Here is a 72,089-nt window from a genome sequence, read left to right on the forward strand (position 1 = left end):
GTTGTTTTTTCTGTTGTGTGTGTTATCCTGTATTGGGCTGGAAGTTTTTTTTTCTTGTTGGGCTGAACCCCGTTACGTGTTTTCTTATTAGGTTGTTTGTGTGTGTTTTTGCTTCTGCTTTTTTGTCGGTTTTTATGGATATATTTTGGATGTTGGGTGAATACAAAATATATACACGTAGTAATCTATAGTATGTGTATAAATGGTAACTCTGTGAAAAATGCACTATTACGTGCCTATTTCTTACATACTACTAAAATAGTGCAGTTTCATTATAATTGTAGTTTCTGTGAAAATTCCACTACCATATGCATATTCTTGCAAATTATTGAAAGCACAATTTTTTGTATATATTGTGTGTATATTTTGTTATTGTTCAATTATTTTATAATTTATTTCTTCTTAAAGGGTAATATCAATACAAATAATTCATTCTTACTTAGAAAACTTCATTATTTTGATTTTGTTTTAGTAGTTATTTCATATATTTTTCTGAAGAGTAAAACCAAAACCACTAATTCTTTTTTTTCTTACAAAACTTCATTATTTTGTTTTTGATTTAGTATTTTTTGTATTTTCTTTTTTTTGATGGTAATACCGATGTCACTAATTCATTCCTTCTTATGAAACTTTCTTTTTTGTGAGAACTCTACTATTATATACTTATTCTAGCATACTATAAAAAAGTGCAATTTCTGCGTGAATTGTGTGCAAATTTCTTTTTTTTTACCATAAATTGTGTGCAAATTTCTCATTTTCTTTTTTTTTTGTTCCCTTTCTTCTTAAAAGGTAATACCAATGTCACTAATTCATTCTTTCTTAGAAAACTTCATTATTTTGATTTTGATTTAGTTTTTATCTTAATTTCTTTCTTCCTAAAAGGTAGTCCCTCCGTATCTTTTTAGTCCGCATATAAGATTTGGTCAAAGTCAAACTTTGGAAAGTTTGACTAACTTTATAGAAAAAAATATTAACATTTGTTATGAAAATTAATTTCATCATGCATATAATATTATTGATTTCATAGTGTGGATATTGATATCTTTTCCTACAAAGCTAGTCAAATTTTACAAAGTTTGACTTTGACCGAATCTTATATGCAAACTAAAAAGAAACTGAGGGAGTATTACTAAGGCTTCTAACTCATAATTTCTTAGAAAAACTTCATTATTTTATTTTTCATTTAGTTTTAGTTTTATTTTATTTCTTATTTAATTGTAACACAAGTGCCACTAATTCATTCTTTCTTAGGAATTTTCCTTTATTGCAAATATTTCACTATTATATGCTTATTATTGCATATTATTAAAAAAATTGTAATTAATGTGTAAATTCTGTGCAATTTTTATCATTATTTGTTTTTTTATTTTCTTTCTTCCTAAAGTGTAATCGCAATGTCATTAATTATTTTTTAGAAAATTCATTGTTTTTATTCTCTTTTGCATTTTTTAAAATTTACTTTCTTCTTTAAGGGTAATGTGTATGTAATTCATTCATTCCATCTTAGAAAAATTCATTATTTCTTAGAGAACCTCAATATTTTGATTTTGCTTCATTCTTTATTTCATTTTCTTTCTTCTTATAACGGTAACACCAATGCCACCAATTCATTTTTTTCTTATAAATTTCTTATTTCTATTTTATTTTAATTTTTTACTTTATTTTATTTCTTCTTTAAAGTAATATCTATGGTACTGATTCATCCCCTCTTGCAAAATTCCTTTTGTGAAAATTCCACTACTGTATGCTTATTCTTGCACATTACATAAAAGTACATATTTTGTGTATATTGTGTGTTAATTTTTTCATTGTTTGATTTTTTTTATAAAAAAAATACTTAAAGGGTAATACCAACACCACTAACTCATTCTTAATTAGTGAACTTCACTATTTTGATTTTAGCTTACCTTTCATTTTGTTTTATTTTCTTTCTTGTTAAAGGGTAATACCAATGCCTCATTCTTCCTTAGAAAACTTCGTTATGTTGATTATTTTGATTTTATTTTTTGTTTGTTCTTTAAGGGTAATACCAATGCCACTAATTTATTCCTTCTTAGAAAACTTATTTTGCAAAAAAAATCCACCATTATATGCTTATTCTTGCATATTATAAAATAACGCAAATTTTGTGTAACATTTTTGTCACTGTTTTTAGTTTCTTATCTTCTTTTTTCTTAAAGGGTAATACCAATGTCACTAATTCATTCTTCTCTAGAAAACTTCTTTGGGGGGGGGGGGGGGGGGAGGTAGTTTTTTTGAGAAATCTCGCCACTTTATTCATCAATACGAATGTTCATAGGTACACGTAATGGGCCATGAGAAGAGCTCAACCAAATATGTCTAACTAAGCCTAAATTACAGGCAAATTTGGCGAGATTTTGAGCTTCGAAATTGGGGGGGGGGGGGGGGGGGGGGGGGTTAGTGTTAGTATAGGGGAAGGGTAGAGAAAGAAGAAGGTGGCTGGGCCTTTGGATCTTGAACGGGTGGTGGAGACGATTTGACTGAATGGCAAAAAAAAAAACTAGCCACCTATCAAATAATAGCCCCCATAACAATCTTTACACAATGTGTGTACAATTCGTACCAGTGTCTAAAAATTGCACTACTATATGCTTATTTTTGCATATTATGAAAAGCTGCAATTTTCATGCGAATTGTGTGCAATTTTCTGTCATTGTTTGTTTTATGTGTTTTCCCATTTTCGGATGTAAATATGATCGGTAACAAGCTCTCTGTGGATGTGGCATTTTTATAGAAGCACTCCCGACTGTGGTGATGTTTGATGTTTTAACCAACCGAGACAGGAGCCGCTCGCCCGAGCGACATAGCTACGTGTGGTGGCATAGCTAGCCGGCCAACATGCGAAGCTAGCTTATGTGTACATGTGCTTCTAGGAACTTACAGGAGCAGGACAGTGTAGAGTACTTGTGTTAGTCAGCGTGAGAAAGTGTGAAGGTATGGGCCAGTTAGCTTGGAGGCTCCAAGTTGGAGCTGTGGGCGTGTATGGCTTTCACTTGCTCTCGACGTGATAAGCGCAGCTGCATGCGGCCAGCGCAGTTGACAAAATTTAAGCCGTAGGGTGGCATGCAACGTGCACATGCATGAGTATGAAGCTCGATAAGTGCACTGTGCACATGTCGTTGCCGGCAAGCTCGACTGAAACAAGTCGCCTGACCCAAATTTTATTTTCAGTCAACTGACCGGTAGCTGACACAAATTAATCTAAGAAATGGTCGCTGGAGTAGCTAATTGTTAAAGCAAGTAGCAATAAATCCAGAATCTAGATAATCCCATCTTTTTCTTAAGATGGCATTCAAGGACACTAAGATGGAGTATATTATTAAACCTTGGAGACGAATTAACACTAATTATATGGTGGATCTGCAGTGACAGCTGAAGGATGTAAATCAGGGAGCAGGAAAGAAAGCGAGTTCATTAATTTTCCACCACAGCTTGATGCTTCTTCACCAACATAAACCAGTCATCATTTAACTTACATAACATCGACCAAAGAGAGATACAAAACCAAAGTACGAAACCACCATCTCATCCCCACTAAAATAGACCAGCCAGGTTAACTCAGCAGAGTCCCGTCACTCCCACCGGATAAAGATCCATCTGCCTTCTCTATAGCTAATCCTCATCAAACTTGATCTTCTTAGCTGAAGGCTGAACGCTTCCGATCTGTATAACCAAGAAAAACATTAGCAACCGGGCAAATGTCATGCCATCACCTCCCACAGCATACAATCAGAAGACAATTGAAGCACAGCACAAAATATGATTCAGCAAAGCCTGGGATGAACACTGGTGCTATTGCATAAATTATTTGAATCCAGTGAGCGAATGTAGATAAGAATAAATAAGCACTACTATAATTATCAACGACCTACAAAGTAACACATGGCAAAACTGGCTCTCGAACACCACAATTGTGTACCTTTTGCTCCAGGTAAATAAAAAGGTTGAAATTTGCAGGCAAATTGCTGAACTAATTCATATCTGGTGAAGTAAGACCAATTTATTAAATCAATGAACAGCATCAAGTGTTACTTACAAGGGCCGGACACTCGTAATCGATACCAGCAGCCTTGATTCTTTTGCGACGCTTCTCGTCCCGCTTTACAATTCCTTCGAGCATCTTCTTGTGCTCTTCTACTGTTTTATCCTGGTAACGGAACAGCTTATTAATCTACAGTGTAAAATTTCGTCTTCCGGTTGTAGTTAACAGATTACCTTACTAAGCCGCTTCCGTTCAATTGCTACTCGGTCAACTGGTATAAATCCCTTCCGCACACCTTTCCATCTAGAAGCAATACAAGATGTGGAATCAAAACGCAAGAAACAGTGACTATGCACAGCTATATGTTACAAACTACAGGAAAGCAAAACTGTAGTGATGTATGAATTACTACAACCTCCGTGTTAATAAGTACACAAAAAGAACAAGGATTCAAGAATAAATAAGGCACGTGAAGGAGATCTAAGACAAGAACCTTGCAAGTTCTTACAGGAGATTACCACCAAGCTATCATATATATTTCTAACAGGCACCACTCTGAATTACCCTAACCAGAGCTTGCATCATTATTTTCTTTCTATGAACAGGCATAAACCAGCTGTGCAATGCAGTGGAAACAAATAGCCTGGTAATATTAACTGAGTGTCTGTAGCCTATAGGGAAAGCATATCACTGTAAACAGTATTCTATGACAGAAACACAGAGTAGACAGCATTTTCCAGGAATATATAATATTGGCTTCATTTACTGGTAATTGATGTGTAGTCCTAAACAGAAGATGAAGGCTATGCTTCCGTTATCAAAAAGCGAAAATAAACAGAATAACCAGCATAGTTACGGTGATTACAATTTGGCATGAACTTTCTCCGGTGGGACAGGCTCAATTTGCAGAGTGTGCTCAAACAACAGGTAGTTATTCATCTCATCAGCCACAATCTTCGCCACCTGATATACCAAGAACATGCCTGGAATTTGTAAGCAGACAACAAACATACAGCGTGCCCTGATATATCCAAAAAATGCATGTGCTTACCTCAGGGTTCTCAAACTCAATGAATCCATAATGCTTGGACTTCCCTGTCTAAACACATCACCAAACAGCAAGTCAGATGGTTGCAGAAAACACACACACAAATATCGAATACCTTGTGATGCAGTAAAGGATACCTTGCGGTTCCGGGCAACCCTGACCCTCTTAACAGCCCCAAACTGCTGAAAGAAACCTGCAAAAACAACCAAACCAACAAAGATGAGAATATCAAGACCAGACCCCTCCTCGCAGCCGCTGCACTTCTCTAAGCTCGACCGAGGGAGACAGACAGACCTTGCATCTGGTCCTCGTAGAAACCGTGGGGGATGTGGCCGATGTACAGGACGGTGGCCGTGCTCTCCGGCTCCTCGGGCTGCTTCTTCTCCCGGACCCTCTGCTCTTTCCCCTCCAGCGGCTACGCAATCACAACACAGCATCAGGGACAAGAACAAAACGGATGTGTGGGTGTTTTCCTTTATGTTGGGTTCGATTCGGTTCAAGGGCAAGCAAGCGCGCACGCACCAGGAAATCCTTGCCCTCGCCGGTCTTGGGGCCGGCCGAGCGGCGCGAGAGCACGCGCCTCTGGTTCCTCTTCTTGTCCCTCAACCCCATCTCGCTCAATCAAACCTCTATGTAGCTCCCTGTAATTGCAAAGGTCAGGTTGTCAAATGTGCAATATAACAGCTGTAGGTGAGTATGAATAATAAGACGACATTCCTACAGCAGGGTGTTCAATCTAGAACGAGTACAGAGTAACCATTACTGTGGTTTTTCATCCGTTCGTTTAGCTACACTATTATTCTGACAAAAATTCTTCTCGGAGAGACAACTACGGCATATACCGGACTAATTTACAGCGGTATCATCGGTATATAAGTAAATGATGATGGATCTGGACAGCATAGAAACTCCGATAGTCAATCATTGCTGTCAACCCATTCATACAGCTGGGTGTTTAATATAGACGAGCAACCATTAATTCTGATTTCCAACTCAAAGGTTTAGCTGCACTGTTCTCACACAAAATTCTTCCGGAGCAGACGACCATGGCACGGAACATACCAACCAGACAAATTTACACCCATATCATCATCAGTATTTAAGTAAAATAAAATACTAATCTGGACAACATACAAGTACCGCGTAGAATCAAAAGAAAGGCCGGTATATAGAGTCAAACAATCAATAGAAACGAGAGCATGCTTATCGAGCAATGGGAACAGGAAAAAGAATACTACTTTCTTCGGTAAACATTTGGCAATATATTCCATCCTCGAGTGCCAAGGAGAGCTAGCTAGGTAGCACATCTCCTACGGGTTGCATCGAGAAGAAGATACGGGGAAGACTGTTCTCTGGGTGGCATCAATGAAGAAGGCACGGGGAAGGAGGAGCGGAGGGAGCTTACGGAGGAGGAGGCGGCGGAGGTCCGGCGAGGCGGCGAGGCGGCGCGGAGGACGGTGGAGGAAAGGAGGCGGAGCGTGGCCGAGAGCGAGGAGTAGAGGGAGGCGGCGGCGGTGGAAACCTAGAGGGTCCGGGCCAAGGGGGCGTGCGGCTCGACTTAGGTCTTCAACTAATGGGCTGACGGCTACCAAGGGTCCATTTCGTTCTTCTCGGCCCATCCAGCCCATCTCCTCCTAGCAAAGCTAGCCAACGCACACATGGCTGTAATTTCATCAGATCATACGGGACGGCCCAGCTCAGTTTTTCAAAATTTGGTTAATAACCCATGACCTGCGACCGTAACCGGTAAAAAGTTCAGTTTTCTCTGGGAAAAGCCATGAAATTTGAAAAACCTTCAACGGATTGGAAAATAACTCATGAAAACTGGAAGAAAAAGTTCACCAATTTGAGAAAAGTGCACGAATTTGAAAAATATCAAGCCTTGGAAAGTTCGTAATTCGAAAACGTTCACGAGAATGAAAGGAAAGAAAGCTCACAAAAGATTTGAAAATTTTCAGGGATTTGAGAAAAAGTTCACATATTTGAAATGAGAAGTTCACAAAAAATTGAAAAAAAATTCATGAAATTGGGAAAAGTTCATGAATTTGATAAGAACGAAAAATAAAAAATAAAGTGAAAAGGAAAACTAAATACAAAATGAGAAACCGGTGAAAAAAACAAAACCTACATGGGTCGGAGTACCAGTGATGTGGAGTTAGTAAAATACACTCTAACCGGCACTTAAGGCGCCAAATAGGAGTCAGGGTAATTAATTGCTTACCAGGTTGTTCTCAGAAAAGCAAAAACTTGCTTGCCACGCTAAGGCTCTTTTGATTCAAATGAATTATTTAGGTTTTTTTTTAGGATTCAATCCTTACGAATTTTTTCAATGATGGTTGTTCTATTCGCAATATTGGAATCCTTGGTGGGTTTTTTTTCATAGGATTCATTTGTTCTCTATTTTGGAGAGAAAAATTCATCCCCGCAAACCTCTTGGTACAATTCATGTTAATCTGTTTTGGACTATTTTTTCTTCTAAAATAACAAGCACTCTTACATTCTAATTTATGTAGTTTTGTAGTAATTACATAGGGTACAAGAGGACACGACACTATATTCTTGTGTTTTTTTTCTATTTCTGCATTTTGAGAATCATGCAAATCAAAGAAGGCCTAAACCTTGTTCATGTACGGATCAGTTGGGTCACCAGCGATCCATCTATAATGCGCAGCAATGTGAAAATGACTGGTCAAGAAGATTTCAGTGCGGCAGAATCCGTTCTGGTTCTACTTCTTACCTGTACATAACTCTGCAGTTTATAATACACAGCTCCATCCAAGGAAATGATCAACAAATGCTTAACACAGATGATGTGGAGAGATGAGACATAAATAAATGCATTAGTGAACGAAGGCAAAAACGCAAAAGGATGTTCATTTCAGAGGCACCTTTTTATTTTGGGAGTAAACACAAATAAGAACTAGTATATTATAGACTTTCGAGAGAGAACCCAGCTAGCAGCAAGAGAATCGAAACCATATATGTTCCATTACAATACCGACGATAACAGATGCGAAATCCTATTACACTGAGCGACGAAAAGCAAAGGGCGAAACAGGTTGCGCTATCAAGATCACATTCTTCTCATCTGATAGCAGGAACAGGCCGCACGCAGGCAAAATAGTCAGCACACCTTCAGTGACTATGTACAGAAACACACTATGAAGACGAGGTTGTACATATCTTCTTTTTCACATCTCCATGTAAAGGTTGAAACCAGCATCGGGGTCCCAGTCGCTGCATCTTCCGTGCCCGTTAAGCACCAGATGGCGGGATTCATCGGAGTCCTCGCCGATGCGAACATGAAGAGCGACCGCATCGGCTATCGAAGCGACTTCCTCGTCCAGCATTTCCTGCTCCTCTTTCCATTAACGTGGCTTTCACCGATTTGTTCAGCTACACTATTCTGACAAAGAACTTCTGGGAGAGACAACTATGGCATATAGCAGACTAATTTACAGCAATATCATTAGGTGTTCAAGTAAATGATGAATCTGGACAAGATAGAAGTGCCATCAACAGAAGCGTGAGCATGCTTATCGAGCAACGGGAACAAGAAAAAGAACTCTTTCTTCACTAGCAATCTGGCAATGTATCCTTCGAATAGCAAGGAGTTGGGTAGCTCGTCTCCGGCGGGTTGGGTTGCATCGGGAAGAGGACGCCGGGCTGGTCGACTGTTTTCTGGGTTGCATCGATGAAGAAGACGCGGGGAAGGAGGGTACTTACGGAGGAGGAGGCGAGGTCGGGGCGGCGGAGGAGGTCCGGTGGTCCGGCGAGGCGGCGCAGAGGACCGCTGAGTTGCAGGGCAGAGGAAGGAGGCGGCGGCGGTGGAAACCTAGAGAGTCCGGGCCTCGGTAGGTCTTGGACTAATGGGCTGACGGCTGAGTCCGTTTCGTTCTTTTCGGCCCATCCAGCCCATCTCCTCATTGCTCAACCCGCAACGCTCCAGTACAACAAAGCCTTTCCCCAAAAAGAAGTACAACAAATCCATACATATTTTTTTTGCGGGGGAAATAATAATACACATGACTGTACTTGCTTCGCAGGCTGTTCTCATAAAGGCAAAAACTTGATTTACAGGATTACATAGGATTTTTAGGGGATTTGAGTCCTTACAATTTTTTTCTATTGTGGCTGTTCCATTCGCAGGATTGGAATCCTTCGTAACTTTTTCATAGGATCCATTTGTGCTCTAATCATCCCCGCAAACCTCATGCTCGAATTCATGTTACTCTATTTTGGAGCTTTTTGTTTTTGTTTTTCTTATAATACTTCCTCCATTCCATAATGTACTGCATTTTTTAAGTCAAAATTTTATAAAATTTGACCAAGTCTATAGAGAAAGGTATCTATATCTACAATATCACATATATAAAGTATGAAACTACATGTCATGATGAATCTAATGATAGATGTTTGACATTCTATATGTAAATGTTTTCTTCACATACTTGGTTAAAGTTAGTGAGGTTGACTTTTTAACAAATCTATATGCACTACATTATGGAATGGATGGAGTAGCAAACGCTCTAACAACCAAGTTAATGTAGTTTTGTAATCCTATAGTATACAAGACGACATGACACTATTTTTCTGTGTCTTTTCCTATTCCTTTATTTTGAGAATCCCGCGAATCAAATAAGACGCCTAACCTTGTTCATGTACGAATCAGTTGGCCGACCACAGATCTAATCGCTTTGGGGCTTTTTTTTCCTTTCTTTCTCACCTACGATAGTGTTGGTCTTATATGACTTTGCTAGATGTCAACATGTTTTTGTGTTGGTGTTGGTTGTGTGCATCTTAACAACAATGCAGAGGCCGGTGTATGCTCATAGTGCTTCTATCTTCTTGATGCTCCATTTTAAACCGGTAAAGCTCACCCTTATAAAAAAAATGTACCGATCAGTTCGGTCATCATCGATCCATCTATGAATGCAGCACTGTGCAGTGATTGGTCAATAAGTCTTCAGTACGGCTGAATCTGTTCTGGTTCTTACCTGTACATAACTCTGCAATTTATAATTCACAGATCCATCCGGTGCGATGAAAAACACATGCATGTTCCATTCTGGGATTTCATTTGGCACAACACAATACTCTTGGGAACAATGCACCAATGAACGAAGGCAAAAACACAAAAAAGTTTCTATTCCACAGGCACATTTTTATTTTGTGAGGAAACGCAAACAAGAACTATATATAGACTTTCGAGAGAAAACCCAGCTAGCAGCAAGAGAATCGAAATCATACTTGTTTCATTACAATACCGACAATAACAACAGACGCAAAATATCCTATTACACCGACCGACGAAAACAAAAGGGCGAAACAAGTTGCGCCATCAGATTCTCCTGATGGCTGGAACAGCTGCACGCAGGCAAAATAGTCAGCACACCTTCGGTGACTATTATGTACAAGAACACTATGACGACGAGGTTGTATATATCTTCCTTCTTCATATCTCCCTGTAAAGGTTGAGCCTGTTGGCGCCGCCGAGCATCCTATTAACGACGGTCGCGGCGGCGACTCCCTGGCCTGGAGAGGACGAGTCTTCTCGGATCTGCAGCGACGAGACGGCCTGGGCAGCCATGAAGCCCGGGCAGGCGACTGTTGACTGGTTGAACGTTCCTTGGTAGTAGGACGCTTTCAGGTCCCTCACTTCCCCCCAGGTTGGCAGCGGATGCGCGTTGCCCCAGTCAATCCACCTCCCCCTGGAAGCATAAGCTTGATTGCCGCACATAAGTCCACCAGGGGAGTAGATATCAGCTGCGCCTTGCGTGTCCAGAGTGAAGTCCAAACCAGCCGAGGGGTCCCAGTCGTTGCATCTTCTGTGCTTGTTCAGCACCAGATGGCGGGATTCATCGGAGTCCTCACCTACGAGAACATGAAGAGCGACTGCTTCGGCTATCGAAGCGCCTTCCTCGTCCAGCCTTTCCTGTTCCTCTTTCTTCTTCTGCTTCTTCTTCTCCAGCTCTGAGATGATGGCAGCAGAGTTTGCGAGCGCTTTCTCCAGCCGACGCCTCTTCTTCTCAGCCTGCTTCTGGCGGTCCAGCTCATCCTTCGCCTGCTTCTTCTTTCCCTTCTTCAAGACTTTCCCTGCCTGATTACCCGCAGCCTTCTCCATGACCAGTGTGACTGCTTGCTATTGAGTACTTACTATCTCAGCTAAACTCCTCTACCAGTTATAATTACGGAAAACCAAAATCTGCAAAGTTCATAGTTATTAGACTCCTGTCTAGATGCTTTCTTCCTAAGGGCCCGCCGATTTACTTCCGGACCGACTAGTGCTGAAGCGGTTGGCGCAGAATGCTACACCCACTCGGGTCTGAAGGAGTATCTTATCTTGCGGAAGATGCAATCCCAGTAGGAGACAACAGGGGAGAGCAGGAGCGAGAAGTAGAAGGCGCTCGCTATGTCATCAGCTGTTAGGTTTGATCCAATCTTGTCTCTGCCCAGCTGCTGACCCATCTTAGTAGCCCCCAAACTGAAGTGAAACCACAGCCAACCAGCTCATAAGGGATCTACTACTGCAACAACAGAAGAAGAAGAAGCTTCAGGTAAGAAACACTAGTCGACTTTTGTTAAATGAACAGATATAGATGGTGAAGAATAGACCCTCTGGTGATTCAGGCAATGCAATAATAATGTTACAATACAGAATAAACCAAACAATAACACATCGTGTACCAGAAATGGTCTCGGGACAGATTTTCAGTATTCGAATTATAATGGCAATCAGTGAGCAAGACAGAAAAATTCAGCCATGACGGCAAAAAAGATCCCCATGAACAAATTCCCGATTAGCACCCAATTCTAAGGGTTTGCATTCTCAAGTTTGTGCTGCTCTCCAAAAGGAGACATAGAAGATCTCATTTCTTAGGTGGAGCCTGGCAGAACCAGACCAGAGATGAATACAGATGACAGAGGCTTGGAGTGTCGGTATGGGCATTGGTATCTTATTGTAGAAAAAGAAAAAATGGTCCGATCTTTGTGATCATGCCAATTAAACTGGCCGATTCATGGACCAAACTGAATAAATTGCACAGTTCAACTCAACTTGCCATGAATTCAGGTGTATCTAAACGGCAGTAGCAAATTTCCCTAAGAAGGTACCAAAAGTTGTACTAGTACTAGTACTCTACATCATGGCCCGGGATCTAACTATCCACCCAATAAATTAGCGAAGTATTAACGTCACTAGAAGAAGGGAGCACGAGTATCGCCGCATGCTTGGCAGAAGTAGATGAGAGATAAATACAGAGGCTTGTGCAGCCTTACTAGTCAACTGGCCATCAATTTGGGCGTATCTAATCCAAACCGCAGAAGTAAATTTCCCTAGAAAGTGTACCCAGACGATTTAACTATGTTGGTACTGCTCTGCATCATGGCCCAGAATCTCTAACATATGGACCCAATAAATTAGCCAAATAAGCTGGCTAGAAGGAGAGAGCAGGGGCATGACAGAATTCACCGGCAAGCTGCGCGGTTATGCGAGCCCAGGACGAGGCGAGATCTCAGGCAACAAAAGGTAGCCGGATTCCCTTGATGGCGAAACCAAACCCATCATCGGTACCAAAGCGAGCGGATCCCCCGGGCTGTCGTAGGGTCTCGCGCGGCGGGGCGGGAACAGACCCCGATTCCTCCTCCTCATGGCACGGCCAATTCGACCGGATCGACACAACCTATGCGCGCGATTCCGGCGACGAACCGCCAATTCCCTCCCGCACGCTCCTAATCGAACGCTTGATGAACTCGAACTGGGCGTCGGAGCGGCCTAAGTCGCCCGGGAGAACATCCAGATCCGGTCAGGGCCGAGGGAGGGAGGGAGGGGGGCGAGGAGAGGGAGCGGCGGTTACCTGGCAGGAAGGCGGGGGTGGTGGTGGGGTACCGCTGGTTCTGTGTGGGGAAGGGAGCGAGAGGGATCTGGGCGTGGAGGAGGAAGGATGGGAGCAGAGGAGATGGCTGGCCGCGCTGCTGGATCGGGGAATTCGAGGCGGATTTGATCTGTTCTCGGGAGAGCGAGTCAAGTGGAAGGAACTCCTTCCTTCCTCCTTCCTTCCTTCCTCGCAATCGAGCGAGCGGTGGCACGTGCGACGCGGGTGGCGGCGATGAGAGGAATCGGTACGCGCACCCGGCAGAGAGGGCAGGCGGGCCTTCTCCAGGTCCAGGCTGCCTGCCCGCGGTGCCGGCGCCCAGATGACACGCGGGGCCCACCTCCCCCGATTTTTCCCTGCACGCTGCAGGTGCAGGTGCAAAGCCAGACCGCCGGATCCAACCGATCTGCCTGCATGATGAGTGCCGCCTCTGGCCTTTGCTCTGCTTTTCCCCTTGGCTTTGCTTGCGGCCGCCCTCTCCTGTCCTGCTCTTTGCGTGTGTGCCAGCCACTTGGGCGTGCAATTGCTAGCTGCTAGCTGCAATTGCATGTACCGTCTTTCCTTTCCTTTTCTTTTCCAACTGCATTATTGGCGGCGATGATGATGATGATGTTCGGTCCGTCCATAGACAGAGTACCTTATCTTATCCGCAAAGCTACTTGCTATGCTACTACTAGTAGTAGCCCTGAATAACATCACTCGTGGCGCAATAATGCTGCTAGCTAGCCCACTCTCATGGATGGCCGCCTCCTGCCGTACGGTCCCATTTCAGGGACGACCGGATTCTCCTTCTTTGCTACTACTCCCTCCGTAAACTAATATAAAAGCATTTAGATCACTATTTTAGTATTCTAAACGCTCTTATATTAGTTTACGGAGGGAGTATTTCTCTATTACTTTTGGGGTGGACATGCTGGTTCCTTTGGGATGCGTGACGGACAACCTCCCCGGCCCGGGAAATGCGTCCGAGAGCCCGGGGATGGGTAGCGTTTTACTCCCTTCGGTTCTTTTTAGCCTGCATATAAGTTTTGTCCAAAGTCAAAGTATCTCTACTTTGATGAAACGAAACTTATAGAGAAAAGTATCGACATTCCCAGTAGTGCCTAATCAATGTTTCTAGATTCATTGTGAAATGCAGTTTGACGGCATACATATTTGGTATTTGTAGATCCTTATATTTTCGTTTAATATAAATTTAGTAAAACTTTGCAAAGTTTGACTTGGTGAGGCAACTGGCGCTCACCACAGCGCTTGCTGGGCTGGCCCACATACGCGGCGCATGGCCAATTGTATTATACCGTGAAAAACCGGCAAAATAGTGGCCTTGTCGAGGAATCGAACTCACTCCATAACACTCGTTAAAAAAGCCTAGAGCTATTTGATTCTAGTGGCAACGAGCTATTGATTGCACAGTAGTGTCGCTGTGGTTTTTGAATAACTCGATAACATTTTTCCAAAAAAAACATGATTTTTTTTAGTATGGTGAACAAAATTTGAAAGTTCACTGTTTTGGAAAAAAAATCATGAACATGAAAATAATGTTTGCATATTCAACAAAAGTTCACAAACTAGAAAAAAGTTCACGTAGTCAAATAAGTTCATGACATTGAGAAAAGCTCACTAATTTTAGAACAAAATCATGAATTTGAAAAATATCCAAAAGTTTAAAAAATCATAAGATCTTCAAAAATCATAGGAGTTTGGAAAAAGTAAACAAAAATTGAAAGAATTCATCGATTTGAAAAAAAGTTAACGAGTTTGACAAAAAAGTTTGCGAGATTGAAGAAAGTTCATGAATTCGACAAAAAGTTCACGAATTTGAAGGTAGTTCATGATAAAAGTTCTATAATATGAAAAAAGGTTCATGGATTTGAAAACAATTCATGAATTTGACACAAAAGTTCACGAGTATGGAAAAAGTAAACAAAAATTGAAAAAAATCATCGATTTGAAGAAAAGTTAATGAATCTGACAATAAAGTTTGCGAGATTGAAGAAAGTTCATGAATTCGACAAAAAATTCACAAATTTGACAGTAGTTCGTGAAATTGGAAAAAGTTCTAAAAAATGAAAAAAAAAAGGTTTATAGATTTGAAAAAAGTTCACGAATTAAAAAAATGTTCATGGATATGAAAAAATGTTTATAAATCTGAAAAAGATCATGATTTTAGAATAATTGTGAATTTAAGCAAATGGAAAAAAATGACAAAAATAACATAAAAAGGAATAAAACCGAAGAAAACAAAAGACGCATAACAAGGAGAAGAAGAAAAAGTAACTAGGGACATCAAGTTTGCTTTCCTAGTAGGTTAGATCGGGTGGAAGTACTCCAAGTGGTGTAGAGTTTGAATCCCATTTCACACCCTTGTTTCTGAAGGTTAAAATAAAGAAAAAAAATCTAATGGGCTGAGCCCAGGACCCGGGGGGGGGGGGGGGGGGGGGGGTGGTGCTGATTTGTGAAATACACTATAATAGGTGTTGAGGGCGTCAAATAGGACTCGTGCAACTAATTAACAGGTACATCTTGAAGGGCTCCCCCAAATGTCACTCTTTTGGCTTGAGATCGCGCCAAGAGGTGCGCCCTACCATCACCATGTGTTGCATGCTAGCGATCCCATTTGTACGTTCTTTTGGGTTTTACATGATTTTTTTGGTTTCTTTGTGCTTTAGTTTTTGCCTAGTTTCCCTAGGTTTTGGAGGGATAAAATCGACGCGAGAAATCCAAGGGTAAAAACGATTCGTGGTTTCGATGCATGTCTAAAGAGATAAACCATTTTGAAGAATAAAAAAAAGAAAACTTCCTGGTTGCGACAAGTGGCACACTATATGTGCGCTACTTGTCAGCATGACAGAATGTGGACTGATCTTTGGAAGGGGTACCCCTTAATTAGTGATTTCGCTTATTCTCTACGCTTCAAGCATCTAAAGGGTTCCTGGTGCTCGCTAAGTTCGTGGGTTGTGACCCAATATTGCTAGCTGCCCCTCCCACAGCTCGCTCACGAGTGTTACTGTTTTTTTTTTGCATTCACTATTTTCCTACTCTAATGACCTGGTCACCAGTTTTTATATGGATTAAAATAATTGGTGCATCCAAGAAAATCATGAATTGGAAAAACTTGCAATTTTGAAAAAGCTCGTGAATTTGAAAAATGTTCACTGATTTCGAAACAACCATGAATTTAAAAATTTATTGGTTTTAAAAGTTCACAAATTCTAAAAAGATAGTGTATCTAAAACTAGTTTATGAATTAAAAACTAGTTCATTAATTTTAAAAATAGACCGAAAAGGGAAAAAGTAACCATATAAAATAAAAAATGCAGAAGTATTAAAAATGAATAATTAAAACAAAATGAAAATCCCTAGGAAAAATTGGATGAAAACCGGCCATAAACACAAAACAAAAGAAAAACGACTGAAAATCTGGCCTAGAAGCTGCCGAAAACTTCCCAAACTAGACTAAGATCATCTACAGCCAGGCGCCCCAAACCCGCCTCAAACGCCCGGGCGGACGGCCTGGTCATGAAATTTCGACCCAGACAGTCGCCTCAAACGCCCGGGCTGACCAAAATGTCGATCTCTTACACGTCACCATCACCGTCATTCTCTTCATTCACCTCCACTTCAACCTCAAAGTAAGAAACATCGAAATCGCCAAGGGGGCACTCAAATCCACCGTGCTCTCGGCCAATATCTAGGTATATGTGGAGGGCACATTTTGGCTACAGAATTTAATGGGCAAAGCTCAAATAAGTGTTCAATAGCCGAAGCATAGATGGCCCGGCCTAGAGTTGAGGGGTCAGAGGGGTAATGAACAGGCCCGACTTTGGCCACAAACCTGGATTCATAGGTGTGTCTATGGCACATCTAGATGTGCTCTAGTTATTGCACATCTAAGGCCAACTTTAGTGCACGACCCTAAACGGACGTCCGTTTTGCCCGGATTCTGTCTGTTTGGTAGGGCAATGGGGTCGTGTCCGGGAAGTTTTTGGGATGCGGTGGTTGTGCGCTCAACGGGCGGACGCATCCCGGCCGCATCCTGTCCGCGTACATTTTTCTTTGCACGCCCATAACTTTTTTCCATAATTGATTTTTGATACATGAGAATACGTCACCAAATTTTGACTAGAAAAGTAAGACCAAAGAAAACAAGAACCACAAGAATACATTTTAGAAGATATCCAACTTTCATAACTGCTCCTGTAAGTTGGATTAGTGCCTTCTCGATGCATTCATTGTTGATCTGTGGAGGCTCGATAATGCGTGCTTTTTTCTTTTTCGAGTGTAAAGAAGCAGACGTTGCTTCCTCACATTTAGTCTCATGTTTAGCCTCTATTCTAGCAACAAGTGCAGTAGTCTCATCTCTAGCCTCTATGCTAGCTAAAAGTGCACGAACATCTACTAAATTGCGCTCTATCAATATATCGATATACTCTTCTTCCCAATACCAAAACTTGCATCCATTCTACACAATAAAATTTTAAGTTAGCACAACTAATCAAATCCGAGAGCACAACCGAAGCAAAAGTAGCACATACCCCATCGTTTAAGCACTTGATAAACACCCATCCGGGATGTTCCGGCGTTGTAGACACGTGGCGCATGACCTTCTTTGGGCAGTCGTCGCACTTAATGAGTGGCAACGGTGCGCCGACGAGCTTTTGGGCTAGCACCGAGCCCGGCCGACCACCATTCTTGTATCTGCCGACGGACCACCGACGGTGTAGATCCGAGCGGCTAGAGGAGGAGCCACTACCTGCATGCGTCCTTGCGGCCTTGTCGGGGCCTTCCGGCCCGGTGCCCGGCCAGTCCATGGCGCGGCGCGGCCTCCCACAGCCGGGCGAGCTCAAGACAGACCAGATTCGCTCCTAATCCGACCGCGGGGAGCGCAAATCAGGTGGCCGTGGTTGGGTAGCTCGGGGGCGTCGAGGGGAAGGGGGCTGGGCGAGCGCGCGTCCAAGTGGCACAGCTGCAATGGCAACGGCGGCGGCAAGGGGCAAGAGTGGAGAAGAGTGGGGGGGTGCGGCTGGAGGAGGGGGCGGGCCAGGGGAGGACACGCGGACACGGTCCGCCCGTCCGCGCGCTGTCCGTTTCACCCCAAAAGCGGCCCAAACTTGGGCCGGGGATGGGTCGAAAGCGGACAGAAAACGGACAAAAGTCCGTTTGCGTCCGCGCGCTGGACCGTCTCGTCTTGTCCGTTTTACCTCAAACAGACGCACCCAGACAGGATGGGGTCGCGCGCTGGAGTTGGCCTAAGTAAGTGAATCAAGCATAACATACAATAGCATACTACAAGTACAATCCCGGAAAAAAAATGCATACTTACAAGTACAATAAGAACAACGAGTCATCGGATCAGATATCGTTCTTGTTCTCACCCGCGCGCGTGCTACTCCTCATGCGTAGTTTGATCCTTGACGAGCACGACGATGCGTTCCGCGTCTGTTTTATTGCTGACGTCCAACGCAACCAGGTCGGGGAACGGAGCAGTCGGGTCGACGGCCCACTTGAACACCGCCGCCGAGATCCTATCCCATTTGTTCACCTGCTTCCCCTCTATCTCGGTGATGGTCACCTCCGCCATGTCGAACTCCCTGTCCACCCTGCCGGAGACGGTGAGGAACCGCAGCCCCTCGCACACCATGATCACCAGCTTCGCCAGCATGGTCTTGGGCACGGCGTACGGGTCGGCGTGGACTCCCTCCTCCTCCTCCTCCTCCTCCAGTGCGTTGGTGGTGCCATGCTTCGCCAGGACGTCGACGGCCGCGGCCATCTGGGCACGGCCTAGCGTGACGGCGTCCAGCCCCTTCTGGCCGATGAGGTCCTGGTACCGGCCGCCGAAGCCGAGCCAGGTGGAGCCGGCGATGAGACGGGCGCCGCCCTCCTTGCCGAACTCCCACCACACCCCGGCCGGGGTCCTGAAGCCCACGAGGTAGAGGTTGTCCATGCGTATGGCGAGCGTGACGGAGCTGGCCGGCGTGTTTCCGAGGACGACGTGGAACCAGCTGCTCGGGACCGCCTTCTCCGGCGGCAGCACGGGCTGGACGATGCCGTCGCCGCGCTTGTCGCTGCAGTAGTCGATCACGTGGTGCCGGACTATGCGGATGAAGTCGCCGTAGTCGTCGGTCTGCACGCCGAAGGAATCCGTGAACTCGGGTGCTTGCCCGCCCATCCTCCTCCTCTTCTTTCGTAGCGCGGCTGCTTGGAGTGGAGCGTGGTCGGATTGTGCATGATACCGATCGATATAGGTGCATGCTTATATATAGTGGTGGTAGGGCACACGGACCATGGTTCACTGCCATCGGATAAGAACGACTATGCATATTGCATGGCACCACGATGCAGCACGAGAACCCCTAGCTAGCGGTAGCGGGGGAGAAAGCAACATGTAAACCACCTAGCCCAGACGCCTCGTGCATGTCTTCATGATTGCTAGCTTCGTTCATGGAGTACAAGTGCCGGCACAGGGCGGGCGCTTCATTATCACTTCCACTCTCCCCATCCAATAAACAGTGGAGTAAATGACAAAAGCAACTTGTAAACCACCGCGAATCCAGGTTTGTTTGCAATTTGCAATTTTTGTTAGTAGCTCACCAAGCTAACCGCTTAGTATGAAATAATACTGGTTTGGCTAAAACACATTTAGATGTGCCATAAGTATTGCACATCTAAATCCTATGTCATTGATCTGACGATGAGATTTAAGTGGATATTTTCTTTTTTTTTCTCTTTCTTTTTTTGCTTGATTCACTCACTTAAATATGCAATAATTAGAGCACATCTAGATGTGCTCTCTAGACACACCCACATACATGCATGCGCGCGTGTGGGTGTCTGCATCTATAAATAAATACACCCGGTGTGGTGTACCCTCCTATTCCATGGTGGCTTGCCACCTGTTTTTTTTAACAGAGAAATTTCATTTATTTACCAACAGTGTACATGTACAATTGTGCAGTTAAGCACAGTAGAAAGGGCAGCTACAACTGCATTGAAGCAGGCTTCATTGCCTACTCCTAAGCATCTGAACCTGTAAGGCGTATTCTAAATTTTGAGAGCAAGCTTGGCATGATGATGAGCACGAAAATTATAGCCTCTGTTAATGTGGTAGACCCTTGTGATATCAAACGCCGCGGAACCTTTAATATGTGCGAGCTGAGGTCTGATTGTCCAATTACCTGGATCTGAAATAAGGTCTTGAGAAACTACAGCTGACGCCAATGTCGCACAGTCTGTTAGGAAAGTGGCATGTTGAAGATTGAGTAGCTAAGCAATCTGGGAAGCAAGCATCATGCTGAATGCTTCAGCCTGAATGGCCGACGCCAGTGGTGGCGAAGTGGCAGATATGCACAGTTGAGAGCAGCTTCTATCACCTGCAAACTGGATAAAAACTCCTATTCCTGCAATTGCCGGTCCCCCTTTAGGTCCTGGAGTCCAGGAAGCATCTGAAAATACTATGGGACCTGTAATGTTGGTCAGATCCATGATTGTTTTTCCTGGAGAAGGCAGCACACTGTGAATAAGAACAACTCCTGTTTGCCCTGCGCTGCTAGCCTAAGACGTATTTGTTGCCTCCAAATTTGCACCTTGCATGATTGCTGCAGCCGCTGCATGTACCTGAGAAGGAGTGTGGAATTTCCTGCAAAAACGTGCATCGTTCCGAATTTTCCAAATGCACCACAGAGAAGTATAAAGTGATGTTATATTTATTTCTGGGTGATTGGAAGTAATCAAAGCTTCAATCATATTTGGAATTGAGTGATTGTGATGGGCTAATAATTCAGTTTTGATGAACCATGGAAAACTATACCAAGCTGCTTTAGCAAAGGACATAAAAAGAAAGGATGCATTCCATCTTCAACATTTCCACAGGTAGAACAATTTTCACTTCACTGATATACTTAGAATACTTACCTGCCCTTTTACTTGTAGCTAATGTGTTGCGAAGAAGCCTCCATGCGAAAGTCTGAACTCTTGGCGCTATGTTCTTCTCCTTCCATACTTGATTAAGTAATGCTATAATCTGTGGAGAGACAATTTTCGGCCTCTCTCTAGGAGGAAGCTGGAGATTGCTGAAGCAATGTTTGTATGCACTTTTGGGGGGAAATTGACCTGTAGGGGTTAGCTTCCACACAAGAATATCATGACCAACAGTATTAATAATTGGAGTTTGAATAATTGAATCCGCTACCACAGGACCAAACAAGGAGTTTATCAAATCTACATATTCCAACGTTTTTGTCCAGGTATCCAAAGATCTTTACCTGAGAGGGATAATTGAAAGGTTGTTGTTGAATGATAAGACTATCATAAATATTTTCCCATTTTTCAAACCAGGGTGTACTCCAAATTGAGACATTTCCATCAATGATTTGGTAAGTAGTGGTTTTACCTTTAAAATTGCAGTCCAAAAAGCCGACTTTGGAGTATTAGGTTTTGCTTTCCAAATAGTTGTGTCATGGTGGTACTTTGCCTTTAGAATTTGAGCGAGCTGACTGTGAGGGTCCTTTGCAAGTCTCCATGCCACTGAAAGTATTAGGCCTTGATTGATCGCCTGCATGTTCTAATTCCTAAGCCACCAGATTTTTTTATCTATACAAACATCAGCCCATGCTCTGAAACAAAGACGTCTTTTTGTTTGGTCATCTTGAACACCTGTCCACCAAAAAATTCTTATAATGGTCGTGAGCTTAGCTAAGAACATTTTTGAAAACAGGATATTAGACATGTATTAGACCGGAATTGAGGCAAAAACAGATTTAATTGTATCCCTCTGCTAGTACCATGCCACTACTATCTCTGTCCTAGTCTACGCCAGTAATATTACGCCGGCGAGCGTCTTATAGACAACATTTCGCTCAGTCACAACCAATTTTGGCCAGCCCGATGCATGCATTAACTCAATCAAATTGGCACTTTGCCAAAAAAAGTGATTTATTAACTCATTTAAATCAAATCAGTACTTAACAAAACATCATTATATTCCGTTGCCAAGTATCAGTAAATCACTTTTAGTAATCACTACTTACCAAAATATCAACCATGCGTGCCCACATTTTTTTTCTATGTTTTTTTCCGTTTCCTTTTTTTCATTTTTGTGCTCGACATGGTGAGTTGGTACAAAAGTTATTTGTACGTGATGGTCAACAGAAATGACCTAATCGGAACAGATTGCAATGGCGTATAGGATAATTGCATTAAAAAAGGGATTTGATGAACATTTTTTTAAATTTGATGCACATTATATAACTCAATGAAGAAATATTAAATTTCAAAAAAATGTTTACCCCCGTTTTAATTTGTTTTCGAATTTCAAAAAAGGTTCACCTATTTTAGAAATTTTTCCCAGCTCATGAATTTGGTAATAAAAACAAAAAACGAAATCAAACGGGAAAATGAAATAAGAAAAGGAAAATCAAAAAGAAAAGGAAAAAACTAAATAAAAATCAGTTTGAGAAGGTTGTACTCCCTCCATTCCACAATGTAGTGCGCTCGTGCTTCCCGAGATTTAAGTTTGACCGGAAATTTAACTAATGAGACCAACTGCGGCGGGAAAAAAATTATACTACTGAATTCGTATTTTCGATATGAATTCAGTGACATAATTTTTGCCCCGCCGCAGTCGGTCTCGATGGTTAAATTTAGTCAAACTTGGATCTCGGAAAGTGCGGGCGCACTACATTGTGGATGGAGGGAGTAGTACCTTCCCAAAACCGGAAGTGAGCTAGTCGAGCCGGCCCACATGTACGCAACGGGAATCCGCGCGCGGTCGCTGTCGGGAGACCTACGGGCCGAATAGGATCTTGTTGTCCTGTTGCGTCTAAGCTTCACGTTACGTCTAAGCTCTTTTAGCTACCGCCCCAGCCCACTGGGCTATCTCGGCTTTAGTAATCGGGCCGGACTTGCTACATCTGACAGACCACAATGCGAGCCTATTATTTTGTCAGGACCATATTTCACGCGTGCTGCAAGCAAAGTCCATGTGCGGGACGGGGTGCCCCCATTTTTCCGTTTTCTTTTTCTTTGGTTTTCCAAATAGAATTTCAGAAAATGTTGCAAAATTCTAAACTATTCACAAATTTATAAAGTGCTACAGATTTCAAAAATAATGTAGGAATCTGAAAAAAAAATCATGGATTTCATAATAGTTCAAAATTTAAAAAAAAAGTTTTAAATTCCTTATGGATTTAAAAATTATTCCCAAAATTTTAAAAATGATTTGATATTTAAAAAATGGAAATAAAATAGAAAAAAGTAAAATAATAAAATGAAAAGGAAAGCGAAAAACCCGAAAGGAAAAACACATAAAAAGGAAAAATCGGTGAAGGTTCTATAACCTTTCCAGAATCGGTGAGTGAAAGGCATGGATACCCAAATATGGGCCGGCCTATACCAGTGCAAGCTTGTGAGGAGGTGCGCGTTTGTAGGTAATCCCTCCACGCAAGAAATAGGAGCCGTGTTTGTTTGTCTTTGCTTGTTATGTTTGCTAGGCAAGACCAATTTCAGCGAACCTCTGTTTGTTGTTAAAAAAAACATGATTTGTCTTGTACGGTATGCAGAAGATGATCTCCCAATGCTGGTTTGGGTTGCTTGTCCAGCCTTACTTGAAATGTGTGCGTAGGTGCACATTGTATTCCAATTTAAACACTACTGCCTCCTTTTTTTACGGAGTAAGTCTCAAGTTTTAACCATGAGGAAGATAACTTTTCTAAAGTTTGATTGGATCCACCAGAAAATGCTATGAACAACTACAACACAAAATTACTATTATTAGATTCAACATTAAATATAATTACACACACATACTATATTTGATCTAATTGTAGATATTAGCAAAATCTTCATGAACTTTCAACTTTAGAGAAGGTTGGTTTCGGAAAACTATAATTTCAAATGATCTAGAAGGCACCATTCACCAGGAGTGGTTAGCTATCGCAAAACAAACAATCAATAAATGATCTAGAAGGGGGTGGGTGTGAGTGAATGGAGCCCCTCTTTTAGCCGCATAAAAAAGAGTACCAGCAAGCCAAGGTGTGAAGTTACTGCTATATGGATACAAAGGTAGGTATCCTTTAAGTTTAGAAGCCCCCTTGAATTCGTGGCCATAGAAAAAACAAAGAAAGAAAATCAAGAAGAACCCAAAAACGTGCGGACCAGAAAAACCAAACGACAAACGCGCATGAACCAAAGAAAGTGACGACCTAAACGGGATGGTTGAATGCAACGAGACGGGTGCTAGATTGGTGGGCCAATCCTATTCGGTGCGTAGGTCACTTGTTAGCGACATGGCACGTACCACCCCCCCCCCCCCCCCCCCCCCCCCCCGGGGCACTCCTGCAACGTACACATTTTTTGCTGACCCAAGTAAACCCTTTTCAGGTTTGGGGAAGGTTTTTTCCTTTCGCTATTTTCTGCCTTTTCTCATGTTCGTTGTTTCCTCTCTTTTCCCTTTTTGCGTTTTTATCAATTTTTTGTTTCCTTTTTCTTTTTCCATTTTGTGAATTTTTTTCTTTAATCATGAACTTTTTTTGTTGTCGCAAACATTTTTTTGAAATTGTGAATTTTTGAATCGACAAATATTTTTATAAGTTGGGATAATTTCTCAAATTCATTTTTGTTTGATGAACATTCCTTTTCAAATATACTAACATTTTTCTAAATTAATGAACATTTTTTGAATTGATGAACCATGTTTGTAATTCTCAATTATTTTGTTTTTTTCTATAAAAAATTGAAAAATAATCATGATTTTTTAATACGCGAACATTTTTTTGAAATCATGACCTTTTTTGGTTGCGCGATTTTTTTATTTCTTGAACTTTTTTAAATTCCCTTTTTTTGGGAAATCTGAAACTTTTTTGAAATCATGAACTATACTAAATAAGAAAAAAAAAGAAAAAACAAAAAGGAAAAAACGAAATGGAAAAAAGAGTGTGCGTCCCGCCCCGCGAGTCTATTAGCCCTAGTGGGGCGCTTTGGGGGGGGGGGGTGGTGCGTGCTGGCTTGATCGCCAGGCATAGTGCGCGAAATAGGTGCTCCCGTAATGGTGTGTACGCGTGGAATAGGATCTTGCCGCTTCGTGAGTATGCTCTATTATCAACGTGCGTCCACTGCATGTCTGCTTGCATGAGCATCATCTGCCTTTCTTAAAACTCCGCCATCAAATGTAAATAAGTTTGACTTGGGAAAATAAGCAATTATTTAGAGAAAACAGGAACATGACTAGTATGAATTAATAAATTCGAGCACACACTGTATTGATATGTGCATTTCAGAGCTTTCTCACAAACATGGTCGCGCTATGGCCCTACACCTCTCTTTTTCCCCGTGTAGGACAACTCTGCTCCTATTCTTTGTTTAATGTTATACATGCGACGAATGAACATGGCGACAGGGCAACCCACACAAGTGGCATGAGATCCCCCAAATCGGCCAAACCGACGCGGTTTAGAGGCACGTATCTGTCGATGGTCGGTCAAATCATCCACAAAAAGACTCTTCGCTCTTGACTTGGTCCTTTCCTTTGTCCAAGTATCGCCGCAGTTACAAACGTAAATGTGTAGTTTGGTTGTGTAAATTGATTATTTGACCAACAATTGGTTCAACTACATGTAGAATATATTACACAAAATAGGTGGTGTTGGATTTGCATTCGAAAAACATTTTTGTATACTTATGATTTTGTAATCAGTGACTAGATATTGTTATTTTTTGCGAGGAATGAGTAGATATTGTTGACAGGGTTACAATCAACATGTGATTGGCACCAATATCACACTTTTGAATGATCAGTCCAGATTCATTTTATTTATTTATTCGCCAAACCTCAATGGCATGGCAGAGGAGTAATGGGACGCAATTGGAACATCTGCGGTTGGGAAGGAGAAAGTGACAAGGGAGATGAGTGGTTACGGTTACATGCGGCCAAGGGGAGTTTTGTATGGCAGCTGTAGCTTAAGATATTTCCATACCTACCCAGCAAAAAAAAAATGATATCTCCATAACAATATGCTTCGGACCGGGCTGGCATAACTTTGGGCTGAAACTCGAGCCCAAGCCTGGCCCGATTGTTGCTTCGGGCTGCATATTGAGGGCCGATCTAGGCATGGGTTTTCCGGGCCGGGCTGCCCATGCCCAGGTTATAATATTGAGTATTATCTGCACGATTCACTTTTGCTCAAAAAAAAAAACCTGCACGACTCAAAAAAGAAGAAGAGAGTATTATCTGCAAGAAAAAGTAAAAGTAACCGTTCTTCAGCCGTTCAAAAAAAAAAAAACTGTTCATCAGAATTTATGAAGGCATGTACCGACGCGGTGCATGCATGCGCTCGCACAGCGATCTGCACTCTGCCCACTGGCACAAGAAAAAAAAAGCGGCCCCGCACGCCCCGCTTTATTTCCCGGATAGTTTAGTGGACCGGACCACCACCGGACGTGGATGGGGCCGCGCGCCAGCAAGCCCACTTGGGAATCTGCCTGCCCTGCCGCGCTCGTGGTGGTCCTTCCCCCAGTCCCTGCCGCGCCGGCACGTGTCGACCGAGGGTTCGCCGTCCGTACGCGCCCCACGCGCCCCGCCGTACGGACGCTCCCCGCCGGCAATCGCCAGTCGACACGTGTAGCCGGGGCGGCCGTCGCCGTCGTGGGTGACCGGACCGGCCCGGTGGCCCCTTGGGCGCCGCGAATGGGCGCACGCAGGTTTCCCGATCTGGGGCCGAGTAAAGTAAAACAACCGGACGACTGCTGATGGAGAGGTGGACGGACGCACCTGCTACTGTCTCACAGTACGTATTACTACTATTCTTTTCCCTTTCTCTTTCGAGATGAGATGAGATACGGCGCCCGTCTTTTGAGGAGGCCGCGGCCACAACTGCGCACATAAAAAAAGCACTACAACTGAATTCCATTTTTATTTCTGTGTTCCTGGGCTCCGATAAAATCGGCAACAGGAAAAGCATCCACAGATTGCATTTCGTTTTTGTTTGAGGTACAGATAGCATTATTTTATTAGTGCGTAACCATGTACGTGACCGGTGTGACCTATGTGTATCTTATTGGCGCTCGGCGCCCATGCATGGACAATTTCGTTTTCTATCTAGTACGGCATTAGTTTAGGCACATGCCTTTGCATGCATGCATACATTGCCACAAAGGGAAATGTTGATTGGTCCTAGCATGTACCATATGTATATTGTGTGTGTACCTGGCGTACGTTGTTAATGTTATATACTATGTCCAAAATATGGGACGGGTTCAACTGCAAAAAATGTCTTATATTTTGGGACGGAGATAGTAACTTTGTACACTAATATAATACATTTTTTCAGTTGAATTTATACTTGCATGTGTTCATAGTGTATTACGTTGTTTTTCCCCGCTTTTTCTCCTTGCTCCCGCGTACCCAAAGAAACACAGGGCACCACATAGTTAGATTTTGGTCTATCCTCACAATGCAGCCAATCATTGCATGAAAATACAACACATGAGCTTAATTGCAAAGCCGGGCCTTACAGCGCGGCTTAGCTCTATGCATGCCACTCGTTTGACCATGCATGCATGATGGCTTGCATGCATGGGCAGACCCCCTACGGCGGGACATGATGCCCAAATCCTTTGTTCATGTAGTAATTACTTTAGCTATAGTGTTACAGTAATTGAAGGCGGACCGGGGCCTAGTGTCGGCCTTGCCTTGCCTCTGCCCGGGTGCATCAATGCAAAGATAACCTAGCTTGAAGTTTATGGCATCACCATCATTGAGCATGTGCCACAAGTCACACAGGAGCACAATTCACTATCTTCTTAAATAGATTGGCAGAAGAAATAACCGTCACAAACAGTGGTAGAGCTTGAGCCGAAATCAGGGGGAGCATGTGCTGGAGCGGGGGCAAACATGATTGCTTTCAGCTGATTTTTAGTGGAAAATAGACTTAACACAAAGGGATATATACATGTTTTCTTGTGAGCGCGGGGGGGGGGGGGGGGGGGGCATGGCCCAGGTTGGCCCCAACAAAGCTCCACCCATGCTCACGGAGCTAAGCAAGAGCCACTATCGCCATACCTTTTTGAATAGTTCGGTTGGGTCCAACAACCAGGGTAAGCCGGGTATGGGTGTGGGTCGCTCGGGCTAGCTTAATAAAGCGGGCTCTTACTCTACGGAAACAACTATCAATTTGGGTTATTTGTTGGGCCACGACTCGAGGTATAACAAGTAACAGGCCCAAGCATCCCGGGCCCGCTCGTAAAAAAACTAAAAGCAGAAAATAAGTAATCCGTATAAAAAAAATGCCCGTGCCGAATCTTGGGAATGGTTTTCACTCTCATGTTATCGGGACCGCACGAATCTTGAAAAACAAAGTACCCGACGTGATATTCCCGCAACCACCGAGTTGTACATATGCGCGCCTCTACGGCCGTCTGCCGCTCTCTGTTGCCACCGACTTTTATATCGCTCTCTCCATAGTAACCCTTCGCGGCGCCCATCGGTCATGACAAAACATTGGTTAATTAAGACAATAACCTAACGCGGCCTCCCCTAAATAAACCAAATCTGATCTTTTTAAGAATATGTAGTATGTACTCCCACCCAAAAATAAAATAAAATAAAATAAAATAAAACCATACTACGAATTAAGCAAGTCTTGTGGTGGCAGCAGTTTCCACTTTCGTGGAACCCGATGAGGCAGTAGCTGGGGAAAAGCAATAGGTGGGGTGAGGGGAGAGGGGGAGAAGAGTCAAGAGTGGCCAATGGGGAATCAATCGGCGGGATGCGCATGTGGATGGACGGAGGAGTGGTACGTGGAGGTGCCATCCGGCCCAACCAGGCGTTGCCATTTGTGGGGCCTTCCCCGTCCTCGGAACCTTTCCTTTCTGAGTAACAAAATCCCCCTCTCCCTTTTGCCTCCCCGGAAAACACATCCATCTCCTCCCTCCCTCCCTCCACCAGATTAAGCCTGGCCGCCGCTGCGCTCCTCCGCCTCCCCCTCGTCTCTCCCAGATCCGCCCGTCCGTCGATCCATGGCGCCGTCGTCGCCGGCGGCGGCGGCGGTGGCGGAGGGAGACGAGCAGCAGCAGCAGCAGATCGTGGCGGCGGCGGCGGCGGCCAAGAAGGGCGGCGGGAAGAGGGGCCGGCGCGAGATGCGGCGGATCGAGGACGCCACCAGCCGCCAGGTGACCTTCTCCAAGCGCCGGAGCGGGCTGCTCAAGAAGGCCTTCGAGCTGGGCGTCCTCTGCGACGCCGAGGTCGCCCTCATCGTCTTCTCCCCCCGCGGCCGCCTCTACGAGTACGCCTCCGCGCCAGAGTACGTCCGCTCCTTAACCCTAGCCCTAGATCGGCCCCTCTCCCCCCGCCTCCCGCTTGATATCCGCGTTCAATCCGCCGCTAGATTTAATCGTTTGTTATATCATCAAGGGCAATGTCCGTACACATGAAATACATGCGCCCACTGCCACTCCATCCCTCAACAACTTTTTCTACACTTCTTTTCCCTTCGAGTTAGATCGTTCACATGGATGCAGGCAGGCCAGATCGGCCGATCTTGGATAATTAAGCCACTGTTCTAGGGTTAGGCAAGAAAATAAAAACCCGCAAGTAATTACAACTCATTTCTATTACTCCATCCGTTCCAAAATATAAGTCTTTCTAAAGATTTCAATAGATGACTACATACGGAGCAAAACGAGTGAATCTACACTTTAAAATATGTCTACATGCATCTGTATGTTGTAGTCCATTTAAAATGTCTAAAAAAGACTTATATTTCGGAACGGAGGGAGTATATGGTATATATTCAAATGATTAATTACAGATTCCTTTGCTGTTTTTAGTAGCAGTTTTTTCCAGACATGTCCACCTCTGCGCATTGTTTGTTTGCTGGAAAAGTCACTCGCGCTGGCCAGCACCGCCGTGTGTTGATTTTCTTCCCGATCTAGTAATCGATCTTGTTATGACCCCAACAAGCATAAAAAAGGGGAAATCTTGAGAAGTCACCCTCAACTATGAACTGTTTGTGAGCACATCAAACAAGTACTACTACGTCATATCACTGCACACAGTTTGTTTCTTAGCACAAAATAATTTTCCCTTAATTAGTACTTCCTCTGTTCCAAAATACTTGACCCCCACTTGTCTAGATATGGATGTATCTATACTTGTTTAGTGTCTAAATACATCCATGTCTAGACAAATGAGAGTTAACTAATTTGGAACGGAGGGAGTACATAGTACCATTGGACGATATATTTTTGCCAGCAGTGGAGTAACACGCATGAGCATGATCCTGGCCTGCTTTTGGTACCTGGACACGTTCGTTCGTACAAGAGCTGGCTCAGCGCCCATGAGTTAAGCTTGCTGTGTGGTACGAACGGACTATATATCTTGAACTGGCTGCTTCACTTTAATGCACATATATGTAAATGCGCCTGTACTTTGCCTGCAAACCCACCAACTATCATACCGAGATGCAAATGTGTTGCTGCTGACAGCGCGCGTCAGCGATGGGCATCTGCCTTGCATCTGCGGACTGTACCCCATACTTTACTAACCAGATAGTACATGAAATACAGTGAACATCTACAGTAGTTTCGGCCCCTTTTTGGGTAAAAACTAATTAGCAGCTGTGGGGAATCTGCTCAGTCTGCTATTTCTCTTCTCTGGAAACAATGGTGATAAAATGCATGCGCTTTATTGGGATACGCATGTTATGTGTATGTGGAATGAATGACCAACTTGTTTTTCTTTCTTTTTGCCTGATAAGAGAGATCCAGCCCTTAACACTAATTAAGATAATGGTTTTATAATAACAGTATTGCGACACTGATTTTGATCGGTACTGAAAAACCTCTAATTGCACGTGATGCTACATTGTTGAATTGTCGTGCATATGGCCATTTTTTTCCACCAGTGACATGTGCATCTTATTGTTTGTGTGGCAGTTCATTTCATATGTTTTTCTACTTAAAATGCAACAAGTTTTGATAGAACTCTCCATGTTAAATCCGCCTCCCTTCTGGAATAACTCTCAATATGAAGGCTACTGTTGCTAAAATAACGTCATGTTGTTGTTACGCTGTCGAAATGTAACTAGAAACCTCAGTATACACCTTATATTCTCAGTGCAACCAGGGCGTACAAGCCTCCAACCTAACATGATGTATAGGCACATGTTTATGCACCAACGCTCAAAATAAATATATATTCTCCATAAAGGAAAATCATGATCGATCTGGTTTTTTTGTGTTGTTTCATTCCTCATACCAGCACAAAAGCATTTTGTACTAATTCCATCATCCACTACTATACTTTGTGTTATCAATTGGACTTAGAAAGTTTCTGCATGACATGCTTACTACGGTTGATGAAAAATAATAATACTGAGCATATGTGGGCTATGAACTTTCAAGTAGTTGCTCTACATGGTGCAGGATGAACAGGAAATCAATATGTATCTTTTCAGTTTCGTAATATCCTAATTATCTCTATAGTTTTTTTAAGTTTGTTAGGATCTTGGCCGTAGGCCACAACTTAGGTGGTGGGCATATAATGCTTACCTCCTACTTGCGTCGAGTAGGCAAATGTCTAACTAATTGGCCCACTCAATAGTTCTCCCCTCTCTGTGTGTGTGTGTTTTTTTTGGGGGGGGGGGGGGGGGGGGTGGCTAGAAAGTTCACTTTGGGCCAATTTTAACCGCCCATATGGGCTGCATACTAGAGGATATACACCCATTTTCTCATGGACTGGGGGGCGATGGACCAGGTTGGCCCCTCCGAAGCACCGCCACTAGACAACCTCCTTGTGTAGAGTTGTGTTGTAGAGGTGTATGGGGCTCGATGTACTCCCTCCGTCCCATAATATAAGAACGTTTTTGACATTAGTGTAGTGTCAAAAACATTCTCATATTATGGGACAGAGGGAGTATTACTTTCTGTCCCTTTCGCTCTGATCCTCCCACAAACTACCGACCATGTGACAATTTGGTATTATGCACCTTCCTCCCCCACAATAAACAACATAACAATGTTTTTTTTAATAAGTTCAGTCGTGAGCGTGACCTTGTCCCATATTAGGAACACCTTGGGTGGGGTTGGACAATTGTAGGCCGTAACATGCTCCACACAATGCTCTCTCAACCTCCTGGCCGACGTCGGCCCGAGTCGTAACACTACTCCTCCAGACTCAGCTCGAGAGCGTCTCGGGAGCTATAAATAGATCCAAGAGCTCTAGCGCCCTCCCCTTGAGTGTATTCTTCTTTCTTTTTTTGCGAAAAGGATCCATATTTAGTATAAAAGTTCAAGAGAAGTATAAAACACCTCAAACATAATAAAAATTACATTGAGGTCTCTAGATCTCCAAACGATCACTACAGCCGCTAGAAAGAGCCGCTGACGTGTCGCTGTCGCTGCTCCCCTACTGGAGCCGGCTTGACCTTGTTGATGACAACCGGGAAGTCTCGTGCACGTGCCCCTAAGGACCACCGTCTAGGCGTCGCAGTCGTCGTCGTCGTTGAACCACTGAATAGATTTGAAGCACCTGACACCAAATCTCCCCACACAATGATAGACCCTAACCTCACCGCCTCAATGAGACGGCCGAAACCTACGTCGAAGCTCCGTCAACTATGTCCAGACAAAAAAACTTGAGGAAGATCAGAGCCCGGAAGAAAAAGTCGAAGAGGAAGCAACAGACCCTGAGCGCCGCACCTACGAGGACAAAAAAGTCCTAAACTAAACTACTGGCCAGAGCAGAGGCACCGAGATTCCCGTCCGCGCCACCGGCCGTCGGAGCGGCAGAAAGAGGGGAGGCGCATCCACGTGCTCGTCGGCGAAGCCTGGAGGGGAGATTTTGTCGTACTCGCCAAGGGATCAAGACACACACACACACACACACACAACTGGGCAGACCTCTCTGGCTAGATAAGATGGAGCATCCTCCCGGTAGCCCTAGCCCTGGCAAAGATGATATCTTGCCATTCTTTGGCCACCATTTCTCCCCTTCGATGACATGATGGAATACTGCCCCATAGCTTCTTATATGGAGTTCCCACCGACATTGGCAAGGTTGACTCCCCAACATGTCTTAAACATTGCTCTCTCTTCTTTGCCAAGCAGAGCAACTTAGATGCTAAGAAGGTGGGGATAGCCTCATTCCATTTGGTCGGTGACACCCAACACAGTACAACAAATACAAGGATGCTTGTGGCCATTTACCATGGCACCAATTCATCAAGTTTGTTAACTGTACCGAATTTGGTTGAATGTGTCTCATTAACACCCTTGTCAACCTCATCTCCCTCAAGGGCACCAGCATGGTTGTAGTCTGGTTGTCTTCACCAAGTAGTTCAATGACCTACTTGGTCGGGTGATGTGCTTACCAACTAACCCAACAGGTGGTGATTTACACCACCAACCACCAGGAACCGCTTGATATCAAAGTGAAGGTAGGGCGCCTGAATTCTCAGCTGGGGCGATGTGTTGGGCACAACCAGCTCTAGAGATGACCGATGACCGTGGACACAAGCCATTTACCTGGGCCTTATGATGCATACCTTCTGGTCAGATCGAGCAAGAAATAGTGAATCAGTTATGCCCCTCAATATTTCTCCCCTTGCCTGAGTTGTGTAACAACCCCTTAACTAGCTGGAGTGGCACCACAAAGTTCAGTTATCCCCCCCTCCCCTTCTCCTAGTCTACTCCCACAAATTAGTCACCATTTGATGTAAACCTATTATTATGCTTGTTATCACATTATATTTATTAGGTTCTTAGGCTTAAATTGCAACCACTAGTCATTTTTTGTAATCAATATCGGTTTTTTTCCTTTTCAAGGAGTATTTGAAGATTAAACTAAAAGTAGTAGCTTTCATTAATTTATTTGTGTTTGTTAGTAAAATTGGTATCTCTCAGTGCTCACTATTATGTAATTAAAAAACCATTCAAGGGAAAAAATAAATCCTTGGAAGAGAGTAGTGTGACTAATTTTCGAAAGTACCCACAAATGTTTTAGGCCATTTACGTGTAATCATCAAATCCAACTGGTTTCTCAGTATTTTTTCCGCCTCTTGATTTAATTGTCCTCTTATATATTCTATCTCATGATCTAGAATTTTGTTAAATAGAAAATATTAATTTGGAGTTTCTAAACTAGTGTGATGAATGCGATTAATTGACGTTAAACACAACATAGGCAACCATAAGCTGAAAACAAATATACATATGGCTGAAATATCCCTTCCATACACATTAGCATCTAATCCACCAACCCTAAGCTGTGTACTCGAGGAAGTGAGTTTCGCAGACATGAATTAGGTTCCTATTATACTGTAGTGCTTTATTATTGTTTCCGTTTAATAACAGGTATATGGCCTACAGGAGCACTCGCTGCCAGAATTTAGAATTTCACCGAGATATTGGTTGGTACTAAAGTATTTTGTTCCTTGAACTTCACACTAAGTTCAGATAGGTTCGAAAAATTCGGGTTTTAATATTATGACTATTGGATTATATTTTTCAAAAAGAATTCTCAAATTCCAATCTCTTCGGGGAGCATCAAAATAATTATTTATTCACGATGTTAAACCTTGACCATTTAATTATACACACAGACGTGCACATACAACTTAATTAACATTTGGAAATTCTCAGTTTGCAGAAAACGATTGATCGCTATCTGAACCACACAAAAGGGACATCTGCCAATGAGAAAACTGTTGAGCAACCAGCTGCTGGCGTCCAGGTGCAACTCCCTACCTTTCTAAAACTTACCGCAATTAATCTAGATGCTATATTACATATATTTGGCTCATTATATATGCTGTGTACGTGATGTATCGTACATGTATACGGATGCAGATGTGTAGATCCGAAGCTACCGCCTTGAAGCACAAGATAGACGCAATTGAGGCATACCAGAGGTGACGACGGTGACTTGCCTGCTGAATCATCAACTATTCTTAGTACTTACACATGAAAAAAACCAAGAATATATATATGTAATCCAATCGATCCTGGGAAATAAATTACTAAATTGTACACGATATGAATGCACATGCAGGAAGCTATCTGGAGAAGGACTGGGGTCCTGTTCGGCCCATGAGCTGCAAGAGCTGGAGCTGCAGCTGGAGAAGAGCCTAAGCTGCATCCGGCAAAAGAAGGCAAGCTAGCAGAGCAGAATACGCTAATTCGGCTCTCCTTTTCTTTTCTACCTGAATAATTACACAATGTATAACAGTATTTATTCGATCTAGTTTCTCAAAATTCTGGGCTGAATCACTGATGATAACACCTTTTTGTTTCATTTTCAAAGAGCAGCAACAGAAAATGCTGGATAAAATCTTGGAGCTGAAGGAGAAGGTATGCGTCAACATGTTCATCTGCCGTTAATTAATGCTATTATTGCATTGAACATTATATATGTGGAGAACTTGTCACCTGTATAGCTAGCTAGCTAGTTAGTTAGTTATTAGCAGAATCATAAAAGGGACTATGAAAATTAGTATGATCAGGATAAGTGCGTACGTGACATGATGGTTATGTATGTGTATTAATACAGGAGAGAAAGCTGTTGACGGAGAACGTGGTGCTCCGCGAGGAGTACAAGGCGCTGCCTCTGCTAGAGCTGGCCACTGCTGCTGCTGCTGAAAGATCGCCTGACGGCGCCGGAGCTGAAGAAGCTGAGGAGGACGAGCGGCGGCTGCATTACATGGAAGTGGAGACTGAGCTGGTCATTGGAAGGCCCGGGTCGTCTAGCTAGCAGCAGTAGAAAATTGATTGATTAAATCTGCTCAATCGATGAAGATCGATGCAAAAATCGATCAAATATGTTTGTCCATATATAAAATCAGTTTAATTAGGTCGGTGTGAGACTGGAGGATAGCGATGCAAAAAATAACTGACGGGCTGCAGCATGCGTGCAGTGCAGGTCTTATAAAAAAAAATTGGTCGCAACATTGATCTGCTGCATGTGCTTTTATTTTTCTATATCCAAATTAATTTAACCAATATATCTATGTGAAAGTTGAGCTGAATCCTGTATGTGTTGGCGGAGAGTTGTTGCGATGCCAATGCTGGATGGCTGAGTTTAGTTACACCCGCACTTTGTATATTAGATACTCCTATCTATGGACACATACAGGATGTTGAAAAGATGTTAAAAAACAATTAATGTTGCAAAATGAAGCAGCATACCAAACAGTTTTTGTTGATGTTAGCTTATAAAGCCTCCAGGGCTAACCCATCTAGTATGTTGATCATTAATTTTGCGGATCATCATCATGGGTGCGTCTAGGTCTCGCAAAAGCTAAATCTCGCCTACTGCAAGACATCCACCGGCCTCGCCTACAGCGTTCGCCCCTGATGGGCCGGCCGAATAGTGTGGTTTAGGAAGCTTCTACCTACAGTACCGGCTTTGGGAAGGATCAGATCAGTTTATTCTTTTCTCATTTTTTCTGTGTGCTTTCTCTACTAGTTTGTATTTGTTTTCTTTCCTTTTTCTAATTTTCCAATTTCATGTTTGTTATTTATTTATTTATTTCAAATTACGTGTGCAATTGTTTTAAATTTTTCACGAACAACCTTTCCAGAATATTAGAAACATATTTTTAATCGTGCGGACATTTTTTAAATGCCATGATTTTTGTTTAATTGTATGAACATGTTTTCAAAACCACGAGAACAAATTGTTACATTCAGCAAACATATTTAGAAGACGCAGTTCACAAACAAAAATATAAGTAAGAAACAACTCAAGCCTCTCGTTGGAAAGAAAAAACAAATACATTGAAAGATCCTACTGGGTTGGGCCACTACAGGCTGCCTTTCAGGTCACCTATCCTCCCGTGTTGCTTAAATGTTTTCTTTCTTTTATTTTTTATTATTTTCTTTCTTTTATTTATATTTCTTAAATGTTTTACAATATACAAGAAAAAGTAACTTAGTTTGAAAATTGTTCACGAGACGCTAAAACCCTTAGTAAAATGAGAAAATAAACAGTTAGTTCAATCTTAAAGAAAAAATCGTGCCATTAAGAAAAAGTTCGTAACTTTAAAAAATGTCCATACATATAAAAGCATTGTTCACGACATTTTAAAAAAGCATGCATCATGTAAAACTTTGTTCGGGCAATTTTTCAAAAAAGTTGGTGCCATTCAAAAAAATGTGCATGACATTTTAAATTATTCAAAATTTTCATTACATATAAAAAATTGTTTGAACCTTTTGAAAAATGGTTGTAACACATAAAAATACTCGTATGTTTAAAAGCATGTTCGTGAAAAAAATGTAAAAATGTTCAAACATTTATTTAAAAAGTGCTCAACATGTAATTGAAAAATGTTCAACATGTATATGGAAAGTGTTTTGCCTGATTAAAAACATATTTTACATGTATTTGAAAAAGCGTCAACATATTTAAAAAATGTTTCATCCATTAAAAGAATGCTCATAAAATATAAAACATTGTTTGTGCAATTTTGAGAAATGTTCATGACATATTTAAAAATGTCCCTACACTAAAATTGGAAGAAATACATATTTTATTAATTTGGAAAATGGAAATAAAAGAATAAGAATGAAGGAAAAACAAACAGAAATTAGAAAACTAAAAAAAAGGAAATGGGGGAATGGAAAAACCACCAGAAAACTAGATTAAACCGCCAATAACATAAACCAGAAACAAGAAATCGTTAGAGAACCTTGCTCATTTTGGGGGCTACCCTACCCAGTCGGCCTGTGATGAGGAGACGGTAGGTCTCACAGTAAGAGAGACTTAGCATGCACACAAAGAGACAGTAGGTCTCACAGTAAGAGAGACATAGCATGCAAGCAAATTTAGAGAAGTTTGAATTTTTGAAAAAATTAATGCACCTGATACTTTGAAACAAAGGGAATATAACTTAATACAATACACAATGCATGATCATGTGTGACGAAAACCCTCGTGACGGGGAAAGAACCGTCAACTAAGATCATTTTTGATGACGGTAACCATCACGAACTAATGCTTTCCTGGGGCAGCTCCCCGGGCATCTTAGGTTACGATTTCAGTGTCACAAGACATGTGCATATTCTGTGACGGTTTTCAGTGTCACTGAAAATCTTGGAAGGGTTGGAAAGAAAATATTAATAGGTTTTTTAGAGAAGTTTAAATTTTGAAACATAATACACCTGACATTTTGAAACAGAGAGGTATAACTTAATACATTAAGAAAATGTCATCATTTGTGACAAAACCCTCGTGATGGGGGAAAACCGTGACCTAAGATCATTATAGATGATGGTAGCCATCACAAATTAATGCTCGCCCAGGGCATCCCCTCGGGCATCTTAGGTGACATTTTGGTCTAATTTTAGACGACGGTTTTCAATGCTGCCAAAAATCTTGGACGGGTTAGTAAAGAAAATATAAAAAAAAAATTTGAGCATGCAAGATTCAAACCCATGACCTCACACTTTCGTACGCGTTGGATTGATGTTTACAGGTGGGCTAGTGTTTGATTAGTGATAATAATTTGTAGCTCAATTCTTTTGTACTATGTCCAATGCCACCCCATGTACATGTTAGTGAGATAATTAGTTTGTAGTATGTCCATTGGCACTACATGTACATTTTAGCGAAATAGAAAACTTTACTTTGAAACTAGTCTAATTAAAAAGCGGTCCCTACCTAACATTTTGAAGGAAAAATTAGGTGCTTCCCATGGAATTTGAACATTCTGATGAGCCTCATGTGGAGAGAGAGGTTTCTTGTTGTTTGAATTGAATTGCAAGACTGTTCAAACAAACAAACAAAAAAGCAATATAGGCTGTAAGCCGAGTGTTTCACTCGGCTTGCAACCTCTAAGCCAAGTGTTAGCCTCGGCTTATAGGTCGATGACCAAATGGCACTGCCTAGATTTGTCATAAGCCGAGTGCAACACTCGGCTTACACACATCAGGCCCAAAATGGTACTGCCCATGTTTAGTATAAGCCGAGTGCAATCACTGCATCTCGCTTTATTTTGCCGAGTGCCACTTGTTTAGCCTCGGCTTATATGTAAGCCGAGTAGACGTGAAACTTACACAACATAAGCTGGTCCAAATGAAGTCGAGGGACATAAGACGAGTATAACACTCGACTTACTCCAAGCAAAAGTGTATTTAGGCTTCGCCGAGTATGTTTCATACTCGCCTTTATTTATTTTTCATGTAGTGTCATGATAAATAACACATACATGTAAACCGATAAATACATGTGATGCAACTAACTTGTGGTTAGTACAATCTAGAGCAGCTCTTAGTTGACCAGTTGTGGTTAGTACAATCTAGTGCAGCAACCAACTTATTATTAGTGCAATCTAGAACAACTCTTAGTGCAGCCTTTATGTTTAGTAGTACAATCTAGAACCGCTTTTAGTTTACCTGCAAGTTGCTATAACTATCTTCTATAATCTGCAGACTTTCTACTGTTGTTCAAACTCTTAGTTTATCTTGAAATTAGTGCAACACAATCTGCAGACCATGTACTATTGTTCAAAGCGAAATCACTATTTGAAGGGTACCCTTGGAAAGGTTATCCTCATCTTCTATGATGCTGACAAGTAGTGCACTGTACACACGCCACTTGTCACAGCTTGTGAGTTTTGGTGTGTTTTTTCTCATGCACGAAAGGAATGGGTAATTTTATTGTTTTAGACTCATCTTCTAAAAATGAAATATTCTCTTGAATCGTGTGCTCAAATCAGAAATCATTTTCACCATCATGTTCTTGGCGTCGAGATCTTTGAAATTAGATTACATGTTGATAGGTTTCGATAAACTTATCTTGGGTAAATCTATGCTCCCAGCTTGTACCAACATGTGTTCCAAACGTGAACTGACCTTTCATTCCAACTAGCACTAACCTATGCTTCCCTACTTGTTCTCCCAACAAGCACTAATATGTACACCCTTTGGTCCTTTTTACACTGCGTATAGGATTTATCCGAAATCAAACTTCATAGAGTTAGATCAACTTTGTAGAGAAAAGAAATAAACATTGACAATACAAAATTAATATAATTAGATGCGTCACAAATTTAATCTTCATGCTGTATAATTTTAGTATTGTAGATGTTGATGTTTTTTTAATATAAATATACCAAAATTTACAATGTTTGACTTCGGACAAATCTTATATGCGAAGTAAAAAGAACCGGAGGGAATATGCTTCCAACCAATTGTGCTTATGCATGAAGCACACTCATACTTCCATGTGAAGCACATATCACACCTCTGCATAGGAAAAAAACATAGAAAAGAACAAAAAAAAAAAATAGACCCGGTGGGCTAAAAAATCAGAAACATGTGTGAAAAAAACAAAATAAATAAAAAAAACGATGAAATAAGAAAAAATGAGGGGAAAAACCTGCTCCTGCAAGGAGCATAGTTTTCATGATTAGAGCACTCATTCACTCGTTGTTTGTATGGCTGGCAGCCCAAGACGTGGTGCTAGTGCGCCAGCCACGCGTCAGTCAGCTAGGAGAGTTCCTATAGGACGCCGTGTGCATCAAGAAGTTGTGGCTTCGCACAGGGACGTGCAACTGGCCGGCCCATTTGTAGTTCAACTTAAAAAGTAATAATGTAGAGAGACCATAGCATTCGGTTCACTGTAGCACCACCCTTTTTTTTTGCTTGATTTTTATTTTGAAAATTTATGAAATTATGGCAAAGACCATTTTATACCATACGTTGTATAATTTCCTAATGCGCCAAAAAAATTTCAAAAATACATAGTGAACATTTTGTAGCATACGTTGAATATCTTTGAAATACATGACGAACATTTTCGTAATACACAATAAACATTTTTATAATGCATGGCGATCTTTCTCATATATACGGTCAACATTTTTATATAATACACACAAAAAGGAGGAAATTAAACAGAAAAAACAGAAATGTAAAAGAAAAAAACCTAAAGGAAAAAGGAACCAAACGAAAAAATAACCAAAACAAAACCACCTAAAAACCGGAGAAAAGTGAAAATACCGGAAGCAAAAAACCACACACCAAAAACGAAAAAAAAGCCCGATGGAAACAACAGCTAATGAAACATCACGTGTATCCGTTTGTGGGCCGACCAAATTTGAGGCTCGATTCAGCGAAGACATGACTATTTGGGCGGCAATTATTATCGCGGGCCTATAGTGTGATGGTAGTTCCCGGCGCCTAGCTTCCACGCAGTGTGCAGTGTATGGACCGGCCTAATAACGATGTACTCGTCGTTCGTCCGTCCATCTGTTCGCTCAAGTATGTCTAAAAAAAAAAATCTGTTCGCCCAAGCGTTCATTCAATTTTTTTTTTACGTTTTCCATTGTCTATTGTTTTGATTTATTTTTTGACCGGTTCTATTTTCTTTTTCTTTTTTATAAGTTATATTTCGGTCCTTTTGTTTCTTTTTTGATTTCATCAGTTTTTCTTTCTCGGTTTTCATTGTTTTGCACTTGTTTCTTTTGTTTTATTTTTTGTTTTCTTTGTTTCCTTTTCAAATTTCATTGGTTTTCTTTGATTGATTTGTTCCTTCGTTTTTATTTTTCATTCTATATTTCTGTATGTAAAAACATTTTATGATAAATATTTAACATTTTGAAATACATGATTAACAATGTTTAAATAAATGTTTCGATGCTATTGTTTTCATACATATAATACATTTTTGTATACATCATAAACAGTTTTAATACATGTTTACATTTTTATATACATGATTAACATTTTTTCAATTATATGTTTTGTTGTCTAGTTTTCTACATACACATCATACATATTTATTATACATAAGGTACATTTCATATTCTTAATTCATATTTAAATTTTATATATGCATGTTTAACTTCTTCCAAATACAATATTAACATTTTTTAAACATATTATTTTTATTTCTACTTTTTCATACATACTATTATACATTTTTGTATAGATGAAAAACATTTTTTATATAGACATTTTACATTTCAGAAATAGATGAATAACATTTTCGAAAATTTATATTTTTATGTTTAAATTTTTACATACACATTGTACCCTTTATGTACACTTTTTTAAAATACATTAGAAATATTTTTTCTATACTCACTAAACATTTTTCAAATGCGACAAAATAAAAAAATATGTAATGTATTTTTTTCATTCTTTGCATTTTTTCTTTCATATTTTTATTTCTTCACGGTTCCTTTGGATATTTTATTTTTCTTTTATTTTTATATTTTCTTTTGTTCTTTCTACTATTTTATTGGTTTTTTCTTTTCTTTTCTTTGTTTCCTTCTTGGGTTTCTTTGATTTTTCTTGTTTGTTTCTCGGATTTTATTACTTTCATTCTTTTGTTTTGGCTTTCTTTGGTTTCCATTTTCTTTTGTGAAGGTTTCTTTTTTTTTAACATAAACCAACGTTTTTAGTACCCATTCTACATTTTTTGTGCATATAATAGAGAAATTTTATATACATGTTTAAAATTATTGAAGTATATCATTAACTTAACAAAAGGAAAAAGACAAGGGGGCCAGTTACTGTTTAGGAGAGGCGAAAAGGAGGCACCGTCATTCCCTGCATCTGTCGCCGGCCAGGCCGCGGGTTCCCTCCCTCTTTGGCTGTCACTCAGGTGATGGGAGAGTGGAGGAGCCCCGGATCTATGGTTCTGCGTGTAGATACTTGGTTATGTGTTCTTGGCGGCACTGCGGAGGTGGTAGTCACGGCATTGCGGCAAGAATAAGTTTGTTGGAGCTCTTTCCCCATTTCGGCGATGTCGCATGTGGAGGAGTCGACGAGCTTTCCGGTGTCGTGGACTCCTGGATCCGTCGATCTGGTGAGTATAGGTATCAAAGGTGCGGTTTTCATGGCTGAGGTGATGGCAGGCTGGTGGATTTAGGGTCCCTCGATTCAATGAATTCAGGTACATCACATCAGGTTGATATGTGCCGGTATCTTACCTGTTTCAAGGTTCTGGCTAAGCCTTTCTTGTTGACACATATTGATACATCTCCAACGTATCTATACTTTATGAAGTATTCATGCCATGTTTACAACAATTTTATATGGTTTGGGTGCAATTTTATATGATTTAAAATGAAACTAACATGGGCTGACGCTGTTTTCAGCAGAACTACCATGATCTTGTTTTTTGTGCATAAATCAAAGTTCTCCAAATGCAGCGAAACTTTTTGAATTTTTTTTGGAAGAAAAGAGGCACTAGAAGATTCGCGGGAGGGCCAGAAGAGCCACGAGGGCCCCACAACCCACCTGGGCGCGCCAAGGGGGGCCTGGCTCGCCCTGGTGGGTGGTGGGCACCTCGTGGCCCATCTTCACGTGATTCCAACGCTGAAAAATCCTATATATATATATATATATATATATATATATATATATATATATATATATATAGAAAGCCCCATAAATAACCGTAGGTCAGAAGTCCCGCCACCGCAAGCTTATGTAGCCACGAAAAACCAATCGGGAGCCCGTTCCGGCACCCTGCCGGAGGGGGAAATCATCAACAGAGGCCACCGTCATCATCCCTATGGCCACCATGATGAGGAGGGAGTAGTCCACCCTCGGGGCTGAGGGTTTGTACCAGTAGCTATGTGTTTAGTCTCTCTCTCTCTCTCTCTCGTGTTATTGATTTGGCATGATCTTGATGTATCGTGAGCTTTGTTAATATAGTTGGATCATATGGTGTTTCCCCCTCTCTATCTTGTTGGGATGAGTTGAGTTTTCCCTTTGAGATTTCGTTATTATCGGATTGAATACTTTTATGGATTTGAGAGCACTTGATGTATGTCTTGCTATGAATACCCGTGGTGACAATGGGGTATTATATTGATTCATTGATGTAGTTTTGGCACTCAACTCGCAGATTCCCGAGGTGACATTGGGGTAATCTATGCATAGGGTGATGCATGTTGTCATCCTACTTTCTCCGGTAGAAATCTTGGGGCACTCTTTGAGGTTCTTTGTGTTGGGTTGAGTATTATGAATCTGAAATTGTTTGATGCATATCATATAATTAACTCATGGATACTTGTGATGACATTGTAGTATCTAAGTGACATTAGAGTTGGTTGATGCATATCATATGGTGTTATTTTAGTACGAACTCTTGAATAGATCGATCGGAAAGGATAACTTGGTGTTATTTTAGTATGAACTCTTGAATAGATCGATTAGAAAGAATAATGAGGTGGTTACGTACCCTACAAATAATTTTTTCTTATGTTCTCCGCTAGATAAGAACTTTGGAGTTATTCTTCGTTGCACGTTGAGGGATTGTTATGTGATCCAATTATATTAGCATTGTTGAGAGATTGCACTAGCGAAAGTACATACCCTAGGCCTCATTTTCAAGCATTAAAATACCGTTTGTGCTCACTTTCGTTACTTGTTACATTGCTATTTTTTATTGTTACTATTACAAAAATCAATACCTACTATCATTACTACACTTGCGTCACCATCTCTTCGCCGAACTAGTGCACCTATACAATTTACCATTGTATTTCATGTGTTAGGGACACAAGAGACTTTTTGTTATTGTTGGGGACGTAGTATTTCAAAAAAATATCCTGTGATCATGCAAGATCTATCTAGGAGAAGCATAGCAACGAGCGGGGAGAGTGTGTCCACCTACCATCGTAGACCAAAAGCGGAAGCGTTTAGTAACGCGGTTGATGTAGTCGAACGTCTTCACGATCCAACCGATCCAAGTACCGAACGTACGGCACCTCCGTGTTCAGCACATGTTCAGCACGATGACGTCCCTCGAGCTCTTGATCCAGTTGAGGACGAGGGAGAGTTCCGTCAGCACGACGATGTGGCAACGGTGATGATGAAGTTACCGGCGCAGGGCTTCGCCTAAGCACTACGACGATATGACCGAGGTGTTAACTGTGGAGGGGGGCGCCGCACATGGCTAGGAACAATTGATGATGTGTTCTAGGGATGCCCTCCCCACGTATATACAGGAGGGAGAGGGAGGGAGGCAGCCTTGGGAGCGCCCAAGTAGGAGGAATCCTACTTGGGCCCCTAGTCCAATTCGCCCCCTACCATATTTGGACAAGGGGGAAAGGAAGGAGGGGGGAGGGGAAGGAAGTAGGAGTCCTACTTCATACTTTCCTTTTCCTCCTCTCATTTCCATTTCTCCCCACGTGGCTGGCCCTATAGGGGGCGCACCAGGCCCTTGTGGGCTGGTGTGTTCCCTTACTTGGCCCATTAAGCTCATATCTTTGCCGGGGGTTGCCCGGAACCCCTTCCGGTGACCCGGTATCACCCGGAACACTTCCGGTGTCCAAATACCATCGTCCTATATATGAATCTTTACTTCTCGACCATTTCAAGACTTCTCGTCATGTCCGTGATCTCATCCGAGACTCCGAACAAACTTCGGTCATAAAATAACATAACTCATAATACAAATCGTCATCGAATGTTAAGCGTGCGGACCCTACGGGTTCGAGAACTATGTAGACATGACCGAGACACATCTCCGGTCAATAACCAATAGCGGAACCTGGATGCTCATATTGGATCCTACATATTCTACGAAGATCTTTATCGGTCAAACCGCATAACAACATACGTTGTTCCCTTTGTCATCGGTATGTTACTTGCCCGAGATTTGATCGTCGGTATCATCGTACCTAGTTCAATCTCGTTACCGGCAAGTCTCTTTACTTGTTCCGTAATGCATCATCCCATGACTAACTCATTAGTCACATTGCTTGCAAGGCGTATAGTGATGTGCATTACCGAGAGGGCCCAGAGATACCTCTCCGATACACGGAGTGACAAATCCTAATCTCGATCTATGCCAACCCAACAAACACCTTCGGAGACATCTGTAGAGCATCTTTATAATCACCCAGTTACATTGTGACGTTTGATAGCACACAAGGTGTTTCTCCGGTATTCGGGAGTTTCATAATCTCATAGTAAGAGGAACATGTATAAGTCATGATGAAAGCAATAGCAATAAAATTAAACGATCATTATGCTAAGCTAACAGATGGGTCTTGTCCATGACATCATTCTCTAATGATGTGATCCAGTTCATCAAATGACAACACATGTCTATGGTCAGGAAGCATAACCATCTTTGATTAACGAGCTAGTCAAGTAGAGGCATACTAGGGACACTCTGCTTTGTCTATGTATTCACACATGTACTAACTTTTTGGTTAATACAATTCTAGCATGAATAATAAACATTTATCATGATATAAGGAAATATAAATAACAACTTTATTATTGCCTCTAGGGCATATTTCCTTCAGTCTCCCACTTGCACTAGAGTCAATAATCTAGTTCACATCGCCATGTGATTTAACGCCAATAGTTCACATCACCATGTGATTAGTTCACATCGCCATGTGACTAATACCTAAAGGGTTTTACTAGAGTCAATAATCTAGTTCACATGGCTGTGTGATTAACCCCCAAAGAGTACTAAGGTGTGATCATGTTTTGCTTGTGAGAGAAGCTTAGTCAATGGGTCTGTCACATTCAGAGCCGTATGTATTTTGCAAATTTTCTACGTCTATAATGCTCTGCATGGAGATACTCTAGCTAATTGCTCCCACTTTCAATATGTATCCAGATTGAGACTCAGAGTCATCCGGATTGGTGTAAAAGCTTGCATCGGCGTAACTCTTTACGACGAACTCTTTATCACCTCCATAACCGAGAAATATCTCCTTAGGCTTCTAAGGATAATTTTGACCGCTGTCAAGTGATTCACTCCTGGATCAATATCGTACCCCCTTGCCAAACTCATGGCAAGGTACACAAAAGGTTTGGTACACAGCATAGCATACTTTATAGAACCTATGGCTGAGGCATAGGGAATGACTTTCATTCTCTTTCTATTTTCTGTCGTGGTCATGTTTTGAGTCTTACTCAATTTTACACCTTGCAATACAGGCAAGAACTCCTTCTTTGACTGTTCCATTTTGAACTACTTAAAAAATCTTGTCAAGGTATGTACTCATTGAAAAATCTTATCAAGCGTCTTGATCTATCTCTATAGATCTTGATGCCCAATATGTAAGCAGCTTCACCGAGGTTTTTCTTTGAACAAACTCCTTTATGCTTTCTAGAAAATTCTACATCATTTCCAATAAACAATATGTCATTCACATATACTTATCAGAAAGGATGTAGTGCTCCTACTCACTTTCTTGTAAATACAGGCTTCACCGCAAGTCTGTATAAAACTATATGCTTTGATCAACTTATCAAAGCGTATATTCCAACTCCGGGATAATTGCACCAGTCCATAGATGGATCGCTGGAGCTTGCACACTTTGCTAGCACCTTTAGGATTGACAAAACCTTCTTGTTGCATCATATACAACTCTTCTTTAAGAAATCCATTAAGGAATGTAGTTTTGACATCCATTTGCCAGATTTCATAAAATGTGGCAATTGCTAACATGATTCGGATAGACTTAAGCATCGCTACGAGTGAGAAAATCTTATCATAGTCAACACCTTGAACTTGTCAAAAACTTTTTGCGACAATTCGAGCTTTGTAGATAGTAACACTACTATCAGCGTCCGTCTTCCTCTTGAAGATCCATTTATTCTCAATGGCTCGCCGATCATCGGGCAAGTCAATCAAAGTCCATACTTTGTTCTCATACATGGATCCCATCTCAGATTTCATGGCCTCAAGCCATTTCGCGGAATCTGGGCTCATCATCGCTTCCTCATAGTTCGTAGGTTCGTCATGGTCTAGTAACATGACTTCCAGAACAGGATTACCGTACCACTCTGGTGTGGACCGTACTCTGGTTGATCTATGAGGTTCAGTAGTAACTTGATCTGAAGTTTCATGATCATCATCATTAGCTTCCTCACTAATTGGTGTAGGAATCACTGGAACTGATTTCTGTGATGTACTACTTTCCAATTCGGGAGAAGGTACAATTACCTCATCAAGTTCTACTTTCCTCCCACTCACTTATTTCGAGAGAAACTCCTTCTCTAGAAAGGATCCATTCTTAGCAACGAATATCTTGCCTTCGGATCTGTGATAGAAGGTGTACCCAACAGTCTCCTTTGGGTATCCTATGAAGACACATTTCTCCGATTTGGGTTTGAGCTTATCAGGTTGAAGCTTTTTCACATAAGCATCGCAGCCCCAAACTTTAAGAAACGACATCTTAGGTTTCTTGCCAAACCACAGTTTATACGGTGTCGTCTCAACAGATTTAGATGATGCCCTATTTAACGTGAATGCAGTTGTCTCTAATGCATAACCCCAAAACAATAGTGGTAAATCGGTAAGAGACATCATAGATCGCACCATATCTAACAAAGTACGGTTACGACGTTCGAACACACCATTACGCTGTGGTGTTCCAGGTGGCGTGAGTTGTGGAACTATTCCACATTGTTCCAAATGAAGAAGAAACTCATAACTCAAATATTCACCTCCACGATCAGACCGTAGAAACCTTATTTTCTTGTTATGATGATTCTCAACTTCACTCTGAAATTCTTTGAACTTTTCAAATGTTTCAGACTTGTGTTTCATTAAGTAGATATACCCATATCTGCTCAAATCATCTGTGAAGGTCAGAAAATAATGATACTCGCCGCGAGCCTCAACACTCATCTGACCGCATACATTGGTATGTATTATTTCCAATAAGTCAGCGGCTCGCTCCATTGTTCCAGAGAACGGAGTCTTAGTCATCTTGCCCATGAGGCATGGTTCGCAAGCATCAAGTGATTCATAATCAAGTGATTCCAAAAGCTCACCAGCATGGAGTTTCTTCATGTGCTTTACACCAATATGAACTAAACGACAGTGCCACAAATAAGTTGCACTATCATTATTAACCTTGCATCTTTTGGCTTCAATATTATGAATATGTGTATCACTACAATCGAGATTCGATAAACCATTCACCTTGGGTGTATGACCACAGAAGGTTTTATTCATGTAAAGAGAATAACAATTATTTTTTGACTTAAATGAATAACCGCAATAAACATGATTCAATCATATTATGCTCAACGCAAACACCCAATAACATTTATTTTAGGTTCAACACTAATCCCGAAGGTAAAGGGAGTGTGCGATGGTGATCTTATCAACCTTGGAATCACTTCCAACACACATCGTCACCTTGCCCTCAACTAGTCTCTGTTCATTTTATAACTCCTGTTTCAAGTTACTAATCATAGCAGCTAAACCAGTATCAAATACCCAGGGGCTACTATGAATACTAGTAAAGTACACATCAATAACATGTATATCATATATACTTTTGTTCACTTTGCCATCCTTCTTATCCGCCAAGTATTTGGGGCAGTTCCGCTTCCACTGACCATTTCCTTTGAAGTAGAAGCACTCAGTTTCAAGCTTGGGTCTAGCTTTGGGCTTCTTCATGGGAGTGGCAACTTGCTTGTCATTCTTCTTGAAGCTCCCTTTCTTTCCCTTGCCCTTTTACTTGAAACTAGTGGTCTTGTCAACCATCAACACTTGATGCTTTTCTTGATTTCTACCTTCGCCAATTTCAGCATCGCGAAGAGCTCGGGGAATCGTTTTCGTCATCCCTTGCATATTATAGTTCATCACGACGTTCCGGTAACTTGGTGATAGTGACTAGAGAACTCTGTCAATCACTATCTTATCTGGAAGATTAACTCCCACTTTATTCAAGGGATTGTAGTACTCAGACATTCTAAGCACATGCTCACTGGTTGAGCTATTCTCCTCCATCTTATAGGCAAAATACTTGTTAGAGGTCTCATACCTCTCGACTCGGGCATGAGTCTGAAATACCAATTTCAACTCTTGGAACATCTCATATGCTCTGTGGTGTTTCAAAGCATTTTTGAAGTCCCGGTTCTAAGCCGTAAAGCATGGTGCATTAAACTATCAAGTAGTCATCATACCGAGCTTGTCAAACGTTCATAACGTCTGCATCTGCTCGTGCAATAGTTCTGTCACCTAGCGGTGCATCAAGGACATAATTATTCTGTGCAGCAATGGGGATAACCCTCAGATCACGGACCTAGTCCGCATCATTGCTACTATTGTCTTTCAACTTATTTTTCTCTAGGAAAATATCAAAAATAAACGGGGAAGCTATACGCGAGCTTATTGATCTACAACATAGATACGCAAATACTATCAGGACTAAGTTCATGATAAATTTAAGTTCAATTAATCATATTACTCAAGAACTCCCACTTAGATAGACATCCCTCTAGTCATCTAAATGATCACGTGATCCATATCAACTAAACCATGTCCGATTATCACGTGAGATGGATCAGAGTAGCTTTCAATGGTGAACATCACTATGTTGATCATATCTACTATATGATTCACGTTCGACCTTTTGTCTCAGTGTTCCGAGGCCATATTTGCATATGCTAGGCTCGTCAAGTTTAACCCGAGTATTCTGCATGTGCAAAACTGGCTTCCACCCATTGTATGTGAACGTAGAGCTTATCACACCCGATCATCACGTGGTGTCTCAGCACGAAGAACTGTCGCAACGGTGCATACTCAGGGAGAACCCTTATACCTTGAAGTTTTAGTAAGGGACCATCTCATAATGCTACCGTCGTACTAAAGCAAAATAAGATGCATAAAATATAAACATCACATGCAATCAAAATATGTGACATAATATGGCCGTCATCATCTTGTGCCTTTGATCTCCATCTCCAAAGTACCGTCATGATCTCCATCGTCACCGGCATGACACCATGATCTCCATCATCTTGATCTTTATCAACGTGCCGTCACATGGTCGTCTTGCCAACTATTGCTTTTGCAACTATTGCTATCGCATAGCGATAAAGTAAAGCAATTATATGGCGCTTGCATCTTATGCAATAAAGAGACAACCTTAAGGCTCCTGCCGGTTGCCGATAACTTTAACAATATATGATCATCTCATACAACAATTTATATCTCATCACGTCTTGACCATATCACATCACAACATGCCCTGCAAAAACAAGTTAGACGTCCTCTACTTTGTTGTTTCAAGTTTTACGTGGCTGCTACGGGCTTCTAGCAAGAACAGTTCTTACCTACGCATCTAAACCACAACGATTTTTCGTCAAGTGTGCTGTTTTAACCTTCAACAAGGACCGGGCATAGTCAAACTCGATTCAACTAAAGTTGGAGAAAGAGACACCCGCCAGCCACCTGTGTGCAAAGCACGTCGGTAGAACCAGTCTCATGAACGTGGTCATGTAATATCGGTCCGGGCCGCTTCATCCAACAATACCGCGGAATCAAAGTAAGACGTTACTGGTAAGTAGTATGACTATTATCGCCCACAACTCTTTGTGTTCTACTCGTGCATATAACATCTACGCATAAACCTGGCTCGGATGCCACTGTTAGGGAACGTAGTATTTCAAAAAAAAATTCCTACGATCACGCAAGATCTATCTAGGAGAAGCATAGCAACGAGCGGGGAGAGTGTGTCCACGTACCCTCGTAGACCGAAAGCGGAAGCGTTTAGTAACGTAGTTGATGTAGTAGAACGTCTTCACGATCCAACCGATCCAAGTACCGAACGTATGGCACCTCCGTGTTTAGCACACGTTCAGCACGATGACGTCCCTCGAGCTCTTGATCTAATTGAGGATGATGGAGAGTTCCATCAGCACGACGGCGTGGCGACGGTGATGATGAAGTTACCGGCGCACGGCTTCGCCTAAGCACTACGACGATATGACCGAGGTGTTAACTGTGGAGGGGGCGCCGCACACGGCTAGGAACAATTGATGATGTGTTCTAGGGGTGCCCTCCCCACGTATATAAAGGAGGGAGTGGGAGGGAGGCAGCCTAGGGCGCGCCCAAGTAGGAGGAATCCTACTTGGGCCCCTAGTCCAATTCGCCCCCTACCATATTTGGACAAGGGGGAAAGGAAGAGGGGGGAGGGGAAGAAAGTAGGAGTCCTACTTCATACTTTCCTTTTCCTCCTCTCCTTTCCCTTTCTCCCCATGTGGCTGGCCCTATAGGGGGCGCACCAGCCCCTTGTGGGATGGTGTGTTCCCTTACTTGGCCCATCAAGATCACCATCCACTACTAGGGAAAACCTTATACACAAAACTTTAGCAGTAGCGCTTGTTAAAAAAGCACGCTAGTGCTAACTACCAGTAGCGCGTTGGCGAAAACCGCGCTACAGATACATATATAGCAATAGCGCGTCTAGCCATAAAAGCATTACTACTAAAATTCCCACTGCTAAGCCGATAGGCTACACATAGTAGTAGCGAGCTTACAGAAACAGCGCTACCGCTACTTGTTTGTAGCAGCGCGTTTACGGAGAAAGGCGCTACTGCTAACGAAATAAAATTAAATGGAAAGCAAATAAAAAAGAGAAAGGAATAGCAGTAGCGCTTGTTAAGAAACGCGCTATAGCTATCGTAGTAGTAGCGCACTTCCCGGAACGCGCTACTGCTACTTTTGACTTAACCGCGTGGTTCGTTCTTCCCCCACGGCCACTTCCCCCAAATCCCTACTCCTCCGCTGTCGCCGCCCTGCATCGCCGTCGGGCGCCGCGCGCGACCCGTCGCTCTCCGCACACCCTCGACGCCGCCCCCGACCCCGACCCCGACCTCGAAGCCACCCTCGACCCCGACCTCGACGCCGCCCCCGACCCCGTCCTCGACGCCCCCTACATCGCCGCCCTCCGCCGTGTGCCCGCCACCCCGACCCCGACCCCGTCCCCGACCTCGACGCCGTGTGCCCCTCTCCCTAACTACGCCGGCGCCCGAGGTGAGCACGCCCTCCTCCTCCTCCTCCCCTACCTCCGCCTAGCTAGGGTTCTTAGGGTTAAATTTCAGAGTTCATCTAATTAGTTAGGGTTCATGAAATTAGATGCTAATTATGGCAGTAGTTGTTAAATAGAATTAGTTTTAGAGTTCATCGAATTAGTTAGGGTTAAATTTTAGAGTTCATCAAATTAGTTAGGGTTCATTAAATTTTAGAGTTCATCAATTTAGTTAGGGTTAAATTTTAGAGTTCATCAAATTAGTTAGGGTTCATTAAATTTTAGAGTTCACCAAATTAGTTAGGGTTAAATTTTAGAGTTCATCTAACTAGTTTTTTTTACTGTTTTTTAGTAAGTGTTCAATAGAATTAGTAAGAAAATTAATATAACTAGTTGAACTAGTTTATTTTTAGTAAAAACTAGTTTATTTTTATTTATAGTAAGTGCTTAATTGAACTAGTTGAGTTAATACAACTATTTTATTTTTAGTATGAAAATTAATAGAACTAGTTTACTTTTTTAGTTAAAGCAATTATTCCCGCATCGACGTCGACGATGCCTATCCCGCATCCTCGTCGTCGAGTCGGCGAAGGACACCTGCGTCACCAGATGGGCCATGTCCGGGACTGGGCTCCGCCGGGGTGGTACGAGAGGCGCTACCTACCGGGGGCGCAGGTTGGTGAGGAGTCAGCCCGTCGTTGACCCGAACCTTCTTTGGTGGCGGTCGCGTGGGACAGTGACGGCCCAGAGGCTCGAAGACCCCGCGGAGGTCGTGCGTCACCGTGTCAGTGAGGAGGACGCGCACGTCCGTCGCTACTTGTTTGCGTTGGAGCACAGGTTCTCCAATACCTGGCAGGTTCTCCAGGGATCTCACTAGAGCTATGATCCTGTGATGGTTCCTTCTCTGTGGGTGTCCACCGCCCGCGCCGATACCCGTCGTGCGCTAGGGTTTTAGTTGTATTAGTGATGTTATATGTATGATACTATTCGGGATGTATTAGTGATAATATTCGACGATGTACGGACGCATGAGATGATTTACATTTGCTTATTGAATGCATGCTAATTTGAATACTTATTTATTTTACGATTTGGTTTTGCTTATTGAATGCTCATGTCAACATGAGTCCTATAAGATATTTTGAAATGTATATCTTGTGTTGCTCAAATAGGATATGTGCTTGCCCAAGTGGCCGGTCATGTTTGCAGGTTACACCTCCGAGTGGCCTATGTTTTGCCGGAGTGTTGATTCATTTCCATTCCGGCAAATTTCAGGCGCTATGTCCTATTTTAGCAAACGTCATGCCGGATTTTTCCGTGAATTTTGGCATGACCTGTGCCAGAATATGTAGGAAATATCGAGTGCCCCGGATTTGTGTGTTGAGTATCCTGGTAGTTTCCTTCGATCGATTTTCAATTAATGTTTCAACTATGAACATAGGAAATGTCTGACGACGAAAAGGATTTCGGTATTTGCGAATACTGCGAAGACGAGCGCGACCTGTGCGACAGAATCTTCCTAGATGATGATAGGCGCTTTAGCATCAAGCTGGACGAGAACTTCGAAGTGGATACAGTAAGTCACAACGACAAGTCTTTTTTCGTAATTAAGCATGACATCTGCTTCATTTGCTTTAACTTATAATTTATTTTTTAACTATTCTACTAGCGTATCCCCTGCCATGCAAGAGTTTTTGTCTTGGATAAGATAGGTTTCAGTCCTATGCAAACTACTACGGAGGTAAAGAGAGTTAACTTGAAGACCGAGCATGGTTATACTTTCCTCGAAAAATTATACAACGCAGACACCTACACCTATTTTGAATGCAAAACTTGGCAAGCACTATGCAAGGCTTATGCATTTGAGCCTGATATGTTTATCACCTTTGATATTCGTCCCGAAGATGATATTGAAGGTAATAGAGACATCTGGGTCGATGTGCAAACGCCTCCAGTTATACCATTATGTGAGTTTCTCAACCATATTTATGTCTTCGGTATTGTTTATTCAAAAATAGTTGACACCTAATTTCTATTGACAGCTTATTTCCATTCAAGCAAACATGTCCGGCGCTTGGAAGACATGACCGTCCACTGTCCCGGGGCTGAACTAAACTTCGAGGAGATAGGTCATTATGTTTCATGGCTTGAGGATCTTCATACTGTCAAGACAAATTATTTTTCTGGACTTAAAAATCTTAGTACTCAAAATGTGCGACCAATAGTGTTCGTACTAAACTATGGTAACATCTATTTAGGAAAGATGGTAAGATTTTTACTATTTGTCCTCAGTGCATCTTTTGCATACATTATTTTTTAAGCTAAACTTCATTGCTAAGTATGTTACTATACGATGTTCGTCAACAGGGACTCCCGATGAATGTTGTGCCTCATTGGATCGAGACTAAAGGTCCCATGAGAATTGTTAGCTTACGACCAAGATATCCTACAATGCACTTTAGTGCATACAGGATTTCTAATAGCGAGGAATGCTTAATAGTGAAAGACTGGAGCAAAATTGTGAACGATTGCACAGAAGTACTAGGGGACAACAATCAGAAGCACAGCCCACGATTAGGAGACAGGTTCATCTGCATGCTCCAACTTGATGAAGCAGGAGTGCTACACATGTTTTATGTTATTTTACCTGAGAGGGAGCAGCAGGAGTGATTAGCTAGCTAGAAATGAGTTATGATGATTAAATAGCTAGTGTTGGTGGTAATGACTGTGATGATTATTATTAGCTAGTGTTGGTGGTGATTAGATAGCTACCGCAGCTAGTGTTTGGTGGTGATTAGCTAGCTAGAATGAGTTTGAAGATGATGATGTGTACTGTTGGTGGTAAGGACTATGATGATGATTAAATAGCTACTGTTGGTGGTAATGACTATGATGATGATTAAATAGCTTGTGTTGGTGGATTAGATTCAAGTGGAGGCAACATGTGGTGCACATCGAAAGTACTACTAGTCCAAACTAGATCAAGTTTGGATTAGTAGTATACTTTTGACATGCACCACATGTTCCCTCCACTTAAACCTAATCCACCTTCATTTGACACACTGTTATGGACATATTGATATAACAGCCTTATAATTGGTATTGTACCAAAAATTGTATAACGGCGTATAAATACACTAAATATTAAAAAATGAGAAAAAGAATACTAGTAGGGATGGAGAGTAAACACGCTACTACTAGCTATACTAGCAGTAGCGCTGGTGTGAACAAATGCTGGTGCTATATGTCTTAGCAGCAGCGCGTGTAGCACGCGCTACTGCTAAGGAATAGCTGTAGCACCTTATCAGTAGCGCGCCCTCCCGCGCTACTGATAAGCAAAATACCCGCGCTACTGCTAGGGTTTTCCCTAGTAGTGCTTGGAATCACTTCCAACACACATCGTCACCTTGCCCTCAACTAGTCTCTATTCATTTTATAACTCCTGTTTCAAGTTACTAATCATAGCAGCTGAACCAATATCAAATACCCAGGGGCTACTATGAATACTAGTAAAGTACACATCAATAACATGTATATCATATATACTTTTGTTCACTTTTCCATCCTTCTTATCCGCCAAGTATTTGGGGCAGTTCCACTTCGAGTGACCATTTCCTTTGAAGTAGAAGCACTCAGTTTCAGGCTTGGGTCTAGCTTTGGGCTTCTTCATGGGAGTGGCAACTTGCTTGTCATTCTTATTGAAGTTCCCTTTCTTTCCCTTGCCCTTCTACTTGAAACTAGTAGTCTTGTCAACCATCAACACTTGATGCTTTTCTTGATTTCTACCTTTGCCGATTTCAGCATTGCGAAAAGCTCGGGGAATCGTTTTCGTCATCCCTTGCATATTATAGTTCATCACGAAGTTCCGGTAACTTGGTGATAGAGACTAGAGAACTCTGTCAATCACTATCTTATCTGGAAGATTAACTCCCACTTTATTCAAGCGATTGTAGTACTCAGACATTCTGAGCACATGATCACTGGTTGAGCTATTCTCCTCCATCTTATAGGCAAAATACTTGTCAGAGGTCTCATACCTCTCGACTCGGGCATGAGTCTGAAAATACCAATTTCAACTCTTGGAACATCTCATATGCTCTGTGGTGTTTCAAAACATTTTTGAAGTCCTGGTTCTAAGACGTAAAGCATGGTGCACTAAACTATCAAGTAGTCATCATACCGAGCTTGTCAAACATTCATAACGTCTGCATCTGCTCGTGCAATAGTTCTGTCACCTAGCGGTGCATCAAGGACATAATTCTTTTGTGCAGCAATGAGGATAACCCTCAGATCACAGACCTAGTCCGCATCATTGCTACTATCATCTTTCAACTTATTTTTCTCTAGGAACATATGAAAAATAAACGGGGAAGCTATACGCGAGCTTATTGATCTAGAACATAGATATGCAAATACTATCAGGACAAAGTTCATGATAAATTTAAGTTCAATTAATCATATTACTTAATAACTCCCACTTAGATAGACATCCCTCTAGCCATCTAAATGATCACGTGATCCATATCAACTAAACCATGTCCGATTATCACGTGAGATGGATCGGAGTAGCTTTCAATGGTGAACATCACTATGTTGATCATATCTACTATATGATTCACGTTCGACCTTTCGTTCTCAGTGTTCCGAGGCCATATTTTCATATGCTAGGCTCGTCAAGTTTAACCCGAGTATTCTGCATGTGCAAAACTGGCTTCCACCCGTTGTATGTGAACATAGAGCTTATCACACCCGATCATCACGTGGTGTCTCAGCACGAAGAACTGTCGCAACGGTGCATACTCAGGGAGAACACTTATACCTTGAAGTTTTAGTAAGGGACCATCTCATAATGCTACCGTCGTACTAAAGCAAAATAAGATGCATAAAAGATAAACATCACATGCAATCAAAATATGTGACATAATATGGCCGTCATCATCTTGTGCCTTTGATCTCCATCTCCAAAGTACCGTCATGATCTCCATCGTCACCGGCATGACACCATGATCTCCATCATCTTGATCTTTATCAACGTGCCGTCACATGGTCGTCTTGCCAACTATTGCTTTTGCAACTATTGCTATCGCATAGCGATAAAGTAAAGCAATTATATGGCGCTTGCATCTTATGCAATAAAGAGACAACCTTAAGGCTCCTGCCGGTTGCCGATAACTTTAACAAAATATGATCATCTCATACAACAATTTATATCTCATCACGTCTTGACCATATCACATCACAACATGCCCTGCAAAAACAAGTTAGACGTCCTCTACTTTGTTGTTTCAAGTTTTACGTGGCTGCTACGGGCTTCTAGCAAGAACAGTTCTTACCTACGCATCTAAACCACAACGATTTTTCGTCAAGTGTGCTGTTTTAACCTTCAACAAGGACCGGGCATAGTCAAACTCGATTCAACTAAAGTTGGAGAAAGAGACACCCGCCAGCCACCTGTGTGCAAAGCACGTCGGTAGAACCAGTCTCATGAACGTGGTCATGTAATATCGGTCCGGGCCGCTTCATCCAACAATACCGCGGAATCAAAGTAAGACGTTGCTGGTAAGTAGTATGACTATTATCGCCCACAACTATTTGTGTTCTACTCGTGCATATAACATCTACACATAAACCTGGCTCGGATGCCACTGTTAGGGAACGTAGTATTTCAAAAAAATTCCTACGATCACGCAAGATCTATCTAGGAGAAGCATAGCAACGAGCGGGGAGAGTGTGTCCACGTACCCTCGTAGACCGAAAGCGGAAGCGTTTAGTAACGTAGTTGATGTAGTCGAACGTCTTCACGATCCAACCGATCCAAGTACCGAACGTATGGCACCTCCGTGTTTAGCACACGTTCAGCACGATGACGTCCCTCGAGCTCTTGATCCAGTTGAGGATGATGGAGAGTTCCGTCAGCACGACGGCGTGGCGACGGCGATGATGAAGTTACCGGCGCAGGGCTTCGCCTAAGCACTACAACAAGATGACCGAGGTGTTAACTGTGGAGGGGGCGCCGCACACGGCTAGGAACAATTGATGATGTGTTCTAGGGGTGCCCTCCCCACGTATATAAAGGAGGGAGAGGGAGGGAGGCAGCCTAGGGCGCGCCCAAGTAGGAGGAATCCTACTTGGGCCCCTAGTCCAATTCGCCCCCTACCATATTTGGACAAGGGGGAAAGGAAGGAGGGGGGAGGGAAGAAAGTAGGAGTCCTACTTCATACTTTCCTTTTCCTCCTCTCCTTTCCCTTTCTCCCCATGTGGCTGGCCCTATAGGGGGCGCACCAGCCCCTTGTGGGGTGGTGTGTTCCCTTACTTGGCCCATTAAGATCACCATCCACTACTAGGGAAAACCTTATACACAAAACTTTAGCAGTAGCGCTTGTTAAAAAAGCACGCTAGTGCTAACTACCAGTACCGTGTTGGCGAAAACCGCGCTACAGATACATATATAGCAATAGCGCGTCTAGCCATAAAAGCATTACTACTAAAATTCCCACTGCTAAGCCGATAGGCTACACATAGTAGTAGCGAGCTTACAGAAACAGCGCTACCGCTACTTGTTTTGTAGCAGTGCGTTTACGGAGAAAGGCGCTACTGCTAATGAAATAAAATTAAATGGAAAGCAAATAAAAAAGAGAAAGGAATAGCAGAAGCGCTTGTTAAGAAACGTGCTATAGCTATCGTAGCAGTAGCGCACTTCCCGGAACGCGCTACTGCTACTTTTGACTTCACCGCGCGGTTCGTTCTTCCCCCACGGCCACTTCCCCCAAATCCCTACTCCTCCGCTGTCGCCGCCCTGCATCGCCGTCGGCCGCCGCGCGCGACCCGTCGCTCTCCGCACACCCTCGACGCCGCCCCCGACCCCGACCCCGACCTCGAAGCCACCCTCGACCCCGACCTCGACGCCGCCCCCGACCCCGTCCTCGACGCCCCCCTACATCGCCGCCCTCCGCCGTGCACCCGCCGCCCGACCCTGACCCCGTCCCCGGCCTCGACGCCGTGTGCCCCTCTCCCTAACTACGCCGGCGCCCGAGGTGAGCACGCCCTCCTCCTCCTCCCCTACCTCCGCCTAGCTAGGGTTCTTAGGGTTAAATTTCAGAGTTCATCTAATTAGTTAGGGTTCATCAAATTAGATGCTAATTATGGCAGTAGTTGTTAAATAGAATTAGTTTTAGAGTTCATCGAATTAGTTAGGGTTAAATTTTAGAGTTCATCAAATTAGTTAGGGTTCATTAAATTTTAGAGTTCATCAAATTAGTTAGGGTTAAATTTTAGAGTTCATCAAATTAGTTATGGTTCATTAAATTTTAGAGTTCACCAAATTAGTTAGGGTTAAATTTTAGAGTTCATCTAACTAGTTGTTTTTACTGTTTTTTAGTAAGTGTTCAATAGAATTAGTAAGAAAATTAATATAACTAGTTGAACTAGTTTATTTTTAGTAAAAACTAGTTTATTTTTATTTATAGTAAGTGCTTAATTGAACTAGTTGAGTTAATACAACTATTTTATTTTTAGTACGAAAATTAATAGAACTAGTTTACTTTTTTAGTTAAAGCAATTATTCCCGCATCGACGTCGACGATGCCTATCCCGCATCCTCGTCGTCGAGTCGATGAAGGACACCTGCGTCACCAGATGGGCCATGTCCGGGACTGGGCTCCGCCGGGGTGGTACGAGAGGCGCTACCTACCGGGGGGCGCGGGTTGGTGAGGAGTCAGCCCGTCGTTGACCCGAACCTTCTTTGGTGGCGGTCGCGTGGGACAGTGACGGCCCAGAGGCTCGAAGACCCCGCGGAGGTCGTGCGTCACCGTGTCAGTGAGGAGGACGCGCACGTCCGTCGCTACTTGTTTGCGTTGGAGCATAGGTTCTCCAATACCTGGCAGGTTCTCCAGGGATCTCACTGGAGCTATGATCCTGTGATGGTTCCTTCTCTGTGGGTGTCCACCGCCCGCGCCGATACCCGTCGTGCGCTAGGGTTTTAGTTGTATTAGTGATGTTATATGTATGATACTATTCGCGATGTATTAGTGATAATATTCGACGATGTACGGACGCATGAGATGATTTACTTTTGCTTATTGAATGCATGCTAATTTGAATACTTATTTATTTTACGATTTGGTTTTGCTTATTGAATGCTCATGTCAACATGAGTCCTATAAGATATTTTGAAATGTATATCTTGTGTTGCTCAAATAGGATATGTGCTTGCCCAAGTGGCCGGTCATGTTTGCAGGTTACACCTCCGAGTGGCCTATGTTTTGCCGGAGTGTTGATTCATTTCCATTCCGGCAAATTTCAGGCGCTATGTCCTATTTTAGCAAACGTCATGCCGGATTTTTCCGTGAATTTTGGCATGACTTGTGCCAGAATATGTAGGAAATATTGAGTGCGCCGGATTTGTGTGTTGAGTATCCTGGTAGTTGCCTTCGATCGATTTTCAATTAATGTTTCAACTATGAACATAGGAAATGTCTGACGATGAAAAGGATTTTGGTATTTGCGAATAGTGCGAAGACGAGCGCGACCTGTGCGACAGAATCTTCCTAGATGATGATAGGCGCTTTAGCATCAAGCTGGACGAGAACTTCGAAGTGGATACAGTAAGTCACAACGACAAGTCTTTTTTCGTAATTAAGCATGACATCTGCTTCATTTGCTTCAACTTATAATTTATTTTTTAACTATTCTACTAGCGTATCCCCTGCCATGCAGAGTTTTTGTCTTGGATAAGATAGGTTTCAGTCCTATGCAAACTACTACGGAGGTAAAGAGAGTTAACTTGAAGACCGAGCATGGTTATACTTTCCTCGCAAAATTATACAACGCAGACACCTACACCTATTTTGAATGCAAAACTTGGCAAGCACTATGCAAGGCTTATGCATTTGAGCCTGATATGTTTATCACCTTTGATATTCGACCGGAAGATGATATTGAAGGTAATAGAGACATCTGGGTCGATGTGCAAATGCCTCCAGTTATACCATTATGTGAGTTTCTCAACCATATTTATGTCTTCGGTATTGTTTATTCAAAAATAGTTGACACCTAATTTCTATTGACAGCTTATTTCCATTCAAGCAAACATGTCCGGCGCTTGGTAGACATGACCGTCCACTGTCCCGGGGCTGAACTAAACTGCGAGGAGATAGGTCGTTATGTTTCATGGCTTGAGGATCTTCATACTGTCAAGACAAATTATTTTTCTGGACTTAAAAATCTTAGTACTCAAAATGTGCGACCAATAGTGTTCGTACTAAACTATGGTAACATCTATTTAGGAAAGATGGTAAGATTTTTACTATTTGTCCTCAGTGCATCTTTTGCATACATTATTTTTTAAGCTAAACTTCATTGCTAAGTATGTTACTATACGATGTTCGTCAACAGGGACTCCCGATGAATGTTGTGCCTCATTGGATCGAGACTAAAGGTCCCATGAGAATTGTTAGCTTACGACCAAGATATCCTACAATGCACTTTAGTGCATACAAGATTTCTAATAGCGAGGAATGCTTAATAGTGAAAGACTGGAGCAAAATTGTGAACGATCGCAGAGAAGTACTAGGGGACAACAATCAGAAGCACAGCCCACGATTAGGAGACAGGTTCATCTGCATGCTCCAACTTGATGAAGCAGGAGTGATACACATGTTTTATGTTATTTTACCTGAGAGAGAGCAGCAGGAGTGATTAGCTAGCTAGAAATGAGTTATGATGATTAAATAGCTAGTGTTGGTGGTAATGACTATGATGATTATTATTAGCTAGTGTTGGTGGTGATTAGATAGCTACCGCAGCTAGTGTTTGGTGGTGATTAGCTAGCTAGAATGAGTTTGAAGATGATGATGTGTACTGTTGGTGGTAATGACTATGGTGATGATTAAATAGCTACTGTTGGTGGTAATGACTATGATGATGATTAAATAGCTTGTGTTGGTGGATTAGATTCAAGTGGAGGCAACGTGTGGTGCACATCGAAAGTACTACTAGTCCAAACTAGATCAAGTTTGGATTAGTAGTATACTTTTGACATGCACCACATGTTCCCTCCACTTAAACCTAATCCACCTTCATTTGACACACTGTTATGGACATATTGATATAACAGCCTCATAATTGATATTGTACCAAAAATTGTATAACGGCGTATAAATACACTAAATATTAAAAAATGAGAAAAAGAATACTAGTAGCGATGGAGAGTAAACACGCTACTACTAGCTATACTAGCAGTAGCGCTGGTGTGAACAAATGCTGGTGCTATATGTCTTAGCAGCAGCGCGTGTAGCACGCGCTACTGCTAAGGAATAGCTGTAGCACCTTATCAGTAGCGCGCCCTCCCGCGCTACTGATAAGCAAAATACCCGCGATACTGCTAAGGTTTTCCCTAGTAGTGCTTGGAATCACTTCCAACACACATCGTCACCTTGCCCTCAACTAGTCTCTGTTCATTTTATAACTCCTGTTTCAAGTTACTAATCATAGCAGCTGAACCAGTATCAAATACCCAGGGGCTACTATGAATACTAGTAAAGTACACATCAATAACATGTATATCATATATACTTTTGTTCACTTTGCCATCCTTCTTATCCGCCAAGTATTTGGGGCAGTTCCGCTTCTAGTGACCATTTCCTTTGAAGTAGAAGCACCCAGTTTCAAGCTTGGGTCTAGCTTTAGGCTTCTTCATGGGAGTGGCAACTTGCTTGTCATTCTTCTTGAAGTTCCCTTTCTTTCCCTTGCCCTTCTACTTGAAACTAGTAGTCTTGTCAACCATCAACACTTGATGCTTTTCTTGATTTCTACCTTTGCCGATTTCAGCATCGCGAAGAGCTCGGGGAATCGTTTTCGTCATCCCTTGCATATTATAGTTCATCACGAAGTTTCGGTAACTTGGTGATAGAGACTAGAGAACTCTGTCAATCACTATCTCATCTGGAAGATTAACTCCCACTTTATTCAAGCGATTGTAGTACTCAGACATTCTGAGCACATGATCACTGGTTGAGCTATTCTCCTCCATCTTATAGGCAAAATACTTGTGAGAGGTCTCATACCTCTCGACTTGGGCATGAGTCTGAAATACCAATTTCAACTCTTGGAACATCTCATATGCTCTATGGTGTTTCAAAACATTTTTGAAGTCCCGGTTCTAAGACGTAAAGCATGGTGCACTAAACTATCAAGTAGTCATCATACCGAGCTTGTCAAACATTCATAACGTCCGCATCTGCTCGTGCAATAGTTCTGTCACCTAGCGGTGCATCAAGGACATAATTCTTTTGTGCAGCAATGAGGATAACCCTCAGATCACAGACCTAGTCCGCATCATTGCTACTATCATCTTTCAACTTATTTTTCTCTAGGAACAAATCAAAAATAAACGGGGAAGCTATACGCGAGCTTATTGATCTACAACATAGATATGCAAATACTATCAGGACTAAGTTCATGATAAATTTAAGTTCAATTAATCATATTACTTAATAACTCCCACTTAGATAGACATCCCTCTAGCCATCTAAATGATCACGTGATCCATATCAACTAAACCATGTCCGATTATCACGTGAGATGGATCAGAGTAGCTTTCAATGGTGAACATCACTATGTTGATCATATCTACTATATGATTCACGTTCGACCTTTCGGTCTCAGTGTTCCGAGGCCATATTTTCATATGCTAGGCTCGTCAAGTTTAACCCGAGTATTCTGCATGTGCAAAACTGGCTTCCACCCGTTGTATGTGAACATAGAGCTTATCACAGCCGATCATCATGTGGTGTCTCAGCACGAAGAACTGTCGCAACGGTGCATACTCAGGGAGAACACTTATACCTTGAAGTTTTAGTAAGGGACCATCTCATAATGCTACCGTCGTACTAAAGAAAAATAAGATGCATAAAAGATAAACATCACATGCAATCAAAATATGTGACATAATATGGCCGTCATCATCTTGTGCCTTTGATCTCCATCTCCAAAGTACCGTCATGATCTCCATCGTCACCGGCATGACACCATGATCTCCATCATCTTGATCTTTATCAACGTGTCATCACATGGTCGTCTTGCCAACTATTGCTTTTGTAACTATTGCTATCGCATAGCGATAAAGTAAAGCAATTATATGGCGCTTGCATCTTCTGCAATAAAGAGACAACCTTAAGGCTCCTGCCAGTTGCCGATAACTTTAACAAAATATGATCATCGCATACAACAATTTATATCTCATCACATCTTGACCATATGACATCACAACATGCCCTGCAAAAACAAGTTAGACGTCCTCTACTTTGTTGTTGCAAGTTTTACGTGGCTATTACGGGCTTCTAGCAAGAACCGTTCTTACCTACGCATCTAAACCACAACGATTTTTCGTCAAGTGTGCTGTTTTAACCTTCAACAAGGACCAGGCGTAGTCAAACTCGATTCAACTAAAGTTGGAGAAACAGACACCCGCCAGCCACCTGTGTGCAAAGCACGTCGGTAGAACCAGTCTCATGAACATGGTCATGTAATATCGGTCCGGGCCGCTTCATCCAACAATACCGCGGAATCAAAGTAAGACGTTGCTGGTAAGTAGTATGACTATTATCGCCCACAACTCTTTGTGTTCTACTCGTGCATATAACATCTACGCATAAACCTGGCTCGGATGCCACTGTTGGGGAACGCGGTTGATGTAGTCGAACGTCTTCACGATCCAACCGATCCAAGTACCGAACGTACGGCACCTCCATGTTCAGCACATGTTCAACATGATGACGTCCCTCGAGCTCTTGATCCAGTTGAGGATGATGGAGAGTTCTGTCAGCACGACGGCGTGGCGACGGTGATGATGAAGTTACCAGCGCAGGGCTTCGCCTACGCACTACGACGATATGACCGAGGTGTTAAGTGTGGAGGGGGGCGCCGCACACGGCTAGGAACAATTGATGATGTGTTCTAGGGGTGCCCTCCCCACGTATATAAAGGAGGGAGAGGGAGGGAGGCAGCCTAGGGCGCGCCCAAGTAGGAGGAATCCTACTTGGGCCCCTAGTCCAATTCGCCCCCCTACCATATTTGGACAAGGGGGAAAGGAAGGAGGGGGGAGGGGAAGGAAGTAGGAGTCCTACTTCATACTTTCCTTTTCCTCCTCTCCTTTCCCTTTCTCCCCATGTGGATGGCCCTATAGGGGGCGCACCAGCCCCTTGTGGGATGGTGTGTTCCCTTACTTGGCCCATTAAGCCCATATCTTTGCCGGGGGTTGCCCGGAACCCCTTCCGGTGACCCGGTATCACCCGAAACACTTCCGGTGTCCAAATACCATCGTCCTATATATGAATCTTTACCTCTCGACCATTTCGAGACTCCTCGTCATGTCCGTGAACTCATCCGAGACTCTGAACAAACTTCTGTCATAAAATCACATAACTCATAATACAAATCATCATCGAACGGTAAGCGTGCGGACCCTACGGGTTCGAGAACTATGTAGACATGACCGAGACACATCTCTGGTCAATAACCAATAGCGGAACCTGGATGCTCATATTGGCTCCTACATATTCTACGAAGATCTTTATCGGTCAAACCGCATAACAACATACGTTGTTCCCTTTGTCATTGGTATGTTACTTGCCCGAGATTTGATCGTCGGTATCATCATACCTAGTTCAATCTCGTTACTGGCAAGTTTCTTTACTTGTTCCGTAATGCATCATCCCGTGACTAACTCATTAGTCACATTGCTTGCAAGGCTTATAGTGATGTGCATTACCGAGAGGGCCCAGAGATACCTCTCCGATACACGGAGTGACAAATCCTAATCTCGATCTATGCCAACCCAACAAACTCCTTTGGAGACATCTGTAGAGCATCTTTATAATCACCCAGTTACGTTGTGACGTTTGATAGCACACAAGGTGTTCCTCCGGTATTCAGGAGTTGCATAGTCTCATAGTCAGAGGAACATGTATAAGTCATGATGAAAGCAATAGCAATAAAACTAAACGATCCTTATGCTAAGCTAACGGATGGGTCTTGTCCATCACATCATTCTATAATGATGTGATCTCGTTCATCAAATGACAACACATGTCTATGGTCAGAAAACATAACCATCTTTGATTAACGAGCTAGTCAAGTAGAGGCATACTAGGGACACTCTGTTTTGTCTATGTATTCACACATGTACTAAGTTTCCGGTTAATACAATTCTAGCATGAATAATAAACATTTATCATGATATAAGGAAATATAAATAACAACTTTATTATTGCCTCTAGGGCATATTTCTTTCAGTTATTTGGTTGCAGGGTTGTTTGAGAGAGACCATCTTCATCCTACGCCTCCCACGGATTGATAAACCTTAGGTCATCCACTTGAGGAAAAATTGCTATTGTCCTAAAAAACTCTGCACTTGGAGGCCCAACACGAGTCTACAAGAATAAAGTTCCGTAGTAGACATCACATATCTCGACACTTTGGCATATGTAGGAACTCGGCATACCCCTGTGATATGTCCATTTTGCATCATGTTTTCCTACTGTTATTTACATTGTTTTTATGTATAATAATGCTTTTTGGAGTAATTCTAATGCCTTTTATCTCATAATATGCAAGTTTCACACAAAGAGGGAGAATACCGGCAGCTGGAATTCTGGACCTGAAAAAAGCTACGTCAGGCCACCTATTCTGCACAACTCCAAATGAGCTGAAACTTCACGGAGAATTTTATGGAATATATAAGAATTATTGGAGTAAATAAGTGTAGGAGATATGCCCTAGAGGCAATAATAAATGATATTATTTATCTCCGAGTTCATAATTATGTTTATGTTCCATGCTATAACTGCTATGGTTCTCGAGTCTGCAATAACCACGAGGCTCGGAGGAAGACTCATATGCACGTGTGGAATAATAAACGGTAAAATGTATTCCTAGTCTGGCCTCTAAGACTAGCTCAAGTGTTGCATGATGGTTATGTTTTCCTGATCATGGGCATGTCTATGTCAGCAACCTTGAGGGCATAATGTTAAGAGAACATTTGTGTTGAATCGACCCGGCATGATGTTATGCTATGAGATTCATTCGTCACAAGTTTATTGGTACATAACAAAGAGATGGTTAACGTTTGCATGATTCCTTAGACCATGAGAGTATCGAGTTTCTTCATGCTTGCTTCATGAACTTTGGGGTTTGTTAAACGTCATCCGTAAATGGGTGGCTATTACGGCGGCTTACGGGTTCATGGAAAAGTGTGTCAAGTAACTTGATAGCTCAAGATTGGGATTTGCTCCTCCGACGATGGAGAGATATCTCTGGGCCCTCTCGGTGTTACGGTATCCATCATCGTCTGGCCAGACACTTTGTGATTTGATCACGGGGATGCCGGAACACGATAACGAGAAAAGAGAACAATACCGGTAACGAGGTAACTAGCATAGTGGACAAGTTGTTGATCCACGGGAATGCCAACATGTCTCACCTCGGGTATTTGTAACATATCGCGAAGCAACAGGAATAGCACACGGCAACTGGAGGTTCACTCGAATATTTATTCGTGTGGGTATAGGGGTCAATATGGGTGTCCACGGCTCCGATGTTGATCATTGATCGGAAGGGGTTCCGGGTCATGTCTATACTTCACCGAACCTATAGGGTCACACGCTTAAGGGTCATCTATCTGCTGAATACTAGACAGGGAGTCTGAGAGAAAATCACCGAAAAAGTTTCGGACACCGAAAAGTTTCGGACAGCGGAATCGTACCGCAGAGAGAGGTCATCGGATAAGTTTCGATGATACCGAAAAGTTGTTTCGGGATACACCATTAAGTCAAATTGGTTTCGGCACATGCCTGATAATTCTTGGAGGATGCCAGAATCATTCTGGAAGCTTTTTGGAATTTTCTGAGATAAAAACCGGAAATGTTCCGGAGCTGCCGGAGCCACTTCAGATGCGTTTCGCAGATGAAAATCACTAAAACCGGAATTGTTTCGGAACGCGTTGAAAATCATTTTAGTGGGTACTGGAAATGTTCTTAGCCCACATAAATATTTTCAGTTCGATCAGACGCTGAAAAATGTCGTCGTGAATAGTGAAAATCAGCTTTATGGTTACTTTATGGAAAGCCACCTTTTGGGGCTTTGCTCCAAAAGATCTTGGGGCTGACATGGATGGATAGGAGCCATTTTTTGGGCCCCTCATGGGGGTGTGGCCGTCCACATGGGGTATCCCCCCTTGGGGACCCTCTTGTTCCTTGGTTTCACTCCTAGGCCCTTGTGGAAGGACTTCATTCATGTGCATTTTGGGTTTTTTGTGAAACTACCCTACCCCCTTGGGATTTCCTATAAATAGAGGTGGAGGGGCAGCCCTCCACACTCATCCCTTGCTCTCATACACATGCCATGCATTATCTGGCTTCTTCTCTCCCTCCCACGAAAAGAGTTTCGTAGAGCCGTAAGGCTGTCTGGGTTCCGGCAGGAACTAGTTCTGGACGGCGAAGCCCTGCCGGATAGATGACACCGTATGTGTGCAACTCTGTAGAGAGATCGTAGTTTCGGTCTTAGTTCGTGAGTGCCTCCCGAAGGGCTGTCCGTGTGACCGTCCGAGTTTCGAAGGTCCTCCCGAAGGGCTGTCCGAGTGACCGTTCGAGTTTCGAAGGTCCTCCCGAAGGGCTGTCCACGACACCGTCCGGGGGGCTGTTCGACCGCCTCCTGGAGGGCTGTCTAAGGAGCAGATGAGGGTATACATCCTCGCGGTTGGGAGGTTGTAAATCCTAGCTGCGGGGATCTGCACCGCCGATCGTCATCGACTCTACTTCCCGCTGCGCTACGAGTCGGTAACGAAAAAGATCAAACCATGTATGCAGTCTCCATAGTGGTCCTAGGCTGGTGCGTGGTCGGAAATTTTTTGTTTTCTGCTGCGTTCCCCTACAGTGGCATCAAGAGCCGTGCTATGCGTCGATGCAGGTTTCGATCTAGAATACATGGAGATGTATGGGTATTGCATAATATAATTAGGTAGTAGATGTGATCTATTGCTGAAAATTATTTATGCGAGTGACAGATGAAATCTGTTACCCGAGGTTCTTGTTGCTTCCCTAGAATTTGCGTTTGCTCAATCTCGAGACAGCATGGTGGAATTTGACAAAGTTCTGGCAATCCGTGATCCTGATTGATCATGGAAGTGCTATCAGTTCTTTGGGTTCTGCCGTAGTCAAAAGAAAGATGAAATTCGCAGATGAAAGGGCATTGCAGATATGATCTGCACGGGGGTCATGCGTATGACGAAGTTTAGTATGGGGCTCGAGATTTAATTATCCCGTGTTTCATACACCCCGAGATGTTAATCTAGCAACCTGAATAATCATACTTGATGATAAAACGTTGGTAGCTGCGGTTTAAGTCAAAACCTTAGAAGCCACGTAAAATAAAATTTTGCATAAACCTATTAGAGGCGTCTAACTTGGTTTTGCAGGATGTGCATGTGATGTGGTATAGCAGTGCTCATACTAATTCGATTATGTATGAGATGACTATATGATGTAATTTGATTAACATGACCTGCGTGTCATGATTCGGCATGATGGCTGGAGCCATATGATTGCATTTTAATGACCTGCGTGTCAACCTTGTTGTAATGCATTATTTTGTTAGCTATAGAGATAGCAATATTATCTGGTGCATCGATAAGGTGGTGGCAATCTTCATGAAGGTGACCACCGACGCGAATGCCGAAGACGAAGAAATGAAATACTTCTCCGTCAGAAAGGGCTATACCATATCATGCTATTATGAATTGCCTGAGATGTTTATCCCTTATGATGCACCCTTCTTGATTGCGCAGTAGTCGCTTTTATTAGGGTGATCTCTCACTTAAAATATCAAGTAGTTAGTGTTCTCCCAAGTGTAGCACCGTCACGGCACCTATCTTTTCGGGGTGCGCCATGGATGCATGGGTACGAACGATTAGAGAAGTGTGAGGCGGGTGAGGTCAGACCTCGCAGCAAGATCACTTGGTTGTCTTGACGTTCATGGCAGGATCGTCCTGAGCTCGGAACACACGCATCGAAAGATGAGCAAGAGTCACATAGAGATGTGATCGGCAAGTTGGCCTACCGATTAAAATTCCCGTTATGAGATGATGATTCTATGGCGATGAATTGAAGTCTGGATCTTGTATCACTCAAAATTAATTGTGAGAGATATTGATTTGAGTGGGAGCGTACTGTTGAATTAACATGTTTAATTCTCAGTGCAATTAATTATGAACACTGTCTAAGTGTTTCTTGCAAAATAGTTGTAGAATAATGGCTCGCGTTTCCACCTTCCCTATTAAAATTGAATAACTGTTAAATATCTGGTTAAAACTTTACGATTGGTAACGTAATATGAGGATTGTCCTCAAAAGTGCCGAGAAGGACTTTGTCCTATCGCATGCTTTCCGTATCCTCCCGCTAAAGCTATGGATCATGTGACTCTCGTCCTTCGATCCAAAAGCTATAATTCCGTTTCAGTCAAGTGCAATATGTTTGCTTCCATGAAACCCAAACTTTGAAAGTTGGGATAGTTATATGATATTCATGGAACTGAAAATTATTTTCAGATACAAACAAAGCAATGTTTGTTTGCAAGTATTAGTAAAAGTGTTTACTATGCATTTGACTGTTGGGAAAGGGATCCAGAAGAACGCCTGTCATATAATGAAAGGTGAATAAAACAACAACTTAAAGAGAAAGGAAGTGTCCAAAGGGTGTTAGTATGACTTACACGCCTAGGAAGTCCGGGGCTAACGCCACTCTTAAGTTGGGTGCTTCTTTTGCGAGTAGGAGAAATACTAAAAGTTAAACTGTTAGAAGTAAAAAGGCAGAAAGAAAGATGACTGGAATATCCAGCTCATGTATGAATGTCATACAAGTTTTTGTTGTATAGTAGGCTGGTCAAAGATATAGTTCTTGGGAATTATGGTTAAACATGTTAATCACTAATTCTTGGGTATTGTGAGTTAATCACAAAGATACCCGCTCGATTGCATTCAATTGCGAATCACTGTAAGAGCTATTGTGGCCTAAAAAGACTAGCCAGAAATGAGGTTAAGGTATACACAGGGAACATAGTAAATGTTACTATACCTTCCATCGGTGTATTGCCGTCTGTATTTATTTCAATAATTCATTTAGAGTTTTACAAACTCTAGCCCATTGCATAAGGTATCTTGCAAGAAGGTTGTTCATAAGAGAACCTTTTATGTTCGATGTTATGAATAACACAAGGGCCATACTTTCATTATGAATGAGATGTATGTTATGAATATTGATAATAATACAATACCTCTGGGTTTACTTTCATAATTCATTTTAGAGTTTCATACACTCTAGCCCATTGCACAATGTTTGTTGCAAAAGAGTTGTTCATAAAAACAACAA

The 72,089-nt window shown here is 42.3% G+C and overlaps 4 protein-coding genes across 4 annotated transcripts; 1 reads left to right on the top strand and 3 right to left on the bottom strand.

Moving 5' to 3' along the window:
• Positions 1 to 3,435: 3,435 nt before the first annotated feature.
• Positions 3,436 to 6,591, bottom strand: LOC109738628 (uncharacterized). Its single transcript, XM_020297721.4, has 9 exons — positions 6,457 to 6,591; positions 5,574 to 5,692; positions 5,346 to 5,466; positions 5,189 to 5,244; positions 5,055 to 5,102; positions 4,869 to 4,966; positions 4,237 to 4,306; positions 4,058 to 4,168; positions 3,436 to 3,684 (listed from the first exon to the last, which is right to left on the bottom strand). Exons 2-9 carry the CDS (start codon positions 5,661 to 5,663, stop codon positions 3,634 to 3,636), a joined length of 645 nt encoding a protein of 214 aa, XP_020153310.1. The 5' UTR covers positions 5,664 to 5,692; positions 6,457 to 6,591; the 3' UTR covers positions 3,436 to 3,633.
• A 3,622-nt stretch (positions 6,592 to 10,213) lies between these two features.
• On the bottom strand, positions 10,214 to 13,387 carry LOC109738627 (uncharacterized). The gene is made up of 2 exons (XM_020297720.4): positions 12,908 to 13,387; positions 10,214 to 11,578 (listed from the first exon to the last, which is right to left on the bottom strand). Exon 2 carries the CDS (start codon positions 11,173 to 11,175, stop codon positions 10,507 to 10,509), a length of 669 nt encoding a protein of 222 aa, XP_020153309.1. The 5' UTR covers positions 11,176 to 11,578; positions 12,908 to 13,387; the 3' UTR covers positions 10,214 to 10,506.
• Positions 13,388 to 18,169: 4,782 nt separating this feature from the next.
• LOC123493366 (ribosome-inactivating protein-like) lies at positions 18,170 to 19,164 on the bottom strand. Its single transcript, XM_045229502.2, has one exon. It carries the CDS (start codon positions 19,092 to 19,094, stop codon positions 18,312 to 18,314), a length of 783 nt encoding a protein of 260 aa, XP_045085437.1. The 5' UTR covers positions 19,095 to 19,164; the 3' UTR covers positions 18,170 to 18,311.
• A 9,583-nt stretch (positions 19,165 to 28,747) lies between these two features.
• Positions 28,748 to 35,937, top strand: LOC109738625 (MADS-box protein SOC1). Its single transcript, XM_020297718.4, has 6 exons — positions 28,748 to 29,217; positions 34,556 to 34,646; positions 34,763 to 34,824; positions 34,965 to 35,064; positions 35,222 to 35,263; positions 35,463 to 35,937. Exons 1-6 carry the CDS (start codon positions 28,934 to 28,936, stop codon positions 35,661 to 35,663), a joined length of 780 nt encoding a protein of 259 aa, XP_020153307.1. The 5' UTR covers positions 28,748 to 28,933; the 3' UTR covers positions 35,664 to 35,937.
• Positions 35,938 to 72,089: the final 36,152 nt, after the last annotated feature.

This window comes from Aegilops tauschii, chromosome 6 (genome assembly GCF_002575655.3).
Source record: "Aegilops tauschii subsp. strangulata cultivar AL8/78 chromosome 6, Aet v6.0, whole genome shotgun sequence".
NCBI lineage: Eukaryota > Viridiplantae > Streptophyta > Magnoliopsida > Poales > Poaceae > Aegilops > Aegilops tauschii.

Bases quoted from the DNA above. Each gene is read 5' to 3' on its own strand.
- LOC109738628 (XM_020297721.4), bottom strand. From the start codon at position 5,663: ATGGGGTTGAGGGACAAGAAGAGGAACCAGAGGCGCGTGCTCTCGCGC. The intron at 5,103-5,188 runs GTATCCTTTACT...TGATGTGTTTAG, and splicing joins GGGTTGCCCGGAACCGCAAG to ACAGGGAAGTCCAAGCATTA. The intron at 4,169-4,236 runs GTAATCTGTTAA...TTCCGTTACCAG, and splicing joins AACGGAAGCGGCTTAGTAAG to GATAAAACAGTAGAAGAGCA.
- LOC109738627 (XM_020297720.4), bottom strand. From the start codon at position 11,175: ATGGAGAAGGCTGCGGGTAATCAGGCAGGGAAAGTCTTGAAGAAGGGA.
- LOC123493366 (XM_045229502.2), bottom strand. From the start codon at position 19,094: ATGGGCGGGCAAGCACCCGAGTTCACGGATTCCTTCGGCGTGCAGACC.
- LOC109738625 (XM_020297718.4), top strand. From the start codon at position 28,934: ATGGCGCCGTCGTCGCCGGCGGCGGCGGCGGTGGCGGAGGGAGACGAG. The intron at 34,825-34,964 runs GTGACGACGGTG...ATGCACATGCAG, and splicing joins GCAATTGAGGCATACCAGAG to GAAGCTATCTGGAGAAGGAC. The intron at 35,264-35,462 runs GTATGCGTCAAC...GTATTAATACAG, and splicing joins TCTTGGAGCTGAAGGAGAAG to GAGAGAAAGCTGTTGACGGA.